Consider the following 72,089-nt stretch of genomic DNA (forward strand, 5'->3'; position numbering starts at 1 on the left):
GTTTGAATGGCTGAAAGGAAAAGAATTCAAAAGTATTTGAATTTAGGCTGGAGGAGGCGATATATCGCCCCCTATAGGCGATATATCGCCTGGACCATTGTTCCCGAGGCGACCGTGCATCGATTCGTGTTTTCCGTATCTACATGCTGCGATATATCGCCCCCTATAGCTGCGATATATCGGCACACGCTGAATATTTAAACACGAAATTACACATTTTTAGCTAAGTTTGAATGGAGTAAACAGCCTTGACTAAGCCCTCAACGTACTCAAAGCAGCTGAATGACCCTATAACATTCAAACTTTACTCCTTATTAAATTAAATCCTCAAAAATCTTTAATCCTTAATCGCCATTCATAACATGTGCTTAAAATCCTATTGGTTGATGTCTAAACCTTATAATATAATAAATATAATCCTTAATATCAGTCACATTAATCAAACCTTAGGTTATACTTAATATTCTTAAACTATAGATTAAACTTAGAAAATCTATAAGTACTACTATGAGTGTCCAAATAATTCCTGGTCTGAACCAAAAATCCATAGTAACAAAGATAACACTAAACATACTATAACACTACTAAACAATTAGTTTAGTAAAGTTCTTGGATTCTACATCCCCATGGTGAGTAACTTGGCCTAATAAAACCTAGGTCAAGTAGTTCCTGCAGCTGAAAATTTAACTCCGTCAATTCAGTGGGCGCCATTCTATATTGTGCTTTCAAGATTGGCGTTGTTTCTGGTGCTAGCTTAATCATGAACTCAATTTCTCATTGTGGTGGCAATCCTGGTAAATCTTCCAGAAAAACATCCAAGTAATCACGTACTATCCTCGTGTCTTCTGGTCTCTGCGTTCCCGTTTCTGCTGTGTTAATAACACTAGCCAGGAATCCCATGCATCCATGCTCTAACATCTTCTCAACTTCTAATGCATAAATGATTGGAATTTGTAATCCTGTTGCTGTCCCCACGAATGCAAAAGGCTCATCTCCGTCAGGCTTAAACACCACCATTTTCTTCTTGCAATCGATGGTAGCATTGTACTTCGTCAGCCAATCCATCTCAAGGATCACATCAAAATCAGTCATATTCATATCAATAAGATCTATAAATAGCTCCCTACCATTTACCCTCAAAGGTAAGGATCTAAACCACTTCATAGATATTACTACATCCCCGGTTGGTAAATGGTCCTAAACCCCTTAGCATGCATCTCATAAGGTCTTGTAAAGCTACCCACTATTCTCTTAGCAACAAATGAATGAGTGGTGCCAGAATCAATTAAAACATGACAATCAATTTCAGCGATAAAAATCTGACTTGAGACCACATAAGTTCTTGCTTCTACCTTAGGCTTGGTGAGAGCGAACACACGTGCTGGAACCAAATTATCATCTTTCCTATGCTGTTCTTTGACCCCTTCCTGGCTTTTCTGTGGGCAGTTCTTATTAATATATCCTTCCTTACCACAACCGTAACATTCGTTTGCATGACATTCACCTTGGTGGCACTTTTTACACTTCTCGTACTCTGGGTACCGTACCCATTCCCTGTTCCTAATGCGATTGTTTCCCCTGTTATCCTTTGCCCTTTTACCCTAGCTTGACTGCCCTGCCTGGTCACTTCCCTTCCTTTTCTGATCATTATATTTATGACCTTGGGAGGCGTTCTTTCTTGCCTCTCTCTTAGCAGCACCTTCCTTCCAAATTCCATTTTCCATTCTCTTAGCGGTGAGGACCCTTTCCATAACCTGAGCATATGTACTATTACCCATACTGATACAATCTCTACATCTCTGGCTATCATGGGCTTCAAGCCTCGAATGAACCGGTCTACTCTTGTTTTGTTGGTTGGAACTAGATCTGCTGCGAATTTGGTAAGTCTGTCAAATTTTAATGCATACTCCGTCACCGTCATATTTCCCTGGATCAAGGTAGCAAACTCATCCACCTTTGCCGCCCGTACTGCTACATTGTAGTACTTGTCATTAGGGATGCACGTTTTCCCCATGGGGACGGGGCCCCGCGGGGACCCGCCCCTAATGGGGTTGGGAATCCCCGTCTAAATGGGGAACGGGGTGGGGACGAGGATAATTTTCAATCCCCGAATTTTAAATGGGGCGGGGGCGGGGATAGCACTCCCCGACCTGACGGGGCCTCGTTTAAATGTTTATATATTTTTGTAATATTTTATATGTATTTTATATATTTCTTTATATGTTATTGTAGTATATTAATAATTTTTTTTAATATTTTAAATTTTATTTAGGATAATGTTTAATGTTTTAAATAATAAATATTGTGCAATATTTTAATTTACATATAATTTACAATTTTTATTTTAATTTTTTTAAAAAATAAATGGATTCCCCGTGGGGATTCCCCACCCTGCCCCGACGAGGAATAAGCGGGGATGCAATGGGGACAATGATTAAAAATATAAATGGGGACAGGGACAGGGACGGGCGAAGCACTCCCCGCCAATTCCCCGCCCCGTGTGCATCACTATTTGTCATTAAATGCTTGCTGAAACTCTGCCCAGGTCATTGTAGTAACATCTCTTGTCTGGGAGATCACTTCCCACCAAATTCTTGCATTGTTTCTCAGAATGTGAGTTGCACAGGCAACACTATCATTTCCCTCAACTCGCATGAAGTCCAGAATTGACCCCATCATACTCGTTCATTGCTCTGCCTTCCATAAATCTCTACATGCATTAATTACCGTGTGGGTATAATACGCATTCTTATATTATCGTAATATGTGATGAATGGATAGATGTTTATTTTTGGTGAATGTATGTTTTTAAGAGTCGTTAATTATATGGTGTTTTGGGTTTAGGAATTGTTCTTATTTTTTCTAGATATGGTAAGCCATATGGGGCATATGATTATTTGAAATTTTATTTTCTGTATTCAAAATTATTTGCAAAAATGTAAATCCATCCCCGAGCCACTAGGTGCCTTCTCGATACTTGCTGCCCAGGCATACTTGAGCACCTGCTCCCCAGTTGTGCCCCTGCACGCCTCCTGACCAGATGCATCTGCTCCTCTGCTGCACCCCTACACGCCTCCTGGGTAGATGCACCTGCGCGCCTACTTGCCTAGCCGCACCCCTGCTGCTTTGCCTTTTCATGTTGGTGGCTCTTTGAACCGCCCCACCAAACCGAGCCCTAAAATTGCAAACCTAATTATCACTTGGCTCCTAACCCGAGCCCTAGAGTGATTAATTGGTTTCTATGAATTTGTGGGCTTGGCCCAAATTGTTAATTGGAATTTTAAAATTCTAATTAAATTTTGAATTAAGTGGCCCAAGTTCAAATTGGACCTAAATGACCTATTGGGTTTTTATCAGCCAAGTTCAATACTTTAATAGATTGTTTAAAATTATTGAAGTAATTTATAATTCAAAATGGGCTAGATGACATAAAAATAATAGAAGGCCCAAAAGATGGAGATGGATAATCTACATGATGCCTTGGTTTTATTTTTATTTATTTTGTAAATTATTGCAAGTGTTGTAATTTTTCTAGAAATACCCAAAACACCCGACTCACATTTATTTACTTATTGATTGTTTTTATTTATTTATTTAAATGTTTGAATGTATTTTTAATAACATTTTCATGCATTATAACATGGCATTCATATTATTCACATTGTATATCTAATTCAAGCATACATCTCATATCGAGTAGAAACATGTTTGGATTAGGAATGTCCTCTTTGATTATATGCATTAAATGAATCTATTGTACTCCAAAATAAATATGAAATGAATCACTCAGCACGGGGTACATCTGGCAGGTAAGTTCATGAAGAAAGCATACAAATAGAATATTTAGCTAACTCTGGAGTGAACAATTTGAGTTCAACTTGATAGCTTACGACAACTAGATAATCTTCAGATTTCCTCTTGCGCCGACAACGTAGTTCGATATGTGTGATGGCCAGATCGCCTTGTTGAAACTCTAAACTTAGCCTATGTCAAGATAGGTTTGTCCTGAGGCATTCAACTCGAAGGAAGTGACTAGCTCGCGGAAGCCTGGTCATGATGCACAATAAAGGATCCTAAAAGACTAAAAAATTCCTTATACGCTCATTAATGCATAGATTCTATTACACATTCATTGCCCAAGATAATGGATGTAAATTCCATAGGGAATCATATCCCTAGGTAAATGGGAGGTTATCCAAATTTATGTACGCAGTTACCCAAAGCTGTACAGGAAAACCCCCTATAAATACCAGGGGAATGGATAGAAAAGGGACCGATTCTATATATATCGAAACTCTGCTGAAATTGTCAAGAATAATTTCAACCAAAGCCCTAAAGAGATCAATAAGATTGTCTCAGGGACTAGGTGGGTTTTAACCATTGAACCACGTAATAGTGTGAGTGTTTGTGATATCTTTCATTTGTTCAATCACGGTTTAGCGAAAAGCTTAATATCTCTATTGTCAGATTTCTTAATCCACTGTTGGCGAAAAATCGCGTTAACAGAATCATATAATTAATCTAGAATAATACGATAAATTGATTTTAAGTGTTAATTTAAAGACCTATTTGATAATTAATTTTATTAGATAGACAAATGATATTCTTAATAATTAGAGCATTTATTGACTAGATAGTTTAACAACCTATTTAGTAAGATGATTAATTCTTGTTTAATGAATTAAATGCTTAATGAGATTGTAATTATTATAATATCATCTGGTAAATTAATTTGATTAATTTGATTAATTAAAAAGCATAGGATGTTTTGAGAAAACACATATTAGTTAACATCGATGTTTCATAGAATGGGCCTTGAGGCGCCTTTGTTTGCGCCCCTCTAAGGAATGTTTCTGACTGTGTTATTATTCAAGTTTAACTTCTTTACAGAATAGGATTGATGATGTATTTCAAGTTCGACTTAGCCTAAGGCACGCTCTTGAGTTAAGTCATTAATATAAAATAATGGGTTACATTCACAAAGCTTAACTAGGCTTTCGAGCAGACTAGTTAATCTTGACCAAACAAGCAGTTTTTCATAAGTAAAAAGAGAAAATAGTTGATTTTAAGTTTTCAGTTATGAATTTGAGAAGTGTCTCAAAATTAATTTAAGATTAGTCTGACTTACCCTAAGGCTGGTCCATTAATTTTTAAATTAATTTATCACACAATTAGTAATAATTATTTTTTATGTGTCATTTAAATTTGTTGCATTCATGCATCATATTTACTATTCCAAAGATTGTTGATATTCATAATATATGCTAAATTCAATTTTGTTTTTATTTATTTATTTCATCAATGATGAATTCAAACCCTATTACTGCTTTACTTGTAAACGAGAAACTTACTAGTGATAATTTTATGAAATGGAAATCAAATATGAACATTGTTTTGATATGTGAGAACCACAAGTTTGTCTTTATTGAGAAATGTCCTCAGGTCCCTGCTGCCACTACTCCCAAAACTGCTAGGGAGAAGTATGATGATTGAATTTTATCCAACAACAAGGCTAAGTGTTACATGTTTGCTAGTATGAGTGATGTACTAAAAAAAAAAGCATGAAGACGTGGAGACTGCATATGAGACATGGGAGTCTCTTCAATCCATGTTTGGATAGCAGACTGATCAATACAGACATGATGCTACTAGAACCTACATGAACATGAAAATGAGGAAAGGAGTTTCTGTTAGAGAACATGTTCTAAACATGATCAATACAATGCATGATGTGGAAGTTCATGGAGCAACCATTGATGAGAGAACTCAAGTTAGTTTGATACTTGAATCACTCACTCTAGCTTTTTCCACATTTACTACCAACTATGTTATGAACAAGTTGGAGTATAATATGACCAAGCTATTAAATGAGTTGCAGACTTTTGAATCACTCAATAAGAGTAATTCAAAAGTAGAAGAAGCAAATGTTGCTGATTCTAAACCTTCCTCTTCAAAAGGGAAAAATGAGAAGAGAAATAAATCCCATGACAAGGAAAATGAGAAACAAGAAAGGCAGCCTAAAAAGTCATCCAAAGGAAAGGAGAACAAAGATAACAAAACTTTCAAGAAAAAGCAACCCAAAGGGACATGCTTTCATTGTGGAGTTGAGGGTGATTGGAAGAGAAACTGTCCTAAGTATCTCTCAGACCTAAAAAAAATAAGAAAGGTAAATATGATTTACTTGTTTTAGAAGCTTGTTTAGTGGAAGATGATACATCATCTGGGATTGTTGATTCTGGTGCCACTAACCATGTTTTCTTTTCTTTACAGATTCTTAGTGCTTCGAGGGAATTTGCTGTAGTGCACCAAAATTTTTTTTTAGAATATTTAAATTTTTTAGATTTATTTGATTTAAATGTTAAGTGTGATGAATTGTTTTATTTAAGTGTTGTTATTTTATTTGGTTGATTATTTGTTTTATTTGATTGTGTGTTATTTTATTTAATTGTTAGAAATGTTTTGGTTAATTAATTTAATAAGTGAATAATTGTGTAACATGTTATTTTACTATTAGTGTTACATTTTAATTAAGTGTGACAATTGAGGTAATTATGTGAGCTATGGTGGAATGCACTAAGGTGCATGGTAAATAGTAATGCACCCTAGTGATTTAGTGTGTGCTAGTGCATGGTAGCATGGTGCACATGTGTAGATTTTCTACACATTTTATGTTTCCTTATTTTAGATTTTATTTGGGTTAATTTATTAAAAAAAAAAAGAAAAGAAAAGGGAAATAGGGAGTTGGGTGTGTGACCTAGTGGGAAAGGAATAATTTCCTTAAGATGGTAAAAATAAAAAATTTAAGACCATAATCATTTTGGGGATAGGCATGATCATATTTTTATTCCTTTATATCTTTTTAAAATAAAGAGAAATTAAGAAAAATAAAAGGGAAATGGAAACTTACCTTATTGTGTTAGGGGAGACTTTATGGAAGGATTTGTGATAAAGAGGCTATGAAAGGAGAGAAGAGCCTTTGCTCTTGTGTGTGTGGCTGCCGTGACCTAGAGAGAGAGGGAGAGAGAGTGGCATGTAGAGAGAGAGAGAGAGAGAGAGGAAGAAAGAAAGAAAGGAAGAAGGAAGGAGAAGGTGAAGAGGAACCCCCTAGAGTATGTCTTCTTGTTTTCTCTTTTGCATAATCTCTTTATTTGATAATATGTTATTGATTTGTGTTATTTTCTTGTGTGTGTTTGGGTTCTTCCTTCTCCTCATGGTGGCTTTCCCATAGAAACCCTAGGCTTGAACAAGGGTGTGGAGTTTGGGTATTGATCTTTTGTGTTCTTGATTTTACAATCAAGAGAGGTAATGGCCTTTTCTTAGCCCTTATATTGTTTTTGGTGGGTTGTATATGAGGTTTTGTTAATGGTGCTAATGGTTGATTTTGGTAGGATTGATGTATAGGATTTGGATTTTGTGAGAGTATGATTTGTGTTTAAGGGTTGTGATGTTGATTTTGCTATGCATAAAAATTGTAATAATCTATGAGTGCATGTTTGGTGATTTCGGCCTAGGTACACCCAAGGGTGTTCTTGATATGTTGTGTGATTTACAATATATTAGATCCATGTTTTAGGACCTATGTTATATGGGTAAGAGAATAAATGGCAATCTTGATATCTTGATCATGAAATTTTGTTAGATGCATGTTATATTTTGAATGATTAAATTATAAGATGCATGAAAATAATGATAGAAACATGTTAGGTTAATATAAGGCATATGTGAATATGGTGCTTATAAATTACTATATGTTATTTTATTGATAGTGTTTTGTTGGTTTCATGGAATTGCAACAAATGGTTTTTAAAAGGATTCATGTGAATATGTTAGTGATATTAGAATCATACATATTATAAGAGTATAATGAGATATTAAGCATGTATGATTTTATGTAATTTTTGAGACAAAAGTTGAGTTTTATAAAGAATTAAGCTTGCTGTTTTTTTTGTAAATAATTGGGTAAAAGTTGATAAAAAGATGAGTTGCATGCATAAATAATGTTCTTGATGAATATGTTAATTTTTATGAAATTAAAAGAGGATTTTAAGTCTCATGTTATGATATTTTACTCAATTAATTTCCTACAGAATTTTTATTGAATTTCGGGAAAATATGGGTTTATAAACTTGAATATGGTGATTTTTAATGATAATAATAGTTGCTGGAATTTTGTAATAAAATATGAAGTAAGTTTCACTAAAAATGAATTTGAGTAATTTTTGGAATAAATTATTTTTCCTAAGTTATGGTAATATTGAAAAATGATATTTTAATGGTATGAATGCATATTTTGTTAAATAATGATTTTTCTTTATTTTGATTGAGAAAAATATTTAGACTCTATTTATTTGTGATTTTTGAATAAAACAAATGGTGGCTGAAAGTTTGTTTTAAAAAGGTTAACAATTGTTATTAAATTGTCACATATGGATTTTTGCTACTTAAAAACTAAGTCTTAAATAAATTAAATCAAAATGTATTTTTCCACACTTAAAATATATTTTTCACATCATTTTTGTGTAACACCATGATAAAATATATTTTTCTAAAGAAACATATTAAAATAGGTATTTTAATTAAATCCAAGCTTGTTGGGTAATTCTTGGTAAATTAATATTTATTTAATGAAAATGTCACATATTTTATTTTGAGCTAAAATAAAATAAATTTATAAAATAAAATAAAGTTTTGAGAAATTTAATGAACTTAGAAATTTTAAGAAAAATAAAGCATGTAATATGTCTATTGATTTTAAAATAATAAAAGAAATGTAGAATTATCGTTTTTGAAAATGTCTTTATTACGCAACGTTCCCACGTATGCATGTTACATGCAAATCAACTTTTACGTCCAAAATCATGATTATTATTCAACTATGTGATTTTTATAAAACAATCATGTTAGTAAAATGGGTAGAACGAGCATTATTCTTTTTGGCGATAATGGCATGTTTAGTGTAACTGTTATCATGAGTGCATGGCCCATGCACACATGAGTTGTATGAAAGGGCAAAATAGTAATTTTATGAACCTAAGAAACGTTATTTTGATTATGATATAGGCTCGTTGAAAGATTGTGAAATTCTTAGCTTGGACCTGAGGTAAGGAAGTTAGATAGATTTTATGATTTTATGCTATGAATGGTAAGGTTGTTATATGAATGAACTGTTATGAAATTATGAATGCCTTAATGTGATGATCTGTTGAATGTGATATGTGTATGGATGTTAGATACATCAAACAGAATACGATGTTAGATACATCAAACAGATTTCGATGTCAGATACATCGAACGAGTTACTAAGGACATTGAGACGTGACTCCTAGGGCGGACGCGCCGAGGTTATTCAAGGACCAATGATCTCCTGTTTACCTCATAGGGTGACATGGATAACTAGCATTCCATGCTCATCATGTATGCTGTATGTTTGTGATATGATGATATGTCACATTTATGTTATGATATGATGATATGTCACATTTATGTTATGATATGATGATATGTCACATTTATGTTATGATATGATGAAACGTTACGTTTATGTTATGATGTGATGAAATGTTACGATTATGTTATGATATACCATAATGTTTTAGATGAACGTTAGTGTTTGGTTGTTTGTTGTTTTCTTATTTGCTTATTTGCTTGTACTTCCTTACTGGGCTTTTAGCTCACCCCCCTTACTTTCCTTCCAGGTAGCAAATATGTTTTCTCTATGGCACGCGTGGCGACGTGAGGAGTTCTTTCATCATGTGGTGTATGGCGTGGGGAAATCCTATGGACGATAAAACGATCAACGTAGAACGCCATTTAAATTATGTTTTGTTTTTAAGAGACTTTCCTAAATTATCAGTGGGACTCTGTTATTTAACTTAATTGGTTTTTCTTTGAACTTTGCATAAAAACATATGTTTTATTTAAAACTTATGGCGCCAACTTGCATGATTTTAAATAAGTCCCCCTGAGACCTTTAATAATGGATGGTATTCTTTTATAAATTATGTTATGCGAATGTTTTGTAAGTATTAGTCTAGGGCGTTCTTTACACTTGCTAATGAGAAGGTGACTATAATGGTTGGTAGTGGTCAGGTCGTCTCTGCCAAAGCAGTTAGAACAACCCGTCTGGAATTTGATAAAAATAAATTTCTTGTTTTAGACAATGTTTATTTTATTACTGGATTTACTAGAACTTAATTTCAGTTTCTATGTCGGATGAACAAGGTTTCGTTATTTCTTTTAATAATAATTCGATTGTTATCTCAAGATCTGGTATTGAAATATGTCATGCAAAATCCAATGATGGGTTGTATATACTTAAGGCAAAAGAGCGATCTATATACAACTCTGAAATGTTTAAACTTGCAAACCCAAGATCTATTAAACGTCTAAAAACTGATTTTGACAGTAAAACATAATTATGAAATTTGAGATTGGGGCATATTGGTTGGGATAGAATTAATAGACTAGCAAAGGAGGGACCTTTAAGAGAATTAACTGTTGGTTCTCTTCCAGTTTGTGAATCTTATCTGGAAGGCAAGATGACCAAAAGACTTTTCTTTGCAAAGGGTTCAAGAGCCATAAAACCACTCCAACTCGTACACACTAATGTGTGTAGACCACTTAATGTGCAAGCTAGATGAGGGTTTGAATAATTCGTTACCTTCATTGATGATTATTCTAGATATGGTTACCTATATTTGATGCAAAAGAAATCTAAAACTTTTGGAATGTTTAAAGAATTCCAAGTTGAAGTTGAAAAGAAATTAGGTAAATCACTGAAAGTTCTTCGATTTGATTGAGGAGGAGAGTACCTAGATTATGAATTCGAGGACCACCTGCATGAGCATGGAATTCAATCCCAACTCATTGCACCAGGATCACCACAATAGAGTGGTGTTTCAGAAAGAAGGAACATAACGTCATTAGATATGCTTAGATCAATGACGAGTTACTCATCATTGCCACTGTCATTTTGGTGCTATGTCATTCAGTGTAAAATGTACAATTGAATGTCGTTCTTTCCAAGTCTATTAAGAAGACACCATTGGAATTATGGAATGGTACTAAACCTAGTTTACACCATTTTTGTATTTGGGGGTTTCCAACACAAGTGCTAAAAGGAAAGACTGGAAAACTGGAATCTCACATTGAACTATGCAAGTTTATGGGATATTCCAAAGCAACTAGAGGTGGTATATTTTATAGTCCTAAAGAAAAGAAAACATTTGTATTGACAAATGCTACTTTTCTTGAATATAACTATATTAACAATCACAAACCTCACAATAAGGTTGTACTGGAGGAGATAGTCTCAAATCAAATAATAAGATCACCAAATGTTTCCAATGAACAACAACAAGAGGAAACCACAAGTTTTAGTCAGAACAATAGAGAGCTTCTTCATAGTGTGAGGGTTGTTAGGCAACCAACTCGCTATGAACATGAAGTTCAGATTCTTGTGTCTGACACAAACAAAGTTGATCCATTGACATACAAAGATGCAATGGAAGATTCTGACAAAGAATAATGGCAAGATTCCATGAACTTGGAAATGGAATCGATGAATTAACCTTCACTAGTAAAGTTAATGGTACTTAAGGAAACAAGATATAATTAAAGAGGTTAAACGGTAATTAATTCATACTTTGACTATGAACCATTAATAAAGATTGAATTGTATGTAGTGATTAAATCGATGAACACTTTTTATATATTTAAAAATACTTAATAAATAGATGTCTATAATTACAAGAGTGCAATCTCATATTTTTAGTGGAATAATATTGAGATTAATAAGTTAAGGTTATTATATTAAAAAGTTTTAATTAATAATCTAAATTTGTTGGAGCTTGAAATTATAGGTTCATAGGTTCCCGAGATGACTCTATCAACACTATTCAAGTTAAGAGTTGAAATTGAGAAAAAATAGAAAAATGACATATTTGGAAGAAATTTGTTCTTCAAGGTCAAATATGTAATTGAGACAAATTTATTAATTAATAAATTAATTATAATTTTCAAAAATTATTTTGGTATTTTCAAAAATAGCATTTAGATAATTAATTTTAAATTAATTAGCTTTGCTTATTTAAATATTGAGAAAAAGATATTTATGATCATTCAAATTGGATTTGAATTTGAAATGATATTTATTCTTTAATTAATCTGATAAATAAGTTATCAGGTTTAGATATTTTTGAATAAACAATTATTAAATAATAATTAAAAAAAATGGTTGGAACACATCACTGAAATCAGGGATGTGTTACACACATGCATAATGGTTGGCGTGTAATTAGGTCCAAGAACAGATCTTAGATATTTCTTTTTATTTATTTAATTATTTAATAATTAATTTATAATTTTAATTTTGAATTTCAAAATTTTAATTAATTCTTTTATAAATTTATCAGATGAAAATAGTTTTATAAGACTTTTGACAGAAAGCAAATAGATCGTATTAATTTCTACATCCCCGAAAACTGTTTGAGACCTAACATTCCAAGATCTCATGTCTTGAGAATATCTTGTGAATCAGAAATTTTTGCCTACCATTACTCTATGTGCCCACACACGTCTTGAGGTGTGGAGATATATCTTCAAAGATCTTGATCTAAGTATTTTGAAGAACTGCTTTGGATTGGATGTTCGTTGGAGATACAAAAAGATAGTGATGATTCTTGATAGTTCTTCAGCTAGTAAATCCTCATATTTTATTTCTCTATGATTAATGTATTTCATGTTATTAGTAACGCCCTACTACCTTAGGGCCGCTACTTAGTGAGTTTAAGACAGAAATCGTGCTTTTGACTGACTCTAAGTGGTTTCTAAAACCAAAAGTGTGAATAAATCAAAGTTTAAGGCTGTACTCTTTTAACATGTTTAGCTTCATTGAAAACATTAAGTATAAAACATCTGGGATCCCAAAATAAGGTTTACAACATATTTACAACTCAAAATAGATTTACACTTGATCAACTATCAAAAGAATGGTAAATACAACCATATACAAAAATGCCCCCAACCAAAGTAGTCGGGCAGGCCGAATGATAACTCTACAAAATAGAGTTATTTTACCACTTTTTATGTGTTAATTGTTGCTTAATTCTTGAGTTTTTAATTGATTTATTAAGTTTTAAAGTAATTTTGAATTAATTGAGCTTATTTTGATTTTATTTATTTTTGTGTATTTTTATAATTATTTTGTTGTAAAATGTGTAGTTGATTATTTGAATTATTATTGTTAAGTTAGGGGTAAAAAATATTGCAATTAAATGTTAAATATAAATTAAGTTATAATTAATATTTTCAAAGAATTAACTTGATTTATTTTATAGTGAAAATATTTTATTATGATTTATTTTATGTTTATTTTGTTAGGGAATTTGGGGTATGTTTGTGTTTGGAAAAATGATAAAAAGCTAAAGAAAGAAAGGAAATATGACATTTTTAAAATGTCACAAGCCTAGGAAAAGGCCCACCACGAAGGCCCAATGAAGACCAATTCAGCCATCACTCTTCAGCATTCATCAACTTGCTTCTCCACGTCGCCACCTGTCCACTCTCCTCAACATTCAGCATATAGCATTCCCCTCAAGTGACCATGCGCCTATCACAAGATGCTCCTTCCAGCACACGGGCCTTAGCATGTCTTCACCAAAGACTAAATTCTCTCCAACGCCAGCTTCACAAAGGCACCACAGCAAGCCCAATTTGCCTCTCAGCCCAATCAGGCCCAACACCATCCCATGCCTAAACCAGCTGCCAAATAGCCACAAAAATGCCAAAAATCATGTTTTTCATTCCCAATATTTTTCACTCAAATATCAATTCACTCTTCCCTATTTTTCTTACCTAAATAAACATTCCTAATTTATTTTTTACCCTAGCTTTTCACCAATCTTTTACCCAACCAAACATTTCATTTTTCCAATACTCTTACACTTACTCTATTTATCCTACCACTTCCCAACACAATTAAATTAATCAATTTATTTATTTTAATTTGATTAATTTAATGTCCATATTTTGCCTATAAATAGAGTCTTGTAAGACCATTTGGGGAGCTCTTCTTCTTCATCTTTTTTCAACCTCTTCTACACTCCATATTTCTCTTCTTTTCACTATTTTCTATCTACCATTTTCATCTTTTGAAGAGCATGTCAAGTATGTTATTTTGTAATTTTTATCTAGTTATGAGCTTCTAATCTTTTTCAAAGGTTATTAAGATGATGATGAAGCAAAATGTAACTAGATAGTATTTTTTTGTTGTATGTTGATTTCCCATTTATACAACATTGTTTATGGATTTTTTTTATCAAAGATATGCATTTTTCATCTAGTGTTGATTGTTAAAGCATATTACACTTAGTTCTTCATTATGCAAAAATATGATATTCTTTGATTAAATGTTTTTCATTAAATTGTTCACATCTAATTCTTAGAGCATAAGTATCATATTTTGCCTAAACATAATCTCTTTGATTTTTTGTAGTTTCATTAGGTTGTAACACAACTAATGCTTAGAAATTATATCTTATATAAGTGAAGAAAAATCCTACATTTTTGAAAGAGTAACTTGTGCTTGAATAGAAAATATATTTTGAAAAAAATATATGGTGTGATTTATTTCAACTATATCAAAACTTGGGAATCAATATACTTATAAATACTATTGAACTTGCATTTTGTGGATTCTAACATCTTAATAATCTTATTTTTTATATATCATTTGAAAACCATTTTTCTATTTAATCTGAAATCTTTTTATTACTTGTCTTTTATTTTTCTAAAACAAAATCTCATCAAATATTTGGAACTAGGTTAGAATATTATTGCTTTGTTTGAAATAGTTTCTTTTGATGTTAGTCAACTCCCATGGGTTCGACCTCGTACTTACAAGAACATTATATTCCGAAACGATTCGTGCACTTGCGAGTTTAATTATTAAAACATACCCTCTTTTGGGATCAACACCGAACATGTACGCGCCGCCCCACGCTCTCCATACTCATGGTCGGTTGACTGACTCCTTGCTTTTACCTGCAACACGGAGCACCCGTGAGCTGAAGCCCAGCAAGAAAACCCAAATAGAACATAACATATGCATAGGGTAAAGCTGACATATAATCCACTGATAAACAGGAAAGCCATTAGACTAAACAAGCACGGCCATGCCGCCCCAAAGGCCTTACCTAAGCATGGGGTCTCGGTCCTCACCGTAAGGATAACTCATGTATCCCTTGGGTCCCACCCTGACTATAGCATCCCATGTGCTGAGTGTTACTTCCGGCCCCAAGGCCGTACCCGGTCTTCGCCGATCATTACAATCGCACGTATAATACATTTCAAGATAATCATTCATGCATATAATAATTCATCTAAGGTTAAACAATTGCACATAACACAATCTAGGGCCATGCCCTGCAATAACACTATGGGCCCATGCCCTGTTCTCGAGTGCTACAGTTTTCTTACCTGTATCCTGAGCTTTCCGATGCACCAAGGTCACAAGCACGGTCCTCTAGTACGAGCCTCCCCGAAATCCTAGTCACAACACACATAAAACACTTTTAATACTAACCAAGCCCAAGACCACTTCCCGGGACCAATCCCGCACTCCCGGGACCTCTAAATCCATAAAACAAAACATCGGAACCATCCCTCGTGTCCCCGGGCACAAGCCCTAAATACTCAAATTTTTGGCTGCCAAAATGGCCTAGGGCCGCGGCGCCCAGCGGCTTGGCCCCCATCCTGAAGCATCCTCGCGCCGCGGCGCCCAAGAATAGGGCCGCGGCGCTCCTTCGCGAACCCAGATTTTCTGGGTTTTCCCATGCGTTTTTCCCGAGCTTCAACCTCTCCAAATCATCCCAAACAATTACCTAAACCCCAAAATCAAATCAAAACCTCATATGAACCATCTAACAACCTATAGATATTAGAATCATGAGCAAAACACCATCACACCCAAAAATCCACCCCTTGATTCCTAATTTCAGCAACTCAAACCAAGACCCAAAAAAAACTAACTTAAGCTTTAGATTCACAAGTCAAAACTGAAATCAAACTTAAATATGCATAAGATCCTTACCTCAAGTGGAGAATCCACCCTAAAAGCCTCCTTGATCTCCTCCTAAGCTCCCACTTTAGCCCTTCTACACCTCTTCTCCTTTCTTCTTCTTGCCCTAGCCTTTCTTTCTTCTTCTTTTCCTTCTCTTCCAATTTTATCAAAACACCAAATGACCCAATGCCCAAACCGTGTACCCCATAAACCCACCTGAAAATTGGCTAATTGCCTTGCCAAATGACCAATTTACCCCTTCCTAATAACCCTTCCTAACTAAACCTTCAAGGGCACTTAAGTCCTTTCGCTTCTATTTCATTTCTACCATTTTCTATCAAAAACTTGTTACTCACAGCAGTTACAAATGGTTACCCAGGTTACTAAATCGCCAAAACTATAACCATTAGTTCTCACTTCAACTTACGAAATTCCTAAAGTACCCCTAGGCTCCTCCCGAGCCGGGTATAAAATCCCGTTGTTACTTTTAGACTAATTGGCTCACTAGGACCGTCTCGATGCGTGCATCCTGATAAAACACCACACTCACATGGCACAAATCACATAATGCAATTATCACAGTTATGCCCTAAAATGGCCAGATTACAATTATGCTCTTTTTAAGACAATCAGGTCTACATGCATACTAATTCACATAGTCATGCATCTCAAATAATCAAATAGTCATATAATGTGCATTAAATCATAATCATGCATAAGACTCATTAAAGACACACACCAAATCCCATTATGCCCTCCAGGCACGCTACTCCAGGCCCTTAAGCCTTAATAGTGAATTTGGGGTCGTTACATTATTGGATCTGATTATTTAAAGTTTGTTTAAATAATTTTTTTTTTTGAAATCTCTAAGCCCAACACCCCGTGCTTTTCGTTGCGCATATGGTAAACCAGTTACCAACAATTAATTCATATCGAGCTTGTCATATATAATCACTATTATATATAACACAATTACAAAGATGTTTATCCACATCAGTAATCCAAATCTAGACTACTTGCATCCCGTATGCATAGTAAATTGTAATGCTCTGGACAATCAAGGTCGTTACACTATGTGATTATAAAGGTGCAAAACTTGTTAATCAAGTCATATAGTAGAAAATGTGACCCTAAAGTCGTAATTAGGTTAGGGTTAAAATATTTTGGTCATAAACAGAAAATTTGTCACTAAAATAAATGTTTAACACATGGGATCCCAAAATAGATTTTAAAGGTGAGTTTACAAAATTTCAAAGTTTATGTACAATTACAAGCCATTCTAATGGCAAAATAGGCACTTTAATTCCAAGATCTCATGTGTTGAGAATATTTTGTGAATCATAAATTTTTGCCTACCATTACTATACGTGCCCACACACGTCTTGAGATGTGGAGATATATCTTGGAAGATCTTGGTCTGAGTATTTTGAAGAACTGCTTTGGATTGGGTGTTCATTGGAGATACAAAAAGATAGCGAGGATTCTTGATAGTTCTTCAACTAGTAAATCCTCATCTTTTATTTCTCTATGCTTAATGTATTGCATGTTATTGGATCCGATTATTTAAAGTTTGTTTAAATAATTTTTTTTTTTGAAATCTCTAAGCCCAACACCCCATGCTTTCTCTTGCGCATATGGTAAACCCGTTACCAACAATTAATTCATATCGGGCTTGTCATATATAATCACTATTATATATAACACAATTACCAAGATGTTTATCCACATCAGTAATCCAAATCTAGACTACTTGCATCCCGTATGCATAGTAAATAGTAATGCTCTGGACAATCAAGGTCGTTACACTATGTGATTATAAAGGTGCAAAACTTGCTAATCAAGTCATATATTTGAAAATGTGACCCTAAAGTCGTAATTAGGTTAGGGTTAAAATATTTTGGTCATAAACAGGAAATTTCTCATTAAATAAACGTTTAACACATGGGATCCCAAAATAGGTTTTAAAGGACAATTTACAAAATTTCAAAGTTTATGTACAACCACAAGCCATTCTAATGGAAAAATAGGCACTTTAGGATCTTCTGTCCCTGTACCATCCCTCGGCCGTGGCAGCCGATCAGCTGACTATGTACATTCCGCCCCCAGAGCTCTCCAAATCAGGGTTGGTCCAGCTTACCCTTGCCCTTACCTGCACCACATAGCACCCGTGAGCCAAGGCCCAGCAAGAAAACCATATTACAGATCATAATAAATAATCAATAGTTAGATTATTCACAAATCATCAATCAGATACTCAGCAGACCACATTGTTCACATAATTAGTGATATCAATTTGCAAACCAATAATCTATCATCCAGGTAATAAACATGCCATAATCATCAGATTAATAACAATAAACATATCACACAATATCCAGGGTCGATGCCCTTAGGCCGCACCCTCTGTTTATCCCATTGACTTCGGCTTGCTTAGGCCGAGCTCAATGATTATATACTTAACCTCAGCTACTAGTGGCCGAGCAGCGTCCTTGTGCGCCAATATTAATTCTGGCACTCTTAGGCCGTTTATTTCATGTTCACATGGCATAATACCATTATACAATAATACATACAAGTATAGGGAACTTTTAGTCCCAACATAACCACATAACCGGGTGCAGTTTTCTTACCTTTGATTCCGAGCGCTTTGGCTAATTGAGATGAACCTCGAGCACGATCCCGTCCGAGCCCTAGCGTACACCTAGTGACAACCATAAAATAGAACCCTCATTAACATTCAATTACGTAACCTAACTTTGGAGCCAATCCAAAGCTCTCGGGAAGCCCAATTCCATCAAACGGGGTGGTGGAATCGTCCCCCGAGCCCCCAAGCAAAAACCCTAAAAGAAATCTCGAAAACTAAGTTCTGGAGACAGGGTAGCGCTACAACATCCCTTTGAAGTGCCACCAAAGGGGTGCTACAACGCTACAGTCAGGAACCCAGCCCCTCAAGAACACAGCCTAGTGCTATAGCGCTCCCAGCCTAGCGCTACAGCGCTGCAACCCGTACATGCAAAATTCTGGGTTTTTCCTTCGAACTTTCCTGAGCCAAAGCTCCAAATATCGAACCCAAATCTCAACCAAACTCAAAATTAAACCTATAACTCACTATATCTCATCCATAACACCTAACAACATAAAAAACTTAGCCAATAACATCATCAAACACAGAAAACCAAAATTGAGCTTAAAGCTCAAGAACTTCATCTGAAAACCTGAAAACCCAGACAAACAAGATAAGAAATTGTTACCTTAGCTGAGTGAATTCGACCCTAGGTTGCCTTCAATGTCCTTCCAAGCTTTAGTTCCTCCAATCCCCAAGCTTAAGTCCTTAAATTCCCATCCAAAATTTAAGTTCAGAGATCAACCTTAACAAAACTCAGAAATCTAAAAAAAAAATTACAACCTTAAACCTTACCTTAACTTGGAAACCAATTCCAGCTGAACCTCTAGCCACTCCAAAGATCAAAGTCCCAAGACCTAGTCTAGAATTTCTCTGAGTTCTCAGCTCCAAAATCCACAAGAAAGAGAGAGAAAGAAGAAATCGTGTGGGAGAGGGATGTTGAGTTGGGAGTCTCTGTTTTCCTTCTTTCTTTTCCTTTCCTTTTAAGCTTCTAGCCCCTTTCTACAACTTCCACTAAAGTCTAAATGAACAGAATATATCCATTATCCCCCTTAATAGTCAAAAGACCCTTTTGCCCTCCCAATTAAATCCAAGTCTTTTAATCACTCTAAGGACATTTTGGTCATTTGCTCCCAATTCCCGCTAATTCCCCAAGTGTCCCTAATATTTACCACTTAGATACCGTCATCTAATTAATCACCAGTTATTTTCCCCAATGTCTAATAATCTCCAATATATTTCCCAAATTCCCAAAAATACCCACAGGCTCCCCTGAGCTGGGTATAAATCCTCGCCGTGACTATTTTGCTAAATCGCTCACTAGGATCGCCTCGAGTCATATGCTGCAAATACATTCACATAATAATGTTGTCTTAAAAATTTATCACAAATAATCACATTTATGCCCTCAACGGGCCAAAAATTACAAATATGCCCTTATAAGCTAAACAGGGCCCACATGCTTATTAATACTCATAAACATGCATTTCACATATCCATATAATCCTATAAGCATGCTTATCACATAATCATGCATTAAATCATTCAAATCACATATAAACCAATTATGCTCTCCTGACACACTAATCAAGGCCATTAAGACTTATTTGTAATTTTTGGGTCGTTACAACTATCACCTCTTACTGAGAATTTCGTCCTCGAAATTTTACCTGAATAACTCGGGATATTGATCCCGCATCACTGACTCAAGCTCCCAGGTTGCTTCCTCGACCCTGCTATTCCTCCATAACACTTTAACCAGAGGAGTTTTTTGTTCCGTAGAACCTTATCCTTCTGATCTAAAATCTGAACCGGTCGCTCCTCGTAGGACAAATCTGTCTGCAATTCCAAGTCTTCATACTTCAACACATGTGTTGTATTTGAGACATACTTCCGGAGCATAGAAACATGAAATACATCATGAACTTCCGACAATGATGGTGGTAAGTCTAACCTGTAAGCCACCTGTCCGATCCCTTCTAGGGTCTCAAAAGGTCCAATAAATCTAGGGCTCAGCTTGCCCTTCTTCCCAAACCTCCTCACCCCTCGCAGTGGTGAAACTCGCAGAAACACGTGGTCCCCAACCTAGAACTCCACGTCCCTACACTTAGGATCAGCGTAGCTTTTATGTCTACTCTGTGAAGTATGCATCCTAGCTCGGAACTTCTCAATAGCTTCATTGGTCTTCTGAACCATGTCCGACCCCAGATACATCCTCTCACCCATCTCATCCCAATGAATGGGCGATCTACATCTCCTCCCATATAACATCTCATATGGAGCCACTCCAATCGTCGATTGATAACTGTTGTTGTACAAAAAATCAATCAACGAGAGGTACTTACTCCAAGATCCCTCAAAGTCAATCATGCATGCCCGAAGCATATCCTCCAACACCTGAATCATCCTCTCAGACTGTCCATCAGTCTGAGGATGGAAGGCTGTGCTAAACTTCAGTTGAGTCCGATAGCCTTCTGCAAACTACCCTAAAACCTGGAGGTAAAGATAGGATCCCAGTCTGACACTATAGACTTATGAACCCCATGGAGACGTATGATCTCCCTCACATACAACTCTACGTACTGATCCACCATATAAGTCATCTTCACTGAAAGAAAATGAGCTGAATTGGTGAATCTGTCCACTATCACCCACACCGAGTCATGAAGCCCTACTGTTCTGGGTAAACCTCACACAAAGTCCATCGTAATATCCTCCCATTTCCACTCAGGAATAGCCAAAGGCTGAAGCAACCCTTCTGGTCGCTGATGCTCAGCTTTTACCTGCTGACAGGTTAAACATTTGGCCACGTACTCCACTGCATCCTTCTTCATCTCGGGCCACCAATACAACGTTAGTAGATCCTGATACATCTTTGTGGTACCCAGATGAAGTGAGTACGGCGTCGTATGCGATTCATGTAGTATCTCTCATCTGATCCCCACATCAGTCGGAACACAAATCTGACCCTGATACCGTAGCAAACCAACCTCAGAAATAGAATAGTCCTTAGCTACTCCCACTAAGACATTCTCTCTAACCTCCCGTAATTAAGCATCCACCAACTGACCTTCCGTAATCCGCTCTAGTAGGGTTGACTACAGAGTAATGTTGTCTAACCTGCCCACCACCAACTCTATCCTTGCTCTGGCCATCTCATCAGCTAACTCTCTCGATATTTGGGTGGAACTGAATAGCTGACCTGGGCCCCTCCGACTCAATGCATCTGCCACTATGTTGGCTTTCCCCGGATTGTAGAGTCCCATAATGTTTACTTAGCTAGCTAGATAGTTAGTAATAGTTTGTAGTATTTTAGATTTCGTGGATTTTGGTTCAAACCGGGACTTAGTAGGACACTCGTAGCAATAGTTATGGATTTTATAAGTTTAACCTATAGTTTAGAAATATTATTTATAACATAAGGTTTGATTAATATTTTTGGTCATAGAAATATTTTAATTATAACCTAAGGTTTAGATAAGAACCATTAAGAGCATGACACTTGTCATAATTATGTTTATTTATAGTTTAAATAAAAGAAAGTTCTAGAAACTCTAGAATCTTCCAGAACCATTAAGAGCATGACACTTGTCACACTCTTGTTTATTTGAGGATTTAATCATTTTAAATGGATAATTCAATAATAGAAGTCTCTAGAAGCTCTAGACTCTTCTAGAACTTGCTGGAATCATGTATTACTTAGTCAAACCTAATTAATCAACTCTAGTTTCCTAAATTCGTGCAAAAATGCATTTAAGTTATCTACGTATGCCGACATATCGCAGCCTTGGAGGCGATATATCACAGCACGGGAGATACGGAAAACACGTTGACATTGCACGAACAAAACCACGATCACTCGGGACATAGGGCCAGGCGATATATCGCCTAGGGTGTGCGATATATCAGCTCTAGGACCATATTTTCAAACGTCGTAGAATCCGAGCTTGATTCATCCCTTAACCTCCTGACTTGCCTCTGAACGTCTTTGACTGAGTCTTAAGCATCTGTTGACCGAATATTCAATTATTTTTCATTTAATATTCATTATTTTATTCAAGCCAAAAAGAAGATATTTTCACTCCTTGAACTCTATAAATAGGACCTAGTACCCAACCTTTTCTCTCAATCTTCAAGCTGTGTTCAGAGCCTTCAAGCTATTAAGGTTACTATAGAGTGATACACTTGGGTTTGGGATAAAAGTTTTATCATCTTAAGCTTTATAAACACTTGGGTAGTGAGATAAAGTGTGTTTTCAATATCGAGGTGTAGATCGGTTCTAGTACATCAAAAGGTATTCTTATTCTTAAGTTCATTTCTATATGATTCTTTAGTTTTCATTCAGATCCTAACTCGTTGTTCAATTCTTGGTTAGGTATTTAAGTTCTTTGAACTTAAGGTGTCTTTTCGGTAACTTTCTTCTTGGTGGTTTTAGTGCTCTTCTTTTCATCTCTTTTCTTTAGAAATACTCACCATTCTTATTGTTGGTTTTAGGAGTGTTCCAAGTCCTGTCCTTGTTCTCAAATATCTCGGTGTTGGTAAGGAAAATAGGATAGTTTCTATATGCTTATATGTTATGATATGTTTATGTTATAATATGTTATGTTATGATATATATATGAATATGTTTTTATGTTGCTAGGGGCTCATAGTTGCTTAGCTAGCAAACCTCAATGTATTTTGAGGCTCATAGTGTTATCCAGATTTCCGGATAGCGTTTATATTGATGACCTCGGGGAAGCAGAATTATCGATGTCTTTCACGGAGGGTGACCAGAGCTCGCGGATGGACAGAAAGGCTTCGCCTCTCCTGTTTAGTATCCGGATTACTCTTCCAAGCAAGCACAACACGGAAACTCGCCGACTCTCCCGGACTCCCGAAGGATACCCCTCGGGGAGGCCCCTTCCAGGAGAGGCTCTTCGAGTGGTCTCCGCGGAAACAGTTCCGTGCCTCGCACAGAACAAAACCGAACGGTCGAGTCCGGGAGAAGGCATATTTGGAATGATATCCGTCTGACACAGGATCCCGCCTGACACGCCCGTCAGGTCAAAGCCGCACACATCCCAGCACGCCTAAGGGTACCTTTTCGCCTACTGTTCCGCTGACAACTTGGAAAAGACGGCTGACTTTGTGTGTTCCCCATACTTTCACGTAAATATACCCACATAGAGTCTGGTAGCCATGCTACTACAGTAATTGTATCCCCTATTTATGGCTGGTGTAATTAAGACTCATGTACGTAGAGAAAAACCCTAATCCGAAACCCTAGCTATAAAGACCCCTTCATTTTACAAGAAGAGGGACGACCAACAAATCACATAGCAAAAACTCTACCAAAATCTCTCTAGCTTCATCTTCTTCAAGAGAACCCGAGAGAAACACGGTGAGTGTGTGAAGTTCTTGTGCACCAGCCATCTTACTGTAACCTTTTCCAAGTATAATAACATCGACTCGTGGACTAGGGCTTGTTAACGCCTGAACCACGTAAAAACACTGTTTGTTTAGTTACATTTCAGCATTTCTACAGTTCTTATCTTTTTATTATTCTGTTAGTTATTCGTTTCCGAAAAACTCGGTAAACACATAGTTGCTTAGCTAGTAATCCCCAATGTTGTTTTATGTTTTCTAGGGCTCATAGGTTCTTAGCTAGCAAACCTCAATGTATTTTGAGGCTCATAGTTGCTTAGCTAGCAAACCCTAATGTTTACCATGTACATGGGTCAGAGTTGTGATATATGTTTTATAGTATATGTTTTGATATAGTCTTATGTTTATGTTTTATGTTATATGATTGTTTAGTAGATTTTCCTTGCTGGGCATTAGGCTCACTCCGTTATTTTTAGTGTGATGCAGGAAATTAGATACGGAGGCAGAAGGATTCTTGGTGGCTTGGCTTGTGTGTTGAGGATGAATGGAATGGATGGGCTGCGTGTCGATTCGAGGACGTTGTTATTTTTAGTCTCTTTAAATTATGTTTTTTTATGTATTTTTCGCATTTAGCTTTGTAAACAACTTCATTTAGTTTAAAGTTATGTTTTATTTTAAAACAATGGGATCCCATACCGCTCATTTATGTATTTCAATATTTACTTTGGAGTTTTTAATAAAGTTATGGTTATTTCTTATGTATGTTTTATTTAAATTAGTAGCTATGTCTAGTAGTTTTAATGGTCCCAGGTCTTAGAAATAGTTGGGTCATTATAGTTGGTATCAGAGCAACGATCCATTTGCATGAAGTTCTCCTTGATACACACGCACAAGCTCCGAATCTAACCGCCAAGGTAAGTGTTTATGTTATAGTTATTATGTTTATGTGTTTAGCTAACATTTTAGCCTTATGTTTTTAGTTAAGAATGGATGGAGCCTTAACCTATGAGGATATCCGAGCCATTGAGGCTTTGAAAATAATTAGAGAACCAAGGAATACAATAGGATTATTGGAAAGAATCACTCGGAGATTACTTTTATTCCACAATGAGATAGGTCACCTCCAAACAACTAAACAAATCATGATGAGAGCAACAGAGCAATATGTTTTAGTGATTAGACTTTTTAAAGATTTTCCTATTGTAATTGCAACTTTAGAAGAAATATGGAAGACTATAGATGATGAAGATAAATTACCAGTAGCTATGAGATATTATTTTCTCATACTTAGGTTTACCTCTAAAATGGAATTCCAATTCACAAAAGAGCAAAAAGATAGAATTTTTATGAATCTTTCTAGAGGAAATTTTGAGGCTCACGAAAATGATGATTATGAGGAGATAGATGATGATATGTTAGATGAAGGATCAGATGTAGAAGATCCCAATTTTTAGAATAGATTAGTTTCTTTATTTATTTGCATTTATGATTGTACTTAGTGAAAATTGTTTTTCCAAATAAATATCATTGTTATTTTGATGACATGTATGAGTTTGATTTTTCTTTTGCAATCATAATAAATAATAAACTTAATAAATAATGACCAAGTTCGGTGAGGGTGGATACAAATCAATGAACCGGGTTCTATATTGAGAGTTAGGGGGCCATAGTAGTGGGAACGATTTTACTGATCCCAGCCCTCCCTCAATATGGTTATCTTTGGAGCAACGACGAGTTTTGAGCCTGAGAATTAAGTCATATAGGATGATTAGAAACAAACTTAGAAAAGAATAAAGATGGCTTATTTTTCTAAGTATAGAAACACACTCTAATGATAAAGAAGGCTTATATAATTTTTCATAAGAAATCATAATTAATAGGTCCGAGTTATGTTTGCTTAGATTAAGTTTTTTCCTTAGAGCCTATTACGGTAAGTTCTAACATGTTTTTCTCAACTGTTAGAACTCTACAGAAGATGTCGGTCATAAGGTCTGCTCGCACCAATGCCGATGCCTCCAACGTCGCTTCTGAGAGCAACGAGGCCCCTAAAGTTCGCAGAAGGGGAGTGCGTTCTACTGCCAACCAAAATGCACCACCGCCATCGCCACCGGTTGACAACACTGCAGAAATTGCCAGACTACGATAGCAAGTTGAGGAATTACTACAGCAACAGCGACAATAGACTTAGCCTCAGACTCAGCGTCCGCCGCAACCACAGCCTCAACAAATGGCTCTAGCACCCCAACAAATTGGTCCATATGGGGGATGGCCAATGGCGAACTATGCGCCATACACAGCTCATCACATGGAGCCAATTTACGAGTGGTTTCGTAAGCAACACACTCCAAACTTTGAAGGGACAACAGACCCCTTTGAGGCGGAAGAATGGCTCAGAAATGTGGAGCCGATCCTAACACACATGAATCTCGGCAACGCGGATCGTATATCTTGCGTTTCGTCTCTACTAAAGAAGGATGATAGAATATGGTGGGACTTAGTTCAACAGACTCAAGATTTTGCCACCATGACTTGGACTAGATTTGTGGAGCTGTTCCATAAAATGTACTATAATTCGGTAGTCATCGCCACAAGGGTCGAGGAGTTCGCTGGTCTGAAGCAAGGGAACTTATCAGTAGCAGAATATGCTCGGCAGTTCGACCGGTTAGCCAAGTTTGCACCAGAAATGGTTCCAACTGACTTTCGGAGGGTGACCAAGTTCGTTAAAGGACTTCGACCAAAGATTGAGCTAGGAGTTAAGCTCCCAAACCCGGGAAATACTACCTATACCGACGTTCTAGAAACGACAATAGAAGTAGAAAGGCTTTAGGCGAATGTTAGTAAAGAGGAGGCTAGTAAGCCTGGCCTAAACAATAGAGTCAACCTCAGAATGGTCGGAACAACAAACACAACAACCATCAGTCCAACAACAATAGAAATGGTCAGAAGAGACGACACCCTGAAAAAAAGCAGTCTGATAACGATAAAAGTGCACGGACAAACAACAGAGGCAATAAGTCGGGTTATGTAGAATACCTGCGATGCTCTAAGTGCCAAAAGAAACATTCTGGTGAGTGTCGTGAAAAAACCAAGGAATGTTACAATTGTGGTCAGGAAGGTCACCGAAAGAAAGAGTGTCCCCAGCTCAAGCCAGAGGGAAAAAGGGACGATAAGATGGTTCCTGCCAGGGTATTTGCCTTAACCCAAGGAGAAGCCGACGCTAGCAATAAAGTAGTTACAGGTCAGATTTCTATCCTCAATAATGTATGTTTTTTATTATTTGATTCGAGAGCCACTCACTCGTATATCTCGTTAGGAATGATAGAGAAATTAGACAAACCTTGTGAAAGATTTAGAACTAGGTTTGTAACAAAGTTGCCTTCGGGCGAAGTAGTCCTATCATCATGAATAGTACGAGGCGTACCAATCACGATTGAGGACGTAGAACTAGAAGGAGACCTGATAAAACTGGAGATTAAAGACTTCGATGTGATACTGGGAATGTATTGGCTAGCAAGGCATGGCATAACCATCGACTGCAAACGCAAGAAAGTTACGTTCGAGACTCCTGACGGTCATAGACTATGCTTTATGGGACAAGTTTCAGGACTACGCACACCGCTTATTTCATCTCTCAAAGCTCAAAGGATGATAGAAAAAGGATCTCATGCATTTCTAGCCAGCGTCACAGATGTGGTAAAGGAAACACCACTGAAGGTTGGAGACATCCATATTGTAAAGGAATTTCCAGAAGTATTTCCTGACGACTTACCAGGGCTACCGCCGACTTGGTAAATTGACTTCACAATCGAGCTAGTACCAGGTACCGAGCCTATCTCCAAGGCACCATACCTAATGGCACCTACCAAACTCAAGGAGTTAAAGACGCAGCTATAATAACTCTTAGACTTGGGTTTCATTAGACCAAGCCATTCGCTATGGGGAGCACCGATTCAATTTGTGAAGATAAGGATGGATGCATGCGGATGTGCATAGATTACTTAAAGGAAAACTCAACACAGGTGCAATAATAAGTCGTCGCTTCAAATCTTGAAAACTGTTCTCACACTTGTCTGACCAGACGAACTTCAAATTCTTCCATGTCAATTCTGTCATCAATGGACCAATCTTCGAGAACCCTTCCACAAATCGTCTGTAGTAACCTGCTAACCCGAGGAAACTCCAAACTTTTGAGGCTTTCCTTGGCCTCGGCCAATCTCTAACTACCTCCACCTTAGATGGATCCACCTTAATTCTATCTTCACCAACAATATGTCCAAGGAATGTCACTTCAGGTAGCCAGAACTCACACTTCTTAAACTTGGCGTGCAACCGGTGCTCTCTTAATCTCTGCAAGACCCGTCAAAGATGTACCTCGTGCTCTGCCTCTGAATAAGAGTACACTAAAATGTCATCGATGAAAACAATGACGAACTGATCCAAGAAGTCCTCGAACACCCTGTTCATTAAGTCGATGAAGGCTGCTGCGGCGTTGGTCAAACCAAACGACATGACAAAAAATTCATAATGCCCATACCTTGTTCGGAAGGCCATCTTTGGTATATCCTCGTCTTTGATCCTCAGCTGGTGATAACCAGATCGAAGATCAATCTTGAGAATACCATCTTTCCTTGCAGCTAATCAAACAAGTCGGCAATCCTTGGTAGAGGGTACTTGTTCTTGATGGTCAACTTGTTCAATTCTCTGTAATCTATACACATCCTTAGAGTCCCGTCCTTCTTCTTCACAAACAAAACCGGAGCACCCCATGGCAAAAAACTAGGCCTGATGAACCCCAAATCCAAAAGCTCCTGTAGTTGTATCTTCAATTCCCTCAGTTCTGCCGGTGCCATTCTATATGGTGCCCTCGACACTGGCTCTATCCCCAGTGCCATCTCAATGACGAACTGAATCTCCCTGTGTGGCGACAATCCTGGTAATTACTCAGGAAACACATCCAAGAACTCACAAACTAATCTGGTCTCCTCGAGCCCTGCTGGCAACACTCTAGTAGTATCCACCACACTAGCTAGGAAACCTATACATCCCCCCTGTAATAGGTCCCTAGTCCTCAATGCTGATCTCATGGGTACGCAGGATCCACATACCGCACCCACGAAAACAAAAGGATCCTCTCCCTCCGGCTCAAAGGTCACCATCTTCTTCCTACAATCAATAGTGGCTCCATATCTAACCAGGAAATCCATTCCCAAAATCATATCAAAGTCCTCCATACCCAACTCAATCAAGTCTACTGACAACTCCCTACCGTCAGCCATCACTGGCAATGCTCTAATCCACCTCATAGAAACTACCAGTTCCCCTATAGGCAATATAGTCCTGAATCTTGTAGTACAATACTCACTAGGTCCACACAATATATCAATCACCTTACTAGAAACAAATGAATGTGTAGCACCAGAGTCAATCAATATCATAAAAGGAGAGCCAGCGCTAGAAAGCTGACCTGTCACCACAGAGGGACTAGCCTCAGCCTCTCCCTGCGTCAGGGTGAACACTCGAGCTGGAGTCAAGCTATCCACCTTCCCTGCTTCCCCTTTCTTCACTATTGGGTAGTCCTTCTTGAGGTGTCTCACCACCCCACACACATAATGGGCCTTAGCCCGACATTCGCTCGAATGGCGTCTTCTGCACCTCGTGCACTCCGAATAGCTCCAGGTATCACCGCCTCCCTGACGGCCACCCTGAGTACCCTGACCTCTCCCATCAGGATCAACAGCAGTCAAAGTGTCAGGGGTCTTCCTCTTCAGATCACTGGGGCCTCTTCCCCTACCAGACCAAGAATATGGAGGCACTGCTCTGCGAGCCTCCCGTCTTGCAGCATTCTCCCTCCAGATCTTGTTCTTTGCTTCCTCAGCGGTAAGAGCCCTCTCAACAGCCTGGGCATAAGTCATCCCCCCAGGTACTGTTGTAATCCTCACATCTCGGGCTATCATAGCATTAAGCACTTTGATAAATCTGTCCTACCTAGTTGCATCTGTAAGCATAAGATCTGGTGCAAACTTCGCGAGTCTATTGAACTTCAGGGCATACTCTATAACTGTCATGTTGCCCTAAACCAACCCCACAAATTCATTCACCTTTATTACCCTGATGGCAACATTATAATACTTCTGGCTGAACAAATCCTTGAATCCATCCCAACCCAAAGTAGTAACATCCCTGGCTTGTGATGCCAATTCCCACCAAATGCAGGCATCCTCTCTCAGCATATATGCGGCACAGGCCACCCTTTCATGACCCTCTACCCTCATGAAGCCTAGGACAGCAGTAATCATACTTATCCACTGCTCGGCCTGTAGTGGCTCTGAAGCCGAGCTTGCATATGTGCCATAATCTGCTGCCAGTTCTCAGGGACTGGCGGAAGGCTCTGGACCTTGTCATCATCTCTAGTCTTAGACCTAGTGCTGAATAGTCATGTAGATCATCTTGGAAGCATAACTATCCAAGTTAATCGGCAATCAACAACTCGTGCGATCAAACTATGATGATAGGGTAATAATCCTTCCATAATCCACCATTGGAACACAACCAATCATAAGCAATCAAGATATAACAGTTTATCCAAATATTCATCCACATGCAACAGCAATGCTAAAAAGCACGCCTCAATATCATCACACAACAGTCAAGGGCCAGGCCCTATCGGTATCTCATGCTCCCTATTAATTAAACCGATAACAACAATCATGGTTCTTTCCAATCACTTAAGCATATAAACATGTATACACAATTACCAAACCTTGAGTCGAGCTTGTCTTTAGCGGCGAATGTACATGTCCAGCTAGTTTCAGGAACCCTTAAACCTAGGATGCTCTGATACCAAGTTGTAATTCCTGGATAACCAAGGTCGTTACACTGTGTGATTATAAAGGGGAAAAACTTGCTAATCAAGTCATATAGTTGAAAATGTGACCCTAATGTCGTAATTAGGTTATGGTTAAAATATTTTGGTCATAAACAGGAAATTTCTCATTAAAATAAACATTTAACACATGAGATCCCAAAATAGGTTTTAAAGGACAATTTACAAAATTTCAAAGTTTATGTACAACCACAAGCCATTCTAATGGAAAAATAGGCACTTTAGGATCTTCTGTCCCTGTACCATCCCTCGGCCGTGGCGGCCGATCAGCTGACTATGTACATTCCGCCCCCAGAGCTCTCCAAATCAGGGTTGGTCCAGCTTACCCTTGCCCTTACCTGCACCACATAGCACCTGTGAGCCAAGGCCCAACAAGAAAACCATATTACAGACCATAATAAATAATCAATAGTCAGATTATTCACAAATCATCAATCAGATACTCAGCAGACCACATTGTTCACATAATCAGTGATATCAATCTACAAACCAATAATCAATCATCCAGGTAATAAACATGCCATAATAATCATATTAATAACAATAAACATATCACACAATATCTAGGGTCGACTCCCTTAGGCCGCACCCTCTTTTTATCACACTGACTCCGGCTCGCTTAGGTCGAGCTCAGTGATTATATACTTAACCTCGGCTACTAGTGGCCGAGCCGCGTCTTTGTGCGCCAATATTAATTCCAGCACTCTTAGGCCGTTTATTTCACGTTCACATGGCATAATACCATCATACAACATTACAAACAAGTATAGGGAACTCTTAGTCCCAACATAACCACATAACCGGGTGTAGTTTTCTTACCTTTGATTCCGAGTGATTTGGCTAATTGAGATGACCCTCGAGAACGATCCAGTCCGAGCCCTAGTGTACACCTAGTCACAATCGTAAAATAGAACCCTCATTAACATTCAATTTCGTAACCCAACTTCGGAGCCAATCCTAAGCTTTCGCGAAGCCTAATTCCATCAAACAGGGTGGTGGAATCGACCCCCAAGCCCCCAAGAAAAAACCCTAAAAGAAATCCCAAAAACCAAGTTCTGGAGGCAGGGTAGCACTACAACGCTACCAAAGAGGCGCTCCAGCGCTACAGTCAGAAACCTAGCCTCTCAAGAACACAGCCTAGCATTGTAGCGCTCCCAGCCTAGCACTATATCACTATAACCCGTACATGCTAAATTCTGGGCAAAATCAATGTTGATGTGAAGTTTTTGAAAAACATAAAAAAAAACTTAGAAGACTACTTGCCAAGCGTCTTCTTTTGAAGCCTCTGATGGTATGGAATCCTGATGTGATGCTCAATACTTATTTCTGGCTGCTTCTCAAGGTTCTTAGTAACATTTGACCCACTTATTTTCGTCTCTTTGTTAGACACCTTTTCTTTAGAAATTACTTTTTGTGTGGGCTCCTCTATCACCTTTCCACTTCTCAAAGATATTGGATTGCACTGCTAATTAGGATTCACTTCAGTAGTGCTAGGCTGACTTCCTTGAGCCCTGTTTTTTTTATTAAAGTAGCCAACTGACCAATCTGAGTCTCTAGATTTCTAATAGATGCCCTTGTTTCGGTCATAAACTAACTCAATACATCCGGTTGAGCTTCAGATTACATCATGGGAAGTGGCTGCTATGATGGTCAGGAGGAGGCTGTTGGAAAGACTGCTAGGTCTGTGGGAGAGATTATTGGTTTTGTGGGAAAGGCATTCGACTCCTTGCTTATTTTTCCATGAAAAGTTAGGGTAGTTCCTCCACCCTTGATTGTAGGTCATGAAATATGGGTTATTGGCCGACCTTTGGAAATTTCCTATGGCTTGAACTTGTTCTATAGGAAAATTATTTATATCTACTGCAGGACACTGATTTAGTGGATGAGCGCTCCCACATGTTTCACATAAATTCTGTAGTTGCATGGCTTGGGCTGAGAGATTGTTTTGTTGTAACTACTTTGTCAAGGCTACCACTTGAGCTATAAGCATTGAGATGGCATCTAATTCAATCATCCCAACCATCTTTTTTGTATTTTCTCTCTTAGTAGGCCATTGGTAGTTATTCATGGCCATCTTCTCCAGTAATTCATATGCTTCATTAGCATTCTTGCTCATGAAATCACCTTCTGCTGCTGCATCAATGATTGTACGAGTAGTACCACCCAACCCATTATAAAAGTTGTGGATCAACTTCCATTCTCAATTCCATGATGGGGACACTTCCTTAAAAACCCCTTGAAGCGCTCCCATCCATCATACAATGTCTCCCTGTCATCTAGTGGAAATTAATAATTTCACCTCTCAACTTTGCAGCTTTTTCTGGAGGGAAAAACTTGGCAAGGAACTTTTAGGATAGTTCCTTTCATGTCGTAATTGAATTGGCTTGCAGTGAAATTAAACAACTCTCTGCTCAGTCCCTTAAGGAAAACAGGAATAGTCACAGTTGAATTGCATCATCACTCACCCCATTCATCTTAAACGTTTCACACAACTCAAGATACTGGCTATGTGCAAGTTTGGGTCCTCAGTAGGTAATCCACCAAATTGAATGGTGGACTGTGATAAACGAGTTTTAGACTCATTTTTAGTGTGTTTTTAGAAAGTATTTTAGTTGTTTCGGGTTATTTTGTTCTATTTTGCATTTGTTTTGGTTTGTTTGTAGGTTTTGAATGACTCGGGATGCTTTGGATGAAAAGGAGGTAAAAATCGACAAAAAGACAAAATGTTATCAAAATTTGTGTATCGGTGCATCTAGCGCGACCGCTCTAGGTGGCTGGAATTGAGGAAACTCTGCAGAATTTTAATGAAGTACATTTTAGTCATTTCACATGGGGAAAACGTAGGGTGTCGTATTTTAATGCGATTTTTAACATTAAACCCTAGTTTTCAGAGTTGGAACATAGAGAAGACGGCTGGAGGCTTTTGGAAAAACATTGGACTACTTAGAGTTTTTCTTCTTTATTTATTTTCTTTCATCTTTAGTTTATGTTGATTGTTAGTTTTATGGATTTGAATGGTATGAATATGTACTAAATCTAGTTTTAGGGTTTTTAGTTGAGTCTCTTGAAACTCTTCTATGAATTAATGGAATTTTATGTTTCGTTCTTTTTATTGACATCTTTTCAATTTATGCTTATTGCTTATGATTGATTGACCATCTATTATTTGATATATATATGAATTTGTTTCAAAGTCTGAAAATTGAGATTCAAACATGCTATAATTGATTGGACATAGATTTCGATATTGAACAAAAGTATCAATATGGTTTATGTAGCATATAAGTTCTTATGATTAATGCTTCCTATATGTTGAGTTTATATGGAGATATAGAAAATTCACACATAGGTCGAGTTTTATATATCTTAACACGAATATATAATACTTTTGTAACCTGTTATCTCAATTAGAAGGAAGTCTTTATGAGAATATTTCATTAAGGAAATAGAGAGAGGAAAGATGACAAGATTAAATTCCCTAATTTTCATCCATTGATTAATCTTTTTCGTTGTTATTTGTCTGGAGTTTATAGTTTTTAATTGTTTTTGTTTCATAGTTTTTATGTTTATGTTTTATTTTCTTTTATTGATAATTTTTCGTTAGGCAAATAGAGATTAAGAATTAAATATGGTTACTTAGTAATTAACTCTTCATGGGAACGATCTTGACTTAATCATTTTATTACTTGTAAGGATTATGTATACTTGCGTATCGAATTTTCGCGACAAGTTTTTGGCGCCGTTGCCGGGGAATGAAAATTATTAATATCAATTCCATTAATTTTTACTCTAATTTGGTTGTTTTTTGTTGTTGTTATTATCATTTAGTTTTTGCTGAATTTTCTAATCTCAGGAAGTTTTGGTATATGCAATGTGGAAAGTCATTTAAGTTCATATCAGTGAATCTTGAGATAAAGAGAAATTGCAGAAAGAACAGAAAGAAAAAAAAAAGAAAAAAAAAGGTTGGAGAGTACCATGGCTCAAATTGAAGGGAATGTAGCGAAAAATGCTGCTAATAATGTTAAAAGGGAAGCAGCTGCTGCAGATATCCCAGTTGTTGCAGAGGTCCCTGTGGAACATGGACCAAGGACCCTAAGAGACTATGTACTTCCCACTATTACGGAAGTGCATTCATGCATCAGACATCCCACAATTGCTGCTAAAAACTTTAAAATCAAGTCAAAATTTTTACAAATGGTGCAATCCACTGTCCAATTTCGTGGATTAACTATTAAGGATCCAAACTTGCACATAGTCAATTTCCTAGAGCTGTGTGCAACATTTAAGATGAACGAGGTGAGTGACAATGCCATTCGACTGAGATTATTCTCATTTTCCTTAAGAGATCGAGCAAAGAATTGGCTAATCTCACTACAAGCCAATTCCATCACAACATGGGCGGTACTAGCCCAAAAGTTCCTTGCTAAGTTTTTCCCACCAACAAAAGCTGCAAAGTTGAGAGGTGAAATTAATAATTTTTTTCAGATGGAGGGGGAATCACTGTATGATGCATGGGAAAGATTGAAGGAGTTGTTAAGGAAGTACCCTCATCATGGTATAGAGAAGTGGATGCTGGTCCATAATTTTTAGGCTATTTAGGATTTTTACCCCTCGAACTATTACCACTACCGTATCGTGCCTCCTAATTTTTTCAGGCCGTTAAAAATTCTCCCCGAAATATTCACAGTAATGTAAAGAAAGACTTCCGTTAACTTTCAACACATGTGGCTAACAGAATGCTAGCATGGTTCTTTACATGTTGATGTGTTTTGGCCATGTCAGCGCCATGTGTGTAATTTTATTGTTTTTAAATATGGTTTTTATTTTTTTTTAATGTATAAAAAATGGTTTAATTTATTAATTCTATTTTTTAGTGTTTAATTCATTAATTTTTAATATGATTATAGACATTTTACTTTAAAATTACACACATGGCGCTGACATGGCCAAGACACATCAGCATGTAAAGAGCCATGTCAGCCTTCTGTTAGCCACATGTGTTGAAAGTTAACGGAAGTCCTTCTTTACATTACTGTGAATATTTCGGGGGGAATTTTTAACGGCCTGAAAAAATTAGGGGGAACGATACGGTAGTGGTAATAGTTCAGGGGGTAAAAATCCTAAATAGCCTAATTTTTGTAATGGGTTGGGTGGTACTACACGTACCATAATTGATGTAGCACCAGGGGGTGCATTCATGAGCAAGAGTGCTAATGAAGCATATGAATTAATGGAGGAGATTGTCATGAACAATTACCAGTGGCCTACTGAGAGGGAAAATACAAAGAAGGTGGCTGGAATGATTGAATTAGACGCCATCTCAATGTTTACAGCTCATGTGGCAGCCTTGACGAAACAGTTACAATAGAGTAACCTTTCAACTCAAGCCATGCAACTACAGAGTCTATGTGGGACATGTGGGAGTGCTCATCCACTAAATCAGTGCCCTGCCATGGATATAATATGTCGATGGAACAAGTTCAAGCCATAGGGAATTTCCAAAGGCCAGCCAACAACCCATTTTATATGACTTACAACTAAGGGTGGAGGAACCATCCTAAATTCTCATGGAAAAATGATCAAGCAACACAGCAACAGTTCCAACAAACACAATAGTTGTTCCAACAACCTCCTCTTGGGTACTATTAACCACAGAAAGGACCACAACAACCACTTCCCATGAAGTAACCTAAAGCACAACCTGATGTATTGAATCCGTTTATGACTGAGATAATGGCATCTATTAGGAGTTTGGAGACTCAGATTGGTCAGTTAGTTGCTTTAATGACACACAGGGATCAAGGGAACTTACCAAGAACTACTAAGGTAAACCAAAAAGAGCAGTGCAATGCAATATCTTTGAGGAGTGGTAAGGAGTTAAAAGATCCAAAAGTGGTTGATGAGAAGAAGGGTAAAGTAGAAGTAGAGGTTATTGAGAACCTTGAGAAGAAGTAGCCAGAAATAAATATTAAGCATCACATTAAGACCCCATATCCTCAAAGGCTTCAAAAGAATAAGTTTGAAAAGCAGTTTTTCAAGTTTTTAGATGTATTTTGAAAGTTTCACATTAACATTCTTTTTCGCTGAGGTCTTGAACAAATGTCGAATTGTGTGAAGTTTATGAAGGAAATTTTGTCAAAGAAAAGGAAATTGGAGGACTATGTGACAGTGGCACTTACTGAGGAGTGCAGTGCGATATTCCAAAATAAGCTACCTCCCAAACATAAAGATTTGGGTAGTTTCACCATTCCTTGTACTATAGGGGATGCGGTTTTTGAGAAGGCACTCTGTGATTTAAGAGAAAGTGTGAAACTAATGCCTCAATCTATTTCTCAAAAACTTAAATTGGGGGAAGCGAGACCAACAACTGTGACACTTCAAATGGCAGATTGCTCAGTAAAACATCCTCATGGAGTGATTGAGGATGTTCTAGTAAAGGTGGACAAATTCATCTTTCCTATAGATTTTATCATTTTGGATATGGAGGAAGATGCGAACATCCCAATAATTCTTGGAAGGCCATTTTTAGCTACTGGTCGGGCTTTAATCAATGTTCAAAAAGGTAAATTGATGTTGCGAGTTCTAAAAGAGGAGGTAACATTTAATGTTTTTGCAGCAACAAAAATTCCAACTTGTTGTAGGGTTGATGTGGTAAAAAGAGGGGGTGATAAGGTGGAAGTCACTAAGAAGAAGTCCATGGCTCAAGGTGGTATCCGAGCAGTTTGTCACATAGTGAAAAAGATCTTTAGTGAGAAAGCTTGACTATTACATTAGCGGTTGAAACTTACGAATATTTGCAACATCAAATGATGGGCGCTCACCTATGATACTATGGCTCTTAAGGACTCGAGGGGTGGACTTGATCCGAGTTGACTATGAAGAGAAGGTTTAATGTCAGGCTAAATGACGTTAACGACAACACCATTGGGAGGCATCTCATATATATATTTTTAGTTTGTAAATATTAATTTCATTCAACAATTATTTTAATTTTGTTTCTTAGGTTTTAGTTTTAATTTTTCAAGTTTTAGAATTATTTTTGTAGTTTTTGAATCATGACAATCGAGAAAAAAATGAAAAAAAAAATGCTTGAAAAGGGGCATTTATGGGAATGTACCGCGATCGCACTACCCTAGAGCGCGCCCACGCCCACAGAGCCCTAGGTCAAACTAGCCAAACAGTGAGACCGCGACAAGAGGGCCACGACCTTGGAAGATGCTATTCAAAACGGCCTTGCGGAGTAAGAAGCACAATCGTGCTATATAGTGTCGCGATCGCGCTGATGCAGATCAAAGAGTTTAAAACTCTCAAAGCACGGAATTTCGGAATTGTTTTTCAAAGTTTTTTTCTATTCGATTTTCTTCTTCTTCTCTCTTGTGTCCGAGCTTCAATCTTCATTTTGTTATGTTTTCCATGTTTTTTTTTTCAATTGTTACATCATTTATTGTCATTTTCATACATTGTAAGTTTTTCATCCATTCTCTTTTCATTTTGGGATTATAGACTATATTTTGGGGATTTTAAATTTCATATGATTGTGATGATTTCTTGAAGATATTTTTGAATTCCTTGAGTTTATGGCTACTAATCTTCTTGCTATGTTTTGGGTATGTGTTTAATTAGGTCAATTTGTTAAGATTTTGAGTTCTGAAATTTCTAGGGTTTAAGATTGTGGATTGTGAAATTATATGCTTATTCTAATTTTGAGATGCCATTTGATGTTCAATAGGTTGTTTATTGATGTTAACGTGCTACATTGTGCATGGGTATTGGTCTAAATTAAGGATTAAGGTTTTATTGGATAAGTTTGGGGGACATTGACCATGAAATTGAGGATTTTTGTTAATTGTGAGGAATTTATGCATTTGAGATCAAATTAAGGCTCCATTGAGTAATTATTGATTATTTCATACTTGATTATGCTTGGGTATTGATTCAATTTTGTAATCGCTTGCATAGTTGAGTAATTTGACGAATTCAGTCAATACATTGGCACTTTTTAATTGTGCTTTCAATTGCTTATGCTCTAATGTTGGGTTGTGTTCATTGAACATTTTAATTTTCTTGGGGTATTTGCTTTATATTTTTTAGTGTTGCCATTGTGTTTCATTGATTTGATTTGTTGGATTGATTTTGTGAGATGGCACCCTCTTGGAAAAGAAATAAGAAAGTGCAAGAACAAGTGGCTAAACCTCAGGATTCTGACACAGAGTTAATGAGCCTACTGATCCTAAATTTACTTCTGGTAGTGCTAAGTCTAAGTATAGAATAGAAAAATTCTAGGAATTTGATTCAGGAGAGGGGGTTTGCAACCAATGATGAGGGAGAGTTTACTGTTCATGTAGAGGATGTCAATGTCATTAACACTCATCACTGGAAATATTTTTGTTCTCCAACGATTTCTGTTGTGATACCAATTGTGTGAGAATTTTATGAAAATTCCTAGGATCATGATTATACTTGGGAAGCTACAGTTACGGGAAAAATTGTTTGTTTTATAGAAAGGCAGTTAGTGATTTCTTTAGGTTTCCCACACGAGATAATGATGATTACAAAGACTTGAAAAATAATTTATGTGAGGAGCATACATGGGATAAGATTTTGGTTGCTTTGACTCTAGCTGGGAGTCAATGGACTTTTAATGGGACAGTTAGAATAAGTTTACCCTTTAATTTGTTAACTCAAGAGAAAAGAATTTGGTTGAATTTTATTTGCGCGAATTTGACACCTAGTAGTCATGTGACTACTGTAAATCCTGATAAAGCAGCATTTCTTTATGCTGTTTTTTCAGGAATGTCTGTTGATATTGGCAGGATTAAAGCCTCACAAATACATTCTGCATTATTCTCTCAAAATGTGGGGTTATATTTTCCTTGTTTGATAACAAGTTTATGCTTGAAAGTTGGGGTTGAATTTCATGAGAATGATGAGCTTTTGACTCTAATTTATAACACTGTCACAATTAACCAGACCAAAATAGTTGGTCCTCCTAGTGTTGTTTCTGCAAGTGGCATCGTTTTAGGCTCGACCTTGACGTCCTTCTTCTTATTCTTTGGAAGAGTAGATGAGTAGGTTGGAGCTTAATTTCCAAGAGCATCACCTGTAGAGTGTTAATATGGCCCAGTATCAGCATGGGTATCAGTAGGCATTTGCATCCCATTTCAGAATTGACACCAGCCAGTTGCCTCAGTTCCCATAGCCACTACATTTTGGCTATCCTCAATCTGAGAAGGACGATGGTGAGGGTCCTTTATCGTGAGTTGTTCGAGTTGTCAGGTAAGTTTCTTTTCCTTAGCTTTTATTTAAACATTGGGGATAATGTTTATGTTAAGTTTGGGGGAAGGGATTTATTGTTTTGTATATATTAGTTTGTGTTGTTTTAGTTGTGTTTTGTCTAGGTTGTTTAGGGTATTAGTTGAATCAAGTTGACAGTGATTAGCCAATGAAAATATAATTGAATGATATGCTGTATAAATTGAATGGGAATGAAACCATAGAAATATGTCTGCTTGGTTGAATATTTTTTTTTCCATTTTTAGTTTGTCCACTTAAATAATTGAGAGCTTAATCATGATTTTTGATAAATTTTGTGTGATTTAATATGATTTATGATTGTTGAATTTTTAAAATTAAAATAAGAGTGAAATTGGTTTTATCCTAGAACTTGTTTACTTGCTTTTTGAGACGAAATCCTACATTATGCATGCTTGGAAGATGATTTAGGCAATTTTGTTGGAACGATTGAGCCTTTCAAGGCAACCTTTATTATTTAATCACTAGCTGCCCAATTTTGAGCTTAATTTGATTCTTTTTGTTGTTTGACATTTATTTTGAGCCTATTTTGAATTTTTTTAATTTTTCATTCCCATTGATATATACCATGACCACATGAAAAAGTGATTGGGGGATGGTCTGTAATGGGATTTATATGTGGAAACTTGTGTCAATAGAAGAAGAAAACTTGAGAGAGAAAATGAAAGGAAAAATAAAAGAAAAAAATAATGAAATGAACTACACTCAAATTGAAAATACAAATAAATAAGTTTGGGGGAGTGTAGTATCATTGAAAGAAAAAAAATGAATAAAAGAAATTTAGGTTTATGAATTCTCTCTTAAAGTAAGAAATATTGGGAAAATTGGGATTGCTAAGATTGTTTTGTTTGGTTTGTGTGCTTATGGTATAATTGAGCCCAAATGACTTTTTCATCTACATTTTCCTAAGCCATTCAATTATAAGCTGTGAAAATCCTATTGATTTATGAGCATGTGTTTTCTACATTAGTGGATATCAGTAAGTATATCAAGCTTATGTGATAGTAATTGATTGATTGACTGTGATGCAAAATTTGGTGAGAATAAATTGATTCAATTACATTTTATTTATTAATCATGATTATGAGAGCTTTTATTTTTGTTTAGATTTAAGTGAATTGGAAGAATGTTTTGACTGAAATTCTTGATTATTGGTTGACTTTCCTGAAGATTATATAAGTGTGTTAGTCATCATAGCTTGAGGTTTGAATTATTGTTGTCAGCTTGATTTAGTTGTGTTTTTTGTTTAGGATTTTAGTTTTGTTTGTTTGTTGTTGTGTTCTTCACTCGAGGGCGAGTAAAGGGTATGTTTGGGGGAATTTGATAAACGAGTTTCAGACTCGTTTTTAGTGTATATTTTAGGAAGTATTTTTGTTGTTTAGGGTTATTTTGTTCTATTTTATGTTTTTTTTGCTTTGTTTGTAGGTTTTGAATGACTCGGATGCTTTGGGATGAAAAAGAGGTAAAAATCGACAAAAAAAGAAAATATTGGCAAAATTGGTGTTTCGAAGCAAATAGCGCGACCACGCTACTATTGGGCGCGGCATGTCTAAGTGGTTGGAATTGAGGAAATTCTGCATATTTTTAAATAATGATGTTTTAGTCATTTGACAAAGGGAAAACGAAGGGTTTCATATTTTAATGTGATTTTTATCATTAAACCCTAGTTTTCAAAGTTGGAACATAGAGAAGACGACTGGAGGCTTTTGGAAAATCATTGGACTACTTGAGTTTTTCTTCTTTCTTTATTTTCTTTCATCTTTAGTTTATGTTGATTGTTACTTTTATGGATTTTAATAATATGAATATGAACTACATCTAGAATTAGGGTTTTTAATTGAGTATCTTGAAACTCTTCTATGAGTTATTGCAATTTTATGATTTGTTCTTCTTATTGAGATCTTTTCAATTTATGCTTATTACTTGTGATTGTTTGACCATCTATTACATGATATATATTAATTCGTTTCAAAATCTGAAAGGTGAGATTCAAACATGCTATAATTGATTAGACATAGATTTCGATATTGAATGAAAGTATCAATATGGTTTATGTTACTTATAAGTTCTTATGCTTAATAATTTGTCATAGAAATATAATAAATTCACACATAGGTTGAGTTTTATATATCTTATCACGAATATAGAATACTTTTGTAACTTGTTATCTCAATTGGAAGAAAATCTTTATGAGAATATTGCATTAAGGAAATAGAGAGTGAAAATATGACAAGACTAATTTCCCTAATTTTCACCCATTAATTAATTGTTTTCGTCGTTATTTTTCTAGAGTTTATAGTTTTTAATTATTTTTGTTTCACATATTTTATGTTTATTTTTCTTTCATTGACAATTTTTTTGTTAGCCAAATAGAGATTAAGTATTAAATATGGGTACTTAGTTATTAAGTCTTCGTGGGAACGATCTTGACTTAATCACTTTATTACTTGTAACGATTACATATACTTGCTTATCAAATTTTCGCGACAAACTGTTGTAGTGCATCAATTTTTTTTTTAGTAATTAAATTTTTTGTGTTTTATTTTATTTAATTGTTAAGTGTTGTGAATTATTTTATTTAAATGTTTGTTTATTTTATTTAATTGTTTGTTTGCGTTATTTAATTGTTGTTTGTTTAAATTAATTGTTAGAATTGTTTGGTAGAATTTTTGTGAAATTATTTGTTAAATGATATTTATTAATTTATTTTAAAAATGTGATTATTTGAGTTATGGTTGAATGCACTAAGGTGCATGGTAGGTAGTGATGCACCCTAATGATTTAGTGTGTGCAAGTGCATGGTAGCATGGTGCACATGTGTAGAATTTTCTACACACTTTGAAGTTGCCTTTTATTGGATTTATTGGAATTATTAGAAAAAAATAATAAATAAAATAAAAGGAAGAGGAAACAAGGCTTGGACGTGTGAGACATAGTGGGAAAGGAGAAGAGTTTTTACCATTTTTATTGGGTGATGTTTTGATAAAATAGATAAAGATGCTATCATCTTTTTAAGATAAAATCAAAATAAAAAAAATAAGAGAAAATAATTAGAAATAGAAAACTTACCATTTTATTTTGTTAGGCTTTTATGAGAGAATTAAGATAAAGGGGGAAGGAAAATTGGGAAGAACCATTTTTGCTCTTGGCTGCCATGTTCTAGAGAGAGGAATAGAGAGAGAGAGAGTGGCATGATAGAGAGAGAAGGAGAAGAAGAAGAAGAAGAAGAAAGGATCAATCTTAGGGCATGGTTTTTGATTTTGTTTTATGTTTTCTTTCTTTTAAATTTTAGTATTTTGATTAGAGTTGTTTTTAATTGTGTTGTTCTATTTCTTCTCCAACTTGATTTTTTGATAACTCCTAGGGTTTGAGCAAGGAGGTGGTTCTAGTTGGGTTCTTAATTTCTATCAAGAGAGGTATTGAATTTTCCCCTCAATCTTTTGGTTATTGGTATTTGATGATTGATATTTTGGAGAGACTATGTCTGAATGTGGGTTGTGTTTTGAGTAGGATAATATGTTGTGTTGATGGATATCGAGGAATTTTTTCAAACAAATCACATTTTGAAATAAAGATAATGTTTTGTTTATGTTTGGCCTTGATGAATGTATTGCATTATTGTTTTGATGGTTTGATGAGAAATATGTTAGGTGGTTACATATTTTTGGATTCAATAAGGGCATGAATCTCATGTAGATCTCACCTAAATCATGTGTAGACAATACTAGTAAAGTTCGATAATGTTTCTTTTGATGTTTCTATGATTTTGGTCATGTTATTTGGAAAATAGGAACATGCTAGGTTAATGTAAATGCATATATGAATATTGGTGTTTTATGTTATTAATGCATGTTGTCTTTATTATTTTGTTGGGTGACATGTCTGAACTCATTGGAAATATAATAGGGTGTTGTAAGGTTTTAAATGAATATGTGGTAGTTATTTTCTTTTGAATTATTTGTATAATAGGAGCATGTTAGGGTTTTTGATTAATTGTGTTAATTGAACATGCATGATTTTGTATGAATCTTGTGAGGCATGATGAAAAAGATGAATTTCATGGTGATTTATGCTTGCTGAGTTTTGGTGTTTAAGTGGTTAGTATATGATGAAAATAATGTTTTGGATGTTTAAATAATTTTGCTAATGTTTTGATGTTTCAAGAAATTAAATGGAAGGTTTTAAGATGCCTTGAAATGATATTGTTGCACAATTTATTACCTACATATTTTTTTCTTATTTTTGAGAAAATATTGAGTTTTAAACATAAAAATGGTGATTTTGAGAATAAAGATAGTTGGTGGAATTTTTGTAAAAAAATGTGAAGTTGTATTTTTAATAAAAGAAATTTGGTGAGTATCTTGAAATTAATTAATGCCCTAAACTATAGAAATATTAAAAGTGGTATTTTTAATATAACATGAGTATTTATTTTAATAGTTATGATTTTTATTTATTTTTTATTAAGAAAAATGTTGATTTTAGTTCACTTGTCAATTTTAAGTAAATTAAATTATGGCTGAAGGTTTCATTAAATATTTATAAAAATAATCATTTGATTTTTCACATATAAATTTATTCTATTTTAAAGTTAATCTTTAAAAATAACACAAGTAAAAATGTATTTTTCCACATCTAAAAATTATATTTTTCTCACATTAAATTTGTAAATTTGTTAATTGGATTATAATGTTATTTTCTAAATAAACATGTTAAATTATGAGAATTTTACATAATTTTTAGTTTTGGTTATTTTATGGAATTTAAAAATAAGTAGTGGAGTTATTGTATTTTAAATGGTTAAATAAATTATTTTATTAAATAAAATAATGTCTTGAGAGATTTAATCAACCTAGTAATTTTAAGAAGACAAATAATAGCGATCAAAGCATGCTACAATTTTATTATTTTTGAAAACGATAGAAGTAAGACGCGTAGAATTATCGTTTTAAACATCACGTTTACGCAACGTTCCCACGTATGCATATCGCATGCAATTTCACGTTTACGTTAAAAAATTTGTCTTTTATGCAACCATATAGTTTTTATAGCAATATCATGCATGCAATATAGGTAGAATGTGCATTATTCTTTTATGACCTTATGTGTAAATATGCTTTGTTTGGATGTTGTGAATAACTTTCACCATGCGTGCATGGCCCATGCACACATGGGTTATATGAGTGGGCAAAATAGAGTTTATGTGATGCTAAGGAAGGTTATTTTGATTATGGTATAGGCTCGTTGTGAAGTTGTCATTTTACCTTGCTTGAACCTGAGGTAAGGAAGTTAGATATAATTTATGTTTATTTATGCTGTAAATGGTAAGATTGTTTGTATGAAAGTGTTATGATGCTTTGTGCTATGAATTATGGAATGCTTTAATATGATGATATGTTTGGATTGTATGAATGTTGTGTGCTATGAATGGATGTTAGCGTGATGAACACGACACATAAAAAAAAGGGTTGCTAAGGATATGAAGATGTAACCCGAGTTACTTAGGATATGAAGATGCAACAACAAGGGCGAACGCGCCAAGGTTATTCAAGGAATAAAGATCCTGTTTACCTCAAAGGGTGACATGGACAAGTTAGCGGGCCATGTTCACAAGGAAATGTTTATGCTATGACGATGCTATGATGTTTATGTTATGATGATGTTAATGTAGACGTGACTATGTTTATGCTTATGATATTGCCACCATTATGACAATGATGCTATAATGTATAAAGATGGACGAATGTGTTTGTGACTTGTTGTATCTTACTTGTTGTTTTTTTTTTTGATCAAGAATGGAAAATTATATTGATCAACCAACAAATACAAACAAAGGCTGGAGTAATTAACTCCCCCTCAACAAGAAACTAGAGAAAAAACTGAAGCATCATTTTCTCCCTTAAATTCAGTTTTTTACATCTATGGGTAAAATTATGAACTCTAGCTTTTACTGAGTTCCTAATAAGACCAGCAGTATAATCCACAGAGAAACAACTACTCTCCAGCCAACACTTGTTCCTGTTAATCCAGATAAAATAGACAGAGGCTGCCAATGTTGCTGAGACAACCCTGGATAAGACATCCTTCCTGGGTACAGTAAGCCAGCAGCACCAGTCCTGGTAAGTCTCTGGCCAAACTAAGGAACCCAGCCAACTGGAAATCATTTGATGAACTTTCCTCGAAAACCAACAATCAAAAAACAGGTGAGCATGACTCTCCAAGGCAGACTCACAAACCGGACAGCATTGGGTGACAACAGGGATATGACTGTGGTGCAGGAGGTCTCTGGTAAGGAGCTTCTGATGAGTAGCCAGCCATAATATGAAACGATGCTTGGGCTGAGAGAGGTTGCACCAAATTGTCTTCATACTAGAAAAGGGGGAACCAGTAGAGAAATGAAGATACAGAGTACCCAGCTTGATTTTCCCCTTACAAGCAGCTGCTTCCAAAATTGCATTAGTCAAATACTTGCTTATTTTAACTAATTTTTTCCAATACCAGCTAGTATCATGCTGCAGAACATAATCCCAAATCCGGCCACCTTTCAAATATATGCAATTCACCCATTTAACCCAAAGACTATCCTGTTTAGAAGAGATAGCCCAAATGTACCTAGCTAGATTAATCTTATTCCAGAGGATACCCTCTTTGAAACCCAAACCACCATAGGACTTAGGTCTACAAACCAGATCCCAAGAAGCAAGGTGAAATTTACTTCTAGAGCCATTACCACCCCATAAGAAGTTTCTACACAAGAAGTCTATTTCACTGATAACTTTTTGAGGAAGGAGAAAAATGCTCATCCAAAAGTTTCAAATCCCCAATAAAGTTGACTGAATGAGTTGTACACGCCCAGCATAAGACAGATTGCGACTGCCCAACTGTGAAGCCTTTGTCTAATTTTCGAAACTATGAGATCACAGTCCATTACTTTCCATTTTGTAGGCCGCAGAGGAATGCCAAGATACATTAAGGGAAAGTGCCCCTCTGTCATATTAGTTATATTCAGAAGCTTCTCCTTCTCTATTGCAGAAATTCCCCCAAAGTACATACGGGACTTGGCTTGATTTATACTCAGACCAGAAGCTATTGAAAAGGACCTGAAAATCTGATGAAGAATCTGAATAGACTTGTCATGAGCTTTGCAAACTAGAAGTAACTCATCTGCAAAGCAAAGATTAGTAATATTCAGAGACTTACAAAGCGGGTGAAACCTGAAATTTTTATCTTTAGCAGCCTCATGTAAAGCTTGAGTGAGGTATTCCATAACAAGAACAAAGAGAAGGGGGAAATAGGGTCCCCTTGTCGCAGCCCCTTACCACCCTTAAAATTACCATACAGCTGGCCATTTATTAGAATGCAGTAAGAGGAACCTCTCAAACAAACCATAATCCATTTGATGAAACGGGCAGGGAATTTGTAAGCATTCAACAGATTCTCAAGGAAGTCCCAATCGATAGAATCGTAGGCTTTGCTGAGATCTATTTTCATTAAGCATCGAGGAGAGATTCACTTCCTATTATAGCCTTTAAGAAGGTCTTGAAGAATAAGAACATTATGAGCTAAAGTTCTATTCTTAACAAAAGCTCCTTGGTTTTGGTTAATCTTACTTGGTGTTGTTTGTACTTCCTTACTGGGCTTTTAGCTTACCCCTTACTTTCCCTTCCAGGTAGCAAATAGGTTTCTCTATGGCACGTGTGGTGATGTGGGAAGTTCTGTCGTCCTGTTGTGTATGGTGTGGGGGCATCCTATGGACGAGAAATAATCAGTTTTAAACGCCATTTTATTTTAATAACGTTATGTTTAATGGGACTTTTATCAGTGGGACTTGAACTTTTGGTTGCATTAGAACTTTGCATGAAAACTGATATTTTCTTTTTAAACTATTGGGCCCAACTTGCATGTTTTGGCAAAACCCCCACTGAAATCTTTATAATAAGTGGCTTTTCTCCTATAAACCAATGAATATGTGAATGTTTTACAAAGCACTAGATTATGGCGTTTTACAACTGCACTATTTGTGAAATTACCGACTTGATCTCAAAGTTGTTAGCGACAACTAAGGGGTGTCTGATGCATGAATGCACTCCCGTGATAGTGGGAAGTACATAATCTCTTAGAGTCCTTGGTCCTTGTTCAACAAGGACCTCTACAACAGGTGCTGCCCCTTGAGCATTATTGGCAGCATTTCGTTGATTTGCAGCCATTATTGCCTCCGACCTTTTATTCATACAGTTATGTATGCATGTTCTATCTATCTCAGGATTCACTGGTATGATCTCTGATGTCTTTCCACATCGCATAAACAAATACTACCTGAGATCAAAGAATTCAGACACAAACTATGTTAGAATAAAATAGAAAAACAACCAAATTAGAGTTAAAATTAATTGTATTGATATTTATAATTTTTAGTCCCCAGCAACGGCGCCAAAAACTTGTTGTGAGAATTTGATAATGCAAGTATACGTATCGTTCAAGTAATAAAATGCACGAGTATCGTCCCATGAAGAATTAAGTACCAATTACCAACACTTAATTCCTAATCTCTATCCGGCTAACGAAAAGTTGACAATAAAAGAAAGCTAAAACATAAACATAAAAATTACGAAATGAAAACAATTAGAAACTATGAACTCAAAACAAATAATGCTAAAGACAATTAATTAATGGATGAAAAATTAGGGAATTTAATCTCGTTGTCTTTCCACTCTCTATTTCCTTAATGAAATATTCTCACAAATATTTTCTTCTAATTGAGATATCAAGTTATAAAAGCATTCTATATTCAGTTTAAGATATATAAAACTCGACCTATATGTAAATTTTCTATATTTCTATGATAAAGTCAACATATAGGAAGCATTAAGCATGAGAACTCATAAGCTACATAAACCATATAGATACTTTTGTTCAATATCGAAATCTACATCTAATCAATTATATCATGTTTGAATCTTACTTTTCAGATTTTGAATCAAATTCATATAAATCATGACCAGACAATCACAAGCAATAAACATAAATTGAAAAGGTCTCTGTTGACGCAATTTTTCGCCAACAGTGAATTATATGAATAATTAGGATGGATTAGTGCTTAATGGTGAACCGTAATAAGAAAGTGACAATACTCAAGGGCTGGCAATGAATTATCAAGAGAGGAAAAGTGATCACTCCTTTTTACGTGGTTCGGAGGTTAACATCGCCCTAGTCCACGAGTCAATATTATTACTGTTTCTCTCTTCTTTCTATTTTTACAGAATATTTGCCTTACAAGAAGAATCCAACCCCTTGCACTACCCAGGGTCCTGATATTTATAGGAGAATGATCTCTGAGTAGGCATTGGGGTCATCCCGTGATCTCTTCATCCTTCACGCCATCTCTGTGATACTGATGATTAATATCTAAACCTTTCATCGAAGTGTGGTCTAATTAGTAGGTAAAAATGCATAATGGGCCGCATGGCCTAAATCAGGTGTGGGATGTCTGATCACGCACGTTTATATTGCGTATCCGGGAATTCGGGAATATAACAGACACGTGATGTTTATTATACGTACGTTTACATTGCGTGGTTGACTTTATAAAGATCCTGGGATATGTCAGGCCTCTGATGTATCACGAACTTAATGTAATGCTAGCTCGTGCCTTTTGATGCCATGTTGACAATGGTTCCAAGTGATAAGCAGCTAAACGATCCACCAGTTCGAGCTATTTGTTTAGGGGATCGTACCAAATTTCTCTGGATGGACGGTGAACATGTGGCACCTCGGCTATGGCTCTTTATTAGGTCACTTCTCCTGAGCTGCCTCAACAAGGTACGCCCTAATACTCAGAGCGTACATTTGACCCCCAAACCCCTGCTCATGATCTATGACGTCACTTTTGTCTTTCACTGTGGGGGCTTTTAAACTTCCTTTTTGATTATCTGGACCTTGTGCGTTACTTGAGTATCGAACACGTGGAACGCCGTGATTGACGTCTGTTCGGGTTTTGAGGATCGTATTAAATGGGTTGGCCACCTTTTTGCCGCCGTTTCGTCTTTCGAGTTATGACCCTCGTATCTCGCACTAATTTAATCGGACGGTCCTCGTTTCCTCATGCCTCTTACGTATAAATAAGGTTGGTAGTTTTCAGTACTTATCACCCTTCATTCGATGTTTTCCTTTATTTTCTCTCTTTCGAAATTTAAAAAGCTCTTCTTCTTCTGCTTATAATCCCAGAAATCCCCATATTCTTGCCACAAGAACCTTTCAAAAGTCCAGCTTTAAGGAATCTTCCAGGACTTCTACTTCTACGCTGTCAGCAACCTTCGTTTGGAAAATACATTGTAAGTTTCCTACTTGTTGTATGTTTTGATTTCCCTTTTTCTTTGTTATGCAAACCTACATCTCATAGTCGTAAACAGTAGGTTGTTTCTGATTGGCTTTTGGAGCATAAGTTCTGATTCTATGCACATTGAGCAAACACAAAAAATGTCTAGGATTGTGATGTTCACAACTAGGTAATTTCTGAGCAAATTTTTCGGTAATATTTCTGGGTAATACTTTTTGGGTGATATTTCTGGGTAATATTTTTGGGTAATTTTAGGAAATACCCATTCGGGATATGGAAGATGAGAGGTTTTTAGGGTGTAAAACTAGGTAGCTTAGGGGTCACGCTTACTAGGTGGTTTTTCTCTCGAAACCTCTCCCCCAAGGCAAGTAATAATCTGACCCTCCTGACGCAAGGATCCCTGAATATCAGGGATCCATTGGAAACTTGAGCGCGTGGCCATGGCAGGGCGTGGCCTCACACCGCAGGCTGAGATTACCTCAGCTCGTGCATCCAAAACCCTTGTTCTTTTCGCGTTGTTTGTCCTTTCATAGCTTTTAGGTCGACTACTAAGTTTTTCATCGTTCTTGTTCGCTAGGCGATCAGATGGGGCCGAAAAGGAATGTGTCTAAGAAAAGTGTGGCCGGTTCGTCGTCCCAGCAATCCAGTAGAGGGAAAGAGGTCGTGGCGGAGTCTCCCATCCCCCAGTTCGGTCCCACGGTGGAGGAGGAGATCAAAGTGGGACCGGATGCTTTCTTTGACGCGGAGAGGATAGCCTTGAAGATCACGACCCAAGGGAGGGTCAATAAGATAATGTTGTCCCATAACATCGAGGTTGGGACCGGCGTCCTTATTGCCCGACCTCCCTTGGAGGGTGAGAGGAGCTACGTACCCCTCGATGAAGACTTCGCGGCCTAGAGCAATGAGAATCTTAGGGCCAGGGCCTTCCTCCCCCTAGATCAGTACTTTGCCGACTTTCTTAATTACGTGAAGTTGGCCCCATTTCAACTTCCTCCGAATTCCTATCGTCTGCTGGCGGGGCTGAGGTATCTTTTTCTGAAGCACAAGTGGGAGGTCCCTACCCCGATAGACATCCTCTATTTCTTTTGCCTCAAGGCCAGCCCGGATCAAAGGGGACTAGGCGATGGGTTCTACTTCCTAACCCGCTTCCCGAACTCATCCGCGGTTATCGAACTTCCCAGGCATCCCAACAACATCAAGGATCAATTATTTATGTCGAATGGGTTTTGCAAATGCGAGTACCACTTCTTCAACTGTCCTCGTAAGCTTCCTTTTTATCTTCAGCTCGCATAATTATTATTACCTTTTTCTTTCTCTTTTCACGTGTATACTGATGGGAGCATCATCATGCAGCCATTTTTGCGAGGACGGCCAGATCTGTGACCCTTGGGGGTCAATATGATATCCTAGCGATGCTCCTACCTAGTGACAAGGATTACCGCCAGCTCGTGTTTGATGACATGATGTTGGCATGTAAGTTAATCTCCGCAGGCCAAACTCTGGCCTTAGGGAGGACGAGGGCCAATCATCTAGTGGCCCGCGTGTTGGCGCTTATTCCCGAGGGCGATGCCGCAACCGACAGTGGCAATGAGCAGGAAGAGGAGGTCGAGGTGCTGCTCGTGCGGAAGAAACGAGATCTGGAGGCTGCTCGGGACCCTGATTTGGACCGAGCACAGTCAGGGGCAGCAGCCGGCTCCTCCGGCCAAGGTAACCCATACCCTTTTCGGGACCTAGACAGGGCAGCCGCATACCTTAGGCTAGTTAGGTTTAACCCAAACCAGCTCGTGCACCACCACCAAAACGACCCAGAACGTAACATAACCTTGCTCCAATGTGTAGATCAATTAGTAATGTGTCATGACATGGGCCGTCCTAGGGATACTGTAGTAGTAGAAAACACTTTGTCTTTTAGGTCGGCCTTTTTTGAGGAGTATGGGACCAACCTTAGGTCGTGGTCCTCCCTTCTCGAGGGTATAGTTACTCCCAGACTTAGGCAATACGTGGAGGAATCTAGTCCTGAGGTAGAGCCTGACCCAGAACCTCCCCTAATCAAAGAAGTGGTTAATTTAGACTCTCTGTTCCCTGTAGCAGCTTTGAGGCCGGAGGTCGTGGAAATAGGCTCTTCCTCTAGCTCGGAGGGTAGGATTTTTGCTACTACGTGTGTATTTATTATTAATATTATTATTATATTTTTTTATGAAGAACGTATATGCGTTCTTAACACATTTCCCATTCTTTCTTCAGGCAAGGAGATGGCACAGAGAGGGGAACCTGACATCTGCTTGATGATCCAAGAAGGGAGATCCAGTGAGGGTCACCTTGTCAAGAGGCTTCGGCCTACTTCAAAGAAAATGTCGTGCCCAACTGCGACTACCTCCCAATCCCCAGCTAAGGGGAAGGGCCCGGGCTCAGGAGCTTCGCCCGCCGCAATCCTGGAGAAAGGAGGTCCGACTGCGCCCCTTCCTCACCTTCCTCCACCTCCTGCTCGGGAACCGGTAGCACCGGTTGGTCCCCAAGCTCCAGTGGTTCCTGTCCCAACTGTTTGTATCCCCATTAATCTCCAGGATCTTGAACTGATTCCAGACACTTTTCGGGGGATCGTCTACAAGACGGCGAACTACTCGGTGGAGCATTTTTACAAGGCCAAGCCCACCGACCTGAGGGCGATTGAGGAGATGAGCCCAGAAAATGTCATGGAGTCTGCCTTGGGGATGAACCTCACAGTAAGCATCTTCCCTGGCCTTACTTGTATTATATGTTTTTTATTTTTTTGGTATGTGCCTAACTATTTCTTTGCTTTTTATAGGCGGTCTTGCCTCAACACCGCAACATATCTCGGGCCAGGGCCAGGAACGAAGAAATCAAGGCTAAGCTGACTGCGGCCCAAGCTGCTCTCGCCGCCTCCCAACAAAATGAACAGAGCGCCAAGGCTGCTTAGGCGGCGACCCATGCGAGTGAACAGGTAGCGAAGGCTGCCTTAACCACTCCTCGAGAAGGCGAACAGGCAGTGAAGGCGGCCTCGGTAGCCCTTCAGGCCAAGCTCGAGGGGGCCAAGGCAAAACTGCTGGAGGTCGAGGTGGCCATTCTGGAGGAGAAGAAGGCATCGACGTCCTCCATGGAGAGTATGCTATACCACTACTGGGCCTTTAACCAGGACGACAACTTCTCCTTCATGGCCTCCGACTCATGGGGGCACTACCTCGAGAAGTTCAAAGTTCGACTGCAACAGGAGCTGCAGGCGCCAACTGGGACCAGGGAGACTTCGGCTGTGGGCGAGCTGGAGACTAAGGAGGTGACGTCCTTAGAGCGGCTTGTGGAAGCCTAGAATTTTTTTTGTATTTTCACTTTTATTTACTTTTGTTTGTAAATACTGAGTATGAGGTTATTCTCCTCGAGACAATTGATATATATATATTAATTTTAGTTATTTCAAGTTTTACTTGTTCTTCAATCTTTTTCTCATATTTTATGATGTGTTCAGTAGAAACTTTGTTCGCGTTAGTTTTATCGACACCTTGTGTTTTTTAGAAAAAACACTGGTTTAATCAATTTAACCAACTTCTAAATTTCAGAACCTGGTCGTGTCCAGGATACTTAAGTTTAAAAAAACTTAGTTCGCGTTAGTTTTATCGACACCTCGTTTTTTAGAAAAAAACACAGGTGAATCAATGTAACCAACTTCTAAGTTGTGGAGCCTGGTCGTGTCCAGGATACTTAATTTTTAAAAAAACTTAGTTCGCGTTAGTTTGTATCGAGACCTCTTGTTTTTTTTTTAGAAAAAAACACTGGTTAATCAATTTAACCAACTTCTAAGTCGTTGAACCTGGTTGTGTCCAGGATACTTAAGTTTTAAAAAACTTAATTCGCGTTAGTTTTATCGGCACCTCATGTTTTTTAGAAAAAACCCTAGTTAATCAATTTATCCAACTTCTAAGTCGGGGAACCTGGTCGTGTCCAGGATACTTAATTTTTAAAAAACTTAGTTCGCGTTAGTTTTATCGAAACCTCGTATTTTTTTTAGAAAAAACACTGGTTAATCAATTTAACCAACTTCTATGTCGTGGAACCTGGTCGTGTCCAAGATACTTAATTTTTAAAAAACTTAGTTCGCGTTCGTTTTATTGACACCTCGTGTTTTTTTAGAAAAAACACTGGTTAATCAATTTAACCAACTTTTAAGTCATGGAACCTGGTCGTGTCCAGGATACTTAATTTTAAAAAAACTTAGTTCGTGTTAGTTTTATTGACACCTCGTGTTTTTTTAGAAAAAAACACTAGTTAATCAATTTTACCAACTTCTAAGTCGTGGAACCTGGTCGGGTGATCTGCCCCCAAGTAACCAGGAAGTGGACTTGCGTGGTTACTTGAACTAATCATACAAACAACATCATACATAGACATAAATTAAACCATAAACCATTTTTTCTTTTATAGTTAACTGGCTTTTATATGCAAGCCTTACATACAAGAGTGATTTGATAACTGATAATACTTTCTCAAATGCACAGCATTCCAGGTTCGTGACATCATTTCTCCATTAAGTTGGGCCAATTTGAAAGTACCCTCCTGTACGATTTCGATGATCTGATAGGGCCCTTCCCAGGTCGGGCCTAAGGCACCATCTTTAGGGTCCTTGCCCGCCAGAAACACCCTTCGGAGTACCAGGTCTCCTAATCCAAAGGCACGCCTCTTAACTTTTGAATTAAAATACCGAGTGATCTTTTGCTGATAATGCGCGAGCCGTAGTTGTGAATCTTCTCGCTTTTCATCAATCAGGTCGAGGGACGCGTTGAGCAGTTTGTCATTCTGCTCCTGGCTGAAGGCCTGGACCCTGTGCGAGGCTATCTTTGTTTCAACAGGAAGGACGGCCTCCCTCCCGAAAGTCAGGGAAAAAGGGGTGTGCCCCGTCGAAGTTCGGTGCGAGGTCCGTTACGCCCACAGCACCTGTGGGAGCTGCTCGAGCCAAACTCCATTGGCCTTATCTAGCCTCTTTTTAAGGCTTGCCTTGAGCGTCTTATTCACAGCCTCGACCTTCCCATTAGCCTGGGGGTAGGCCATTGAGGAAAAAATCTTAATTATGCCATGTCTTTCACAAAATTCGGTGAAGAGGTCGCTATCAAACTAGGTTCCATTGTCCGACACGATCTTCCTTGGTAGCCCGAATCGGCAGACAATATTCTTAACCACAAAATCGAGGACTCTCTTTGACGTTATCGTTGCCAGGGGTTCTGCTTCTGCCCACTTCATGAAGTAGTCAATGGCCACTACTGCATAGCGAACTCCTCCTTTCCCCGTGGGTAGGGCTCCAACTAAGTCAATCCCCCAGACCGCAAACGGCCACGGGGACAAGATCTTCTTCAGCTCGACTGGTGGATCTCGGGCGATCGTGGCGAACCGTTGGCACTTGTCACACTTTCGGATGTAAGAAATTGAGTCCTTTGATAAGGTGGGCCAATAATTTCCCTTCCTTAATATCTTTAAGGTCGAGTTTTTCCCCCTAGCGTGATCTCCACAAAAACCTTCATGCACCTCCTAAAAAATAGTTTTAGCCTCCTTCGGCAGAACACATCGCAGAAGAGGCAGAGACAGGCCACGTCGGTACAACGTTCCGTCTATGATTGTATACCTCGGAGCTTGATAGAGTTTCTTCCTTGCATCATTTCGCTCTCGAGTAACATCCCTGTTGTAAGGAACTCGACTATGGTCGTTATCCAGGTTGGCCTAGAATTGATCATCTCGATCTCCCTTGCATCCTTTATCACGCTTGGTCTTTCCAGGAATTCCACCGGTATCAGGCTTAAGGTTTGAGCTTCCCTGGAGGTGGCGAGTTTTGCTAGAGCGTCAGCATTGGCGTTCTGCTCACGTAGGATTTGCCCGATTTGGCTGTACTCAAATTCGGACAGCTCCTTCTTTACCTTGGCCAGGTAGGCCACCATTTTGGTTCCCCACGCTTGGTATTCCCCTAATACTTGGTTTAACACGAGCTGGGAATCATTGTAGCATTGGATGGCCCTGACCTTCAGCTCCTTGGGCACCCTAAGCCCAGCCAATAGAGCTTCATACTCGGCCTCGTTGTTTGATGCCTCAAATCCGAATCATAACTGTCCCTCTGGGGATATCAAAATGATTCCAGCTCCGGACCCGTTTTCGTTAGACGAACCATCCATAAAGATTCTCCACAACGCCTGCACCGGCTCTTCCCCCGATTCCTCTAGGAATCCTGTGCATTCAGCCATGAAATTAGCCAGGGCTTGGCTTTTGATTGCAGTTCGTGGTACGTACAGAATTTTGAACTGGCTGAGCTCGATGGCCCATTTCAAAAGACGTCCTGATGCCTCAGGTTTCTGTAGTACCTACCTTAAAGATTGATCGGTTATGACGTGGATTGAATGGGACTGGAAATACGGCCTAAGCTTTCTGGAGGTCGTGATAAGGCAGAAAGTCATTTTTTGCATCAACACATATCGAGATTCAGCTTCGAGGAGCCTTTTGCTAATGTAATAGACTGGCTTTTGAGCTCAGTCCTCTTCCCGGACCAGCACGGCGCTAGTCGCATCTTCTGTAACAGCTAAGTAAAGAAAAAGAGGCTCTCCTGCCCTTGGCTTGGATGCATGGGCGGCTCGGCTAAATGTGCTTTTAGGTCGAGGAAGGCCTGCTCACACTCTTTGGTCCACTCAAACTTTTTATTCCCTTGGAGCAAGTTATAGAATGGCAAACACTTGCTGGTAGATTTAAATGAACCAATTAAGGGTTGCCACCCTCCCTGTCAGACTCTGGACGTCTTTTCACTGATGGGGCAATGGAATTTCGAGTAGCAATCTGATTTTGTCTGGGTTCGCCTCTATTCCTCTGGTGTTGACTATGAAACCCAGAAATTTTCCTGACGCCGCCCCGAAGGTACATTTTTAGGGATTCAACCTCATACCATACTTCCTTAGGATCTCAAAACATTCCCTCAGATCGGGAACATGGTTATCGGTAGTTTTTGACTTGACCAACATGTCGTCAACATACACTTCCATGTTTTTCCCGATCTGATTAACGAACATTCTGTTGACCAATCTCTGATATGTAGCTCCGACGTTCTTTAGCCCGAAGGGCATGACTTTGTAACAATAAACGTTGGTTGGGGTCATGAAGCTGGTATGCTCCTAGTCCGCGGGATTCATAGCGATCTGGTTGTAACCAGAGTACGCATCCATGAAGGACATGAGCTTGTGTCCTGCTGTGGCGTCCACCAACTGGTCAATCCTTGGTAAGGGGAAGCAATCCTTGGGACATGCTTTATTCAGGTCAGAAAAGTCGATACAGGTCCGCCATTTTCCGTTAGGTTTTGGGACTAGAATAGGATTGGTGACCCAGATCAGGTATTTTGCCTCACGGATAAAACTGCATTTTAAAAGTCAAGCCACTTCCTCTTCCAGGGCCGCAGCTCGGGTCGTGCCCAGACGCCTCTGTTTCTGCGACTTCGCAGGCATGCTCTTGTCCAAGTTGAGTGTATGCATGATGATGCTCGGGATGATCCCCACCATATCTTTATGAGACCAGGCGAAAATGTCTAGATTTCCTTGCAGGAATTTCATCAGCTTCGCCTTTCTCTCATCACCAAGGATTTTCCCGAGCCTAATCACCCTCGAAGGGTCTTTAGGATCGATATTTATCTCTTCGAGCTCTTCGATAGCCTGGACCTCGGACCTAACTTCACCAAATCTAGGGTCGATATTGTCACTCAGGGGGGTACATACGCCGTCGGCTGGCCGAGATTTCTTTATCCTAAGGCTAGCTCTCACTTCCAGGGGTTCCTCATTTCCACCCTGAATAGCCATCGTCTGCTGCTCGGGTTGTGATTTTCCCTTCATGGAAATGCTATAGCATTCCCTGGCAGTGAGCTGATCACCTCGAACCGTACATATCCCCGTAGAGGAGGGGAATTTGACTGCAAGGTGGCGGATAAAAGTTATAGCTTCAAATGCCATCAACGTAGGCCGATCCAAAATTGCGTTGTATGCGGTGGGATAGTCAATGACCACAAACTCGAGGAGCTTGGATACAGTTTAGGGTCCCTCTCCCAAGGTTATTACTAACTCAATCGTACCTATCGTTGCCGACCCTTCGCCAGAGAACCCATACAGCATGATGGAAGTGGCCTTCAGTTCAGTCACCAACAACCCCATTTTTTCTAGCGTGGATCGAAACAACAAGTTCACCGAATTCCCATTATCAGCTAGTATCCTCCTGACCCTCCGATTGGCGAGCTGGGCAGTTATAACTAGAGTTTCATTATGTGGGAACTGGACATGACTAGCATCTTCTTTGGTGAAACTGATTGGTTGTCTCTCCAATCGCTGTTGTTTGGGTATGGGCTATTCTGGGACAAATTCGATTTCGTTATGAGACTTCAATTCGTTGATGTATCTTTTCTGAGCACCTATGCTCGAGCCTGCCAGATGGGGGCCTCTAAAAATAGTGGTTATCTATCCTCCTATTATTGGAGAAGGGAGGTCCTGACCCGCCTGAGCTCCGGTCGGATTTGCCACCAGTAGATTGCCTTGATGTCATGAGTCATCTTAGTAGACCCTGGGTGAATTGAGTACGGGGTGCTATGCGCTTCTTCCAGAATCGTCTTCGTAATACTTTGATGATTTGGCACGCATACCCGATCCTTATATCTCAATAATCCTTGGCTAGTTATTGAGAAATCTGTAGCCTTTCCTTCTCTGAATGCATCCATATATGCTGCTAGTGTGTCATCTTGTCTCTGACCAATCCGTATGTCCTCTAGCAGATTCGATTGGATAGACAAGATAGCCAGCTTGCCTATAACTACTTCTATTCCGGCATTGATCAGCTCCTGCTGTAGCGGCTTTTCTATTCCGGATAAGGCTGCTAAATTTCCATAACTTTTCCTGCTAAGTGCATCGGCAACTACGTTCGCCTTCCCTGGGTGGTATAGGATTTCGCAGTCGTAATCCTTTACTAACTCCAACCACCTGCGCTGCCTCATGTTAAGCTCCTTCTGAGTAAAGAAGTACTTTAAACTCTTGTGGTCCGTATAAATCTCGCACCGTTCTCTGTAAAGATAATGGCGCCAGATTTTTAACGCAAAGACCACTGCTGCCAACTCCATATCGTGAGTTGGATAGCGCTGCTCATACTCCTTCAACTGTCGTGAGGTGTAGGCTATCACCTTATCATTTTGCATCAGTACGCATCCCAATCCTAGCTTTGATGCATCGCAGTAGACCACGAACTTATCGTTGGGTGTCGGTACACTGAGTACTGGTGCTGAGCAGAGCTTATCCTTAAGCAACTGGAAGCTTTCTTCACACTTATCATACCAGTTAAACTTTTGTTGTTTCCGGGTCAGGTTGGTGAGCGGAGTGGCTATCTTAGAAAAGCCCTCTACAAACTTCCTATAATAACCTGCTAACCCTAGAAAGCTTCTTACTTCAGATGCGTTCTTTGGTCTGGGCCAATCCTTCACGGCCTCTACCTTTGATGGGTCTACTGCAACTCCATCTTTCGATATAATGTGCTCGAGGAACGCCACTTGCGAAAGCCAAAATTCGCATTTCTTGAACTTGGCGTAGAGTTGATGTTCCTTCAATCGCGTCAAAATCAACCTCAAATGTTCCTCGTGCTCTACTTCATCCTTGGAGTATACTAAGATATCGTCGATGAATACAACGACGAATTTATCTAAGTAATCCTTGAAGACCCTATTCATTAAGTCCATAAACGCAAATGGTGCGTTAGTAAGACCAAAATACATAACCAAGAACTCGTAATGTCCATAACGAGTCCTAAAGGCTGTCTTAGGAATATCTTCTCCCTTTACTTTGAGCTGATGATACCCGGACCGTAAATCGATCTTTGAAAATACAGTCGCGCCTCGGAGTTGATCAAACAAATCATCGATCCGAGGTAGCGGGTACTTGTTCTTAATCGTTACTTTGTTCAGCTCACGATAGTCTATGCACATCTGCATACTTCCGTCCTTCTTCTTCACGAATAGTACCGGAGCTCCCCATGGTGAATAGCTTGGCCTAATAAAACCCAAGTCTAGGAGTTCTTGTAGCTGCGTCTTTAACTCCTTGAGTTCCGTAGGTGCCATCTGGTATGGTGCCTTAGAGATAGGCTCGGTGCCTGGTACTAATTCTATCGTGAAGTCTATTTCTCGAGTTGGCGGCAATCCTGGCAAGTCATCGGGAAATACCTCTGGAAATTCTTGTATAACTCGAACATCTCCAACCTTAAGTGGTGTCTCCCTTTCCACATTCGTGATGCTGGCTAAGAACGCTTGACATCCTTTCTCCATCATTTTCTGAGCTTTGAGAGATGATACTAACGGGGTGCGCAATCCTGAAGCTTGTCCCATGAAGCATAATTTCTGACCGTCAGGAGTCTCGAACATCACCTTCTTGCGTTTGCAGTTGATGCTTGTGCCATGCCGTGCTAGCCAGTCCATGCCTAGTATTACGTCGAAGTCCTTGATTACCAGTTCTATCAGGTCTCCTTCTAGTTCTATGTCCTCAATCTTGATCGGTACGCCTCGTACTATCCGTGATGATATAACTACTTTGCCTAAAGGCAACTCGATTACAAACCTAGTTCTAAATCTTTCACAAGGTTTGTCTAGTTTTTCTATCATTCCTAACGAGATATATGAATGAGTTGCTCCTGAATCAAATAATACATGACATAAGTTATTGAGGATAGAAACCTGACCTGTGACCACCTTGTTGCTAGCATCAGCCTCTCCTTGGGTTAAAGCAAAAACCCTAGCAGGAACCATCTTTTCGTCCTTCTTCCCTTCTGGCTTCTGCTGAGGACAATCTCTTTTACGATGCCCTTCCTGACCACAGTTAAAACATTCCTTAGTGTTTGCGCGGCATTCTCCAGGATGCTTCTTCTGACACTTAGCACATGGCGGGTATTCCACGTAGCCCGGCCTATTTCCCCCATTATTCGTACGTGCCCTCTTATCGCTGTCGAATTTCTTGTTATCCGGATGCTGTCTTTTCTGGCCGTTACCGTTGTTGCTGGACTGATTGTTGCCATTATGGTTGTTGTTTCAACTGACCTGAGGTTGACTCTGCTGTCTAGGTTCAGGCTTAACGGCTTCTTCTTTGCTTACATTGGCCTACAACCTTTCTACTTCAATTGTCGTCTCAAGAACGTCCGCATATGTAGTGTTCCTCGGGTTTGCTAGCTTAACCCCCATCTCGATCTTCAGTCGAAGTCCTCTAACAAACTTGTTTACCCTCAGAAAATCAGTTGGAACCATCTCCGATGCGAACTTGGCTAAGCGGTCAAACTGACGAGCATACTCTGCCACTGATAAATTACGCTGCTTCAAGTTGGCGAACTCCTCAACTCTCATAGCGAGTACAGCCGAATTGTAGTACTTCTTGTGGAAGAGCTCCACAAATCGGGTCCATGTCATGGTGGCAGCATCATGAGATTGCTGGACCAAGTCCCACCATATTCTGGCATCCTTCTTGAGTAAAGACGAGATGCAGGATATGCGGTCCGCATTACTGAGATTCATATGCGTCAGAATCGGCTCCACATTCCTTAGCCACTCTTCTGCCTCAAAGGGGTCTGTAGTCCCTTCGAAGTTTGGAGCGTGCTGTTTTCAGAACCTCACATACACTGGCTCCATGTTCGGTACTGGATATGGCGCGTAGTTCGTCACTGGCCATCCCCCATATGGACCAACTTGTTGGGGTGCTCGGGCCATTTACTGTGGCTGCGGCGGAGGCTGAGGCTGAGTTTGAGCCTGTTGGCGTTGTTGCTGCAAAAGTTCCTCGACTTGTTGTCGCAGTCTGGCGATCTTCGCAGTGTTGTCAGCTGGCGGTGCCGGCGCGTTGCGGCGGGCAGTAGCACGCACTCCCCTTCGGCGAACTGGAGGGACTTCATTGGTCGCTGGAACAGCGTTGGAGGCGTTTTCGTTGGTGCGTGAAGATCTTCGGAGCGACATCGTAGCAGAGTTCTAACAGTTGAAAGAAACATGTTAGAACTTTAACTAATAGGCTCTAAGGCAAAAACTTATTCTAAGACAAACATATCTTGGACCTATTTATTATGACTTTTTATGAAAAATTATTATATAGGTCTTTATTTATTTAGAGTGGGTTTCTACACTTAGAAAAACAAGTCATATTTATTTTCTAAGTGTATTTCTAATCATCCTATATGACTTAATTCTTAGGCTCGAAACTTATCTTTGTTCCAAAGTTAACCATATTGAGGGAGGGCTGGGATCAGTAAAATCGTTCCCACTACTAAGGCCCCCTAACTCTCAATAAGGAAACTTGGTTCATTGATTTGTATCCACCCTCACTGAACTTAGTCATTATTCATTTTATTTATTACTTATTATGATTGCGAAAATAAAATCAAACTCATACATGATAATAAAATAGCATGTTATTCATTTGGGAAAAAAAATTTCACTTATTACAATCATAAAATAAAGAAGGAAATAAAACAAACAATGAAAACTACTATTCTAAAATTCGGGATCTTCTACATCCGATCCTTCATCTAGCATATCGCCATCTATCTCCTCATAATCATCATTGTCATGAGCATCAAAATGTCCTCTAGGAAGGTTTGTGAGAATCCTATGTTTTTGCTCATTTGTGAACTGAAATTCGAATTTTGCAGTGAACCTAACTAAGAGGAAATAATATCTCATCGCTAATGGCAGTTCATCCTCATCATTCATGGTTTCCCATATTTCTTCTAAGGCTTCTATTACAGGATGGAAATCCTTAAATAGCCTAATTATTAATACATATTGTTCCGTTGATCTCAACATTATTTGCTTAGACTCTTGAAGGTGACCTATCTCTTTTTGGAACAAGAGCAATCTTCGAGTGATTCTTTCTAGTGCTCCTACGGTGTTTCTTGGCTCCCTTATTCTTTTTAAAGCCTTAATGGATTGAATATCTTGGTAGGTTAAAGCTCCGTTCATACTTAACTGAAAACATAAACACTAAAGTTGTTAGCTATACACATAAGCAAAATAACTTATAACTTAAATACTTACTTGGCGGTCAGATTCGGAGCTTTTGAGTGTGTGTATCGAGGAGAACTTCATGCGAAGGAACCGTTGCTCTGATACCAACTTTAATGACCCAACTACTCTAGACTTTTGGACCATTAACGAAAACTATACATAGACCCTAATATTTAATAGAACTTACAAGTGAAAAAGATCATACTTTATTAAAAATTTGTAAAAAACCAATGTTTAAACTTACATAAACTCAAAGCAGGATATGGGATCTCATTGTTTAAAAAAAAACATATCTTAATTGAAATGAAAAGAGATTACATAAATAAGTGCGGAAAAATGCACATAAACCATAAATAAAGACTACATCCTCGAAATCGAACTCTCGACTCCTTGAATCCATTCATCACCGATACACATTCCCTAAGCATCCACGAACCTTACCCGCCACTGTAGCTATTTTCCTGCACATATAAACAAAAAAGAATGAGCCTAATGCCCAGCAAGGAAAATCTACCACATAGTTCATATACATAAATTTCATAAGAAACATAAAAACATAACATAACACTTATATCATACACATACTATAATGGCCATTATTACTTGGGGTCCCATAGACTAAACAAGTCATATGCCCATTAGATTAGTGGGGTCCTACTAGATAAGTAGGTCATATGCCCATAATTCGTTTGGGGCTTGTTAGTCATATGGGTCATATGCCCAAGCCTACATACATACATAACATAACACATTACATAACATAAAAAAACATAAGATAACATATAAAACATATAACATGTGAATTCTATCATATTTTCCTTACCAAAATTACCGGGATAAGAGGACAGAGTTGGGACTTTGGAACACTCCTAAGAACCATTTGAAAAAGAGTGAGTATAGTGAAGAAGAGAAAAGAAAGGAATGGAAGGACTAAACCATTGAGAAAATACTTACCAAAAACTTATGTGCAAGTTCTTAGATTTCCTAACCAAAATAAAGATTAAGGTTAGAAGGCTGAGTAAGAGACTATGAGAACTTAAAATAAAATAATACCAATGAACTAAAGTGTGGAAATACCTTGAAGACTTGTAAGACCAATCTAAACCTCGAACCGAAATACTATAAAACCTTTCTTCCCCAAGTGTTTGATAAGCTTATGATGATCAAGCTTATGATTCCCAACCCAAGTGTTTACACTCTCACACTCACCTAGCAACTTGCAGCCTATGAACTTAGATCAAAAGATGAATAATGGCTAGGTACTAGGTCCTATTTATATAGTTTAGGAATGAAAGGATCTTAATTTTACTTGAATTTAAAATAATGGCTTTTTAGGTGAAAATAATTTGAATTGTTGTTCAGTAGAGGCTGAAGACTCGTTTAGAAAGGTGCTGGACTTATCAAGAGGTTGACGGGTAGAATGGAAAATGTTTTCAAAAACATTCAAAATATGCTGAAGGAGGTGATATATCTCCCCCTATAGGCGATATATCGCCTGGACCATTATGCCCGAGGCAAACGTGCATCGTTTCGTGTTTTCCGTATCTACGTGCTGCGATATATCGCCCCCTATAGCTGCGATATATCGGCATACGCTGATTATTTAAACACGAAATTACACATTTTTAGCTTAATTCAAATTGAGTAAACAACCTTGACTAAGCCCTCAAACGTATTCAAAGCTGCTGACTGACCTTAGAGCATTCAAATTTTACCCTTGAACCACTACCTAGCTGGCCCGATCAGAGTCGAAGGGAATATCAGGCATCATAGCTCGGGGCTGATATTATGGGCCATCATCAAGGTATTGAACATCCCCAAATGATCTGATGGATCTCCATCTCCATCGAATTTGGATAGATGGGGCATCCTGAAACCTGGCGAGTATGTCGTTGTTGCGATGTTGGGTCCGAAAAGCTCAAGCTCGTCCCCCGAGTCGTATTCGTCTTTTCCCTTTTCTGACAGGAACGTCTTCATTATCTCCTCCATCTGAGCTAACCTTTTGAGGGTTTGGTCTATGATCCCTGGGTTGTTCTAGGGCTGTTCAACAACTCTTGTCCCATTGTACGCGTTAGGTGGGTTATTGTCCCTCCAACTTGAGCTTGGTTTTGTGGGACGTTCCCATTGTCACGTATTTCATAAGGACCATCCTCTCAGCAAGCACGAATTTCATTTTTGGTTGGCTCTCCTCTCTGCGAGTTGAGGCGATCTCGAAGGTCGGTCCGCAAGGCGGCTCGAGGGCATTGTGCCGAACTTAGATGATTTCGTTGGTCTCCACCGGATTTTCCACTTCGGTGACTTTCGGTCCAATAACTCCCATTGGAAAAGGTCAGAGCCTGCTGTCGAGGGAGAGGATCTGGGACATTTCCATGCGCTTGTGGATGATGAGCAGGAATGGTAGGAGGAGGATTCCTCCTGCTGTTCCCGTATGCAAGGATATCTCGGGCAGGACGAGGAAGAGATGGATATCTTATCGGCGAAGGTGGATGCCTAACTGGTGAAACAATTCTAGTCCCGTCTGGCCCAACCAAACTAGCTCGCGGTCGCTCTATCCCACTGCCTCCAGCTCTCTGCGCCTGGCGATCTGACCATGGAACGGGAGGGCTGATCGGATCATGTTGTCCGCGTGAGCTCTCCCCGGACCTCCTCCATGAGCTGCCATGAACTCTCCTGGGTACGTTCAACGGTGGAGCCAAACTTGGAGATGAACTTCTGACTGACTGGCTGACTCGCTGATGGGCCCTGAGAAAATCACCAAACATAGTTTCCTGGTGATGGTGCGACATGGGCGTAGAACTCGGGGTTAAGATTCTAACCGATCGATTGAGCCTGAGCCGACTATCCCAGCGAAACTTGTGAGTTCTGCTTTGCCTCTTTCCGACGTTACCGTCGGTTGCAAGAGGGGGTAGCCGGGCCAAGACTTCCTTGATTTGCTTATTTTCCTTGGCTAGGTGACTCCTCAGCTGCATGTTTACCATTTCTACCACCGTTAGGTAACCTGGGTTCAAATTTGGAGGTAGGGGCGCTGAACTCCTAGTGTTGTCATGGCCCATCAGTTGTTTCCCCGATCATTGCTGGATCTCCGAGTCTTGTTCCTTGGATACGGCGGTATGGTGAGCTTCCTACCCACCATGTTGATCTGCCTCGTTACCATGCCTCGAACGAGTGACCATCATGATCAAGTTTTTGTGATAGCACTAATCTAAATCCTCTCAATGAAAGCACCAATTTATTGACGCGGTTTTTCGCAATAGTGAATTATATGAATAATTAGGATTGATTAGTGCTTAATGGTAAACTGTAATAAGAAAGTGACAATACTCAAGGATGCTGGCAATGAATTATCAAGAGAAGAAAAGTGATCACTCCTTTTTACGTGGTTCAGAGGTTAAAATCCCCTAGTCCACGAGTCAATATTATTACTGTTTCTCTCTTCTTTCTATTTTTACAGAATATTTTCCTTACAAGAAGAATCCAACCCCTTGCACTATCCAGGGTCCTGGTATTTATAGGAGAATGATCTCTGAGTAGGCATTGGGGTCATCCCGTAATCTCTTCATCCTTCACGCTATCTCTGTGATATTGATGATTAATATATAAACCTTTCATTGAAGTGTGGTCTAATCAGTAGGTAAAAATGGATAATGGGCCGCATGGCCTAAATCAGGTGTGGGATGTCTGATCACGCATGTTTATATTGCGTATCCAGGAATTCAGGAATAAAACAGACACGTGATGTCTGTTATACGCATGTTTACATTGAGTGGTTGACTTTATAAAGATTCTGGGATATGTCAGGCCTCTGATACACCACGGGCTTAATGTAGTGCTAGCTCGTGCCTTTTGATGCCATGTTGACAATGGTTCCAAGTGATAAGCAGCTAAACAATCCACCAGCTCAAGCTATTTGTTTAGGGGATCGTACCAAATTTCTCCAGATGGACGGTGAACACGTGGCACCTTGGCTATGGCTCTTTATTAGGTTGCTTCTCCCGAGCTGCCTTAACAAGGTACGCCCTGATACTCAGGGCGTACAATCTCAATAATGAAGAAAAAAACATAAAATTTACATTAATTCATAGTAAAGTTTCAAGAGACCCAATTAAAAAGCCTAAAACTAGATTTAGTTCATATTCATAACATTCAAATTCATAAAACTAAAATTCAACATGAAATAAAGATGAAAAAAATAAAGAAAAGAAAAACTATAAGGTAATCCAATGTTCTCCACTAAGCTTCCAGTCGTCTTCTCCAAGTCTCGACTCAGAAAACTCAGGTATTATGATGAAAATCGCATTAAAATACAAACCCTGCGTTTTCTCCACGTGAAATGACTGAAATGCCCTTTATTAAAAATATGCAGAATTCCCTCTTTTCCAACCACCTAGCACGGTCGCGCTACTCGCTTCGAAACCCCAGTTTTGCTAGAATTTCGTCCTTCTGTCGATTATCACCTCTTTTCGTTCCAAAACAACCCAAGTCCTTAAAAACCTAAAAAAAAAAAAAATTAAAACAAGTGTAAAATAGAACAAAATAACCCTTATTAACTAAAAAAGCTACCTAAAAAACCACACTAAAATGAGTCTAAAACTCGTTTATCAGTGACACATCGCAACCCCTCTTACTTTTGACCCTTCCAATGGTCCTAAAATTGCTCCAAATGCTACCAAATTTTTTGGGGATCCTTAGATACCTCCATTTATCGCTTTGGACCCCAAAACACATTTTTAAAGTGCCTACAATTGAAACTCAAATCTCACATTTACACTATGTGAATTTCACTAAGTGTTTATACCTAGTTTGTATATTAAAACTTATCCTTTTTATTTAACCAATCATAATATTCCCCCACTTGGTTAAATACAAGCCTAAATCTCTAGCTCAAACTTTTGGTGCATAAATTAAAGTGCCTTTCAGTTTGAACTTTACCTTAGTAAAGATACCATAACGTCTTATTGAATTCATTGGTGTCTTAAAAGCTTGAGCCAAGTATTCCTTATTATAAAATCAATGATACATCACACACCTCCACTAGATCTTTTGTTTTCCCACTTTCTCACTTAGCACTCATATGGCCATGTGTTCATCCCTTCATAAACTTTTCGGGGAGAAACTAAAACTCCGATGAGATGCAACACCACCTCTAAGTTCACATAGGTGAAGTTTTTACAACATCTTTGTTACCTTTAGAGATTCTTGTTGCACTCAGCTAAACTTTATTAAAAGCTCTTGGCTTAACCCTTACTCGGTAGAAATCAACACTAACCTTCTCGAATGGAACTTACTAAAGTTTTAGTGTTGAAACCATTCACTTATTAATGACTTGTTCTTACCCTTTGAACTCTTTTCCTTGTTGTTCACAAGTTTGGAGTTGGGTTTCCATCATTGGTGAATCTATTCTTCTAGGAGTTTTAGTCCCATCCCTTTTGAAGTGGAACTTACTAACCTTTTCATGAGAGGTTTTGTAAATCAATTTTCTAAGTTCTCACTTGTCATCACATATGAGATCGATTTGACTCCATCTTGAATCAATTGTCTTATATATTCATGTCTTAAACTAATTTTTCTAGACCTTCCATCATACACACTATTGTATGCTCTAGCAAGTGTGGATTGACTATCACAATGTATTGAAATTGTTGATAGCATATCCGCGGTAAAAGGGATATCCAACATGAGATCCCTAAGCCATGCAACCTCTCTTTCGGTTTCCATAGAGCTATACTCTCTGTTTCCATAGTTGTGCGTGATATGCAAGTTTGCTTCTTGGAGCCCCATGAGATCGCACCTCCAAGAGCAAGCACCCAACCGGTAGTGGAGAGATTTTCTCCCACTCCTGATATCCAACTGGAGTTGGAATATCCTTCAAGTGTCCTTGGAAATTTTGTATAGTGAAGACTATACTCTTTAGTACCCTTAAGGTAACCAAGAATTATCTCAATAACTTTCTAATGCTTGGTACATGTATTTCTAGAAAACCTACTTAGTTTACTAACCGCATATGCAATATCAGCTCTTGTGCAATGAGCGATGTGCATTAGGCTTCCTATTGCACTTGCATATTCCAATTGAGCCACTGCTCTTCCCTTATTCTTTTCAAACTTCTTGTTTGAATCGAATGGTGTATATGCTTCTTTGATTTTGAGATGACTAAATTTTTCTAGCACTTTCTCAACATAGTGGGTTTGACTCAACACAAAACCTCCATTATTCCTTCTAACTTTGATACATAGAATGGTATTCACCTGTCCAAGGTCTTTCATTTTAAAGTTAGAAGATAGAAACCTCTTCGTTTCTATCAATCCTCTCATGTCAGTACTCAAAATCAATATATCATCTACATATAGACACACTAATATAACATAGTCATGACAAGTCTTAGAGTACAATAACTTGTCCACATTGTTGTGTTTAAATCCATTAGAAACAATGACTTTATCAAACTTCTTATGTCATTGTTTTTGGAGCTTGTTTCAAACCATATAATGATTTGACAAGTATACACACTTTATGTTCATTTCCTTGAAGAACAAAACCCTCTGACTGTTCCATAAAGACCTCCTCCTCAAGATCCCCATTTAGGAATGTCACTTTGACATCTATTTGGAGAACATTAATGTTATAAATAGATGTTAAGACAAATAACTATCTTATAGTAGTACTTCTTGCTACCGGTGCATAAGTGTCAAAATAATTTATTCCCTCCTTTTATTTGAATCATTTGGTTATTAATCTAGCCTTAAAGGTTTGTATGGTGCCATTGGTATGGTATTTCCTTCTAAATATCCATTTGCACCCAATTGGTTTAGACCCTTTGGAAGGTCACCCAATTCCCAAGTGTGGTTTTGGCATAATTGAATCTATTTCATCATTGAATGCCTCCTTCCAAAAAGCAAAGTCTCTTGAGGACATTTCTTCGTTGAAAATTTTGGGATCATCCTCTATTTTAAGCACTATTGGATATTGCCAAGTGACTTCCTCATTATTACATTCAACAAGGTATAATGTCTCTATTTGAGAACACTTCTCCCTTTATCCCAAATATTTGAGCATTTGGCTCATTCTAGGCAATTGAGGTTGCTTACCAACCATTTTGGAAGTCTCCTCTTGAGGCTCTCCAGTTTGAGTTGGTTCTATTAACTTATTGTCATTGCATGACATGTTCTCAAAGAACTCAACATCTCTTGATTCAATTATCGCATTAGACTCCAAGTCTAATAATCTATAAGATTTGCTATTTTGGGCATAACCCACCAATGCACATCTTATAGCCCTTGGACCCAACTTGCTCCTCTTGGGGTCGGTGTTCTTGCAATAAAAAAGACACCCCCACACTTTAAGATAACCAATGTTTGGTTTCTTTCCTTTTCATAACTCATATGGAGATATATTTTTTTTCTTCATGGGAATACAATTCAAAATATGACAAGCAGATAGCAAGGTTTCACCCCACAAATTAAAACTCAATTTAGAATATAATAGCATAGCATTAATCATCTCAAGAAATGTTCTATTTTTCCTGTAACGCTCTGGTTACCCCAGAACAGTTACGAAGATCGGTGAACTGGAAATTTGACCCGCTACTCGAGTCCTTTGGTTAAAAACGTGCTCTAAATGTGATTAATAGGTTAAGGTAAAAAAAACTAATAAAAAAGGAATGGATATTTTTCATTACAAACTGCTCTGTAGAGCTAATCAAAACATTTACAAATTATTCTCAGTGCAAAATGGTCATTACTATTTCAAATTTACAATCCCGCCGACCTAAGCGGCAAAATAGGGTAAACCCCCTAGTTCCTCTGAGAACGCCTTGGCCGTGGTGGTCAAGCGGCTGCATATATACACATCACCACCTAAGCTCTCCACTCAAGGCTGGGTGAGCTTTTCTTCCCTTTACCTGCACCACATAGCACCCATGAGCCAAGGCCCAGCAAGAAAACATAATACATCATGATATAATATCAACAAGAATCGTAATAATCATCCAAGACCATAGGTGACAATCGCAAGAGTCACTAATACGGGGACAGCACCCTCCAGCCATGTGAAGATAGGGTCACCAGGGCTTAACAGATAAGTGAGCATTTCACTAGCTTTAACAGGATAGGTGCATGGTGATTAGTCACCAACATAACCTTCCTCATGACTCTAGAGTCATAACTTTGGAACAGTGTTCCCTAGCCATGTGACAAACAGTCACCGGGGCCATATGCCCTGGCTCTGAATAACTAGTCTTAGACTAGCCAAGCACTTATAAATTCATCGACCTTAGGGTCGGTCCAGTGTTAATGCCTTAGAGCCATTCAACACTGATATCGATTAGATCTAATCTTCATTTGGCCCGACGTTCATGACGCTCTGCCATTTCTGACTCTTAGGTCAGTATCCCTGACTAGTTAGTGCCATATACATATACACAACATTCACCAGCATATAATATGCAATCCATTTCCACATTTATCAACCAACATGCCTCAATAG

General features: G+C 38.2%; 2 non-coding genes across 2 annotated transcripts; one reads left to right on the forward strand and one right to left on the reverse strand.

Annotated features, from left to right (window-relative positions):
* Positions 1-33,136: 33,136 nt before the first annotated feature.
* Positions 33,137-33,242, forward strand: LOC133793290 (small nucleolar RNA R71). Its single transcript, XR_009874742.1, has one exon. It is a non-coding gene; the product is annotated as a small nucleolar RNA R71 (small nucleolar RNA).
* Positions 33,243-35,385: 2,143 nt separating this feature from the next.
* Positions 35,386-35,492, reverse strand: LOC133793153 (small nucleolar RNA R71). Its single transcript, XR_009874611.1, has one exon. It is a non-coding gene; the product is annotated as a small nucleolar RNA R71 (small nucleolar RNA).
* Between the last annotated feature and the right edge of the window lie 36,597 nt (positions 35,493-72,089).

Source organism: Humulus lupulus, chromosome 7 (assembly GCF_963169125.1).
Source record: "Humulus lupulus chromosome 7, drHumLupu1.1, whole genome shotgun sequence".
In the NCBI taxonomy this organism is placed as follows: domain Eukaryota; kingdom Viridiplantae; phylum Streptophyta; class Magnoliopsida; order Rosales; family Cannabaceae; genus Humulus; species Humulus lupulus.